Genomic DNA, 71,448 nt, shown 5'->3' on the forward strand with positions numbered 1-71,448 from the left:
CCTCTTTTTAAAATTTCCCTATTACTATTGAGAGTACCATCATCTTCCTTAGTTACCCATTTTTGTAATTTCTAGTTTGTGTTGCTTTACAAAATTATTGAATCACTTGCACAGTTCCACTATCATGACCTGTTTTGCCATAGCTTTGTTGGCACTGAATTTTAACGTCTGTCACTCTTCAATCTGATGCAGGTAAAGTGATATATCAAAATTATTTTAATGTGCATTTTTCTTATTATTAACAATTTTAACATTTTTTCTAGTGGTTTTTGGTAGTTTCTGTTTCTTCTTTCAAGAACTGAATAGTCATGTTTTTTGAGGTCTTGTCCATTGTCCATTTATTCTTACCAGTTTGTATTAATTCTTTACTGACTAAGGACTTAGTCAGGATGACTAAGGATTTCATTAGAAATGCTTAAGGTGACGATTTTCTTTTCTATTTTAGTTCTTGATGTACTGTTTTTAGTTGTACAAAAGATTTAAATTTTTAAGTAACCAAGTTAATTCTAAATTTTCTTTAAGTTATGTCTGGTTGAAGCATTATCTCCTCTAGCAAAGAGCTCCTGGAAACAAAGTAGATGTCGAATAATTGAGAAATGGTAAACAAGGTGTGGCACATGAATGTAATAGAAGATTATGTACCATAGTATATGTTATTAAAAGAAATGATACACACGATGAATGAGTATAAAAATGATAAAAGAAGCATGATCATGATAATGTAGCTGTGAATTCATTCAATAATTTTGTATGAATTAACCAAAAAAATGAAGTAAGCAGAGCCAAGAAAGCAGTATACATAACGATTAAATAATTTTAAATAGAAAAAACAAAACAAAGAATAATAGAAGATGAATATCGTGAAATTATAAAGAACAGAATTAGCCCCCCAAAAGAGATAGAAGATAATTTCCCTTACTCCTTAGTAGTAGTGGAAGATCCATTGAAATATAGAACATTGCATTAATCATCAGGATTGTTTTTGTTGTTGTTGTTAATATGTTGATTGATTTTTGCCATTTTTTCTCTTTCTTTTTTTGTTTTTATTTATTTTTAAAAGATTCTTTGTTGAAAGAAAGGACTTTCTAGAAGGGGAAAAATATAGGGAGTGATCTAGACAATGTAAAAACAAAGTATATCAATAAAAATCTATTAAAATAAATTTAAAAGAATGATCTCTTTTCCATAGTTACAAAACATAGAATAATCCATTCTATTTTTTTTAATGATTCAAGAACTACTTAGATAACTGATTTTCTTGGTTTTATTGTCATGTATGATATAAAATACTTATCTACTTCCATTTCCCCCACTAAACTGCTATCCATCTGCCCAGCTGGTTTTTTTTTAAAATAATAAATTATCTTTCTAATATTTTAAGTTTGGGGTAAATCTGACACTAATGTAATATATTTATTCAACCTCAAGACATTATGCTCTGATCTTGATTTTCTCCTTTTATAAAATGAAGAGGTTAGACTTAAAGTTCATTCCAGCTCTAAATTTGTGAGCTTATGATTTTATATGTATTCATTTCTAGACTTATCTAATCTATGTTTTGATTATTTATAATGTGATTTGATATCTCCCCCATTCTTTTTTCCTCATTATTTTCTTTTATCTTCTTGACCTTTTATTTTTCCACATTAACTTTATTATTATTTTACCCAATTTTATGGAGATCATTGTTATGTTTATTGTAATGTTAAAACAATAGAATAATTTGGGTTGCATTGTCATCTGTAATAATGAGGTGACAGTGCTTAGAATCATGGACCTGGAGTCAGCAAGACCTTAATTCAAGTCTAGCTTCACATACCATCTGTAATCCTGGACACAATCACATAATTTCTGCCTGCCTCATCTTTCTTTACTATAAAATGATAATAGCATTTACTTCTCAGAGTTATTGTGATGATCAAATGATATTTGCTAGCTATTATTATTACTGTAATTACTTGATTAGTATAAATCACATGAGTATTAGTTCTACAATTAACTAAGCAGTTAGGTGGAACTGGTTAGGGTGCTAGAATTTGAGTAAGGAAGATCCCAATTCCATTCAACCAAGAATATTTATTAGCTATGTGACCCTTAGCAAGTTATTTACTCTGTCTGCCTCAGTTTCTTCAACTACAAAATAGGGTTAATAGTAGCCACTACCTCATGGGGTTATTGTGAAGATCAAGTTAATTATATTTATGAAAAACCTCATCAGCATAGTGCTGAATACATAGTAGGTATTTAATAAATGCTTTTCTTTCCTTATCGTTTCAATGTTGGGCTTCTATGTTTCTCATTCTCAAACCAGTGTCATTTATATCACAGTGCTTCCTCCACTTCTCAAATTGTTTGTCAGTTGAAATTCTGTATATCTCCAGGAGAATATAAACTTTTTTTGAAGTGGAGAGTTAAACAAAGCATCTATTAAGTCCAGGTACAATACTACATACTGGAGATACAAATACTGACTTCAAGGAGCTTACATTCTAATTGAGAAAGGCAACAGAAAAAGATTTGGTGGAAAGCAGAAGGATATATACATAGCAAGTAGAGATGAACAAGAAAGTCTCATGGAAGATCTAGACCCTGCTGATGTAAAGTAAAGATTTACCCAGGGACCTTAGGAGTAGAGTCCAAGTTTCTGGTAGGATGGAGATAGTCATAGAATAGGGCCATTGATAGACAATCGATCAATTTGTAATCAATCAATAAACATTTATTAAGTACCTACCATATGCCGGATACTATGCTAAGTGCTGGGAAATAGTATGGAGATATTGGCAAATTAAAATGAAGGTCCTTCAGAAGGAGAGATGCTGCCTTGCTTTTTTCTTTGTATCTCTAGCATGAGACACAAAATGTACATTATATAACTGCTGTTAATAAAAATAAATGTTTATTGAATTGAAATGAACACACTAAGCTCCACAGCTAGAAGGTAAATGCCAATTTAGCAGCATCAGCCTAAAGGATGGGGTTTTCATTGATTTTTATATGCTGCGTGTAGATAGTGTAAGAATAGGAGAGACAATGATTCTCTAGTTAGGGCTATTGATAGCAGCTTCTGCTCTCAGTGAGCTATTATTTTCCCCAAATCCCTAATTGCAAATAATACATTACCCCTTACCAAACTGGTTCACTCAGGATTCTAGAAATAAATGCACCTTATATTTTTCTATCTCCAGGTTGTTGCTCCGGTCATTTTCCCTTACATTGTTTCCTTTTTTGTATAATTTATATAATTTGTATAATTTTTTCTTTTGAGTGTAGGTCATGTTCCATCTTTTTCTGTGAAGTCTTTCTCTGAATCTTAGAGTCCTACAATGTGAAGCTCAGAGCTTATTTAGCCAAGAGGATCTTATTAACCTATATACCCCTTTGGCAGACAGGTGAAGCCTAGGGACCCCATCTCAGAATAAGGTTTTTAAGTAACTGTAGGAAATGCCAAATTTCATTTAGAGGTCAGTGAAAGTAAATATATAATTGCATTTCTTATCCACATTTATGAACCCTCTGAAATCTACTTATGCACCTCAGAATAAAAGCCCTTGAACTAGTCAAGGCTTTTCATTTTAGAGATAAAGAAATTGCATTCCCTATATGTGAATGACTTATCAGGATCACATGGTGAATTAATGATGATGGACATTGGAGAGCTACTCCCACATTCTCCATTTGAGGAAGGTATTCAGGGTAGATATCTTAATATTTCCCACCCGGCTATAGGACTTCATCTTGTCCCCTCTCTTTTCTTTTTTCCATCTTCTCCCTCTTTTTATCTTTTTTTCAAGTGTTATCTTTCCCTACTATACTATGAGTTCTTAAGCAAGGAGACTGTCCCTTGCCTTTCTTTTTATCTTCAGCACTTAGCACATTGCCTGGCACACAGTAGGTGTTTAATAAATGTTTATTGACTAACTTATGTGACTAGAACCTAGGTTTTTCCATTATACTTTACTCCCTCCTTACTTACAGTTGAGTTACAGTAGTTTTTTCCTTCCTCTGATGTCTTGTAACATTTGTTTGTACCACTTATTAAGCTTTTATTATTTATTGTCTGGTAATGTTATTTTTCTTTTTATGTGTCAGTCTTATCTCCTCATTAACTTCTAGGTTCTTTGAGGACAGGGAACATGTAAGCAACTCCTGCAGTTCCCTAACAGGCTGATACAAAGCTTTGCTCCCTGGAAGAGGTTAATGAATGTTTATTGATCAGCTGATTAATATCCCTTCTTCTAGGTCTTCATTGCTTACATCAGTTCTCCCGAGATGCTCTTTCCTTGTCTTCTAAGCACTGTTAGTTAATTTATTTTCATTGCTGTGCCTGGAGCTTCTCAGTGCAGTCCTTGTTACTCTTGGTTCATTTCATCTTTCTTTTATATCTGCCAAGCTTAATCAGATCTTAAAATCAACATCTCCTCCTAGACCAAACAGGGTCACATTTCCTAGTCTCCAGTTGCTCTGGTTACTTATCTTTTTCATGTTCTTGTTCCACCTATCCTGACCCCTGCATTGTTTGATCCTGGGAGACATCTTTTAGCAAATGATAAAATTGCTATTCCCTACAAATGAATTTGCATCATATGATTTTGCATTATGTTATACCATCTTATTGTATCTTATTATTTATATTATGAAATAATAATAATAGCTAGCACTTTAAGAGTTTTCAAAGTACTTTACAAATATTTAATTTATCCTCATAACAATTCTGGGAAGTGGGTTCTATTATTCTCATTTTACAGATGAAGAAACAGAGGTAGATGGAGATTAAATTATTTGTGGAGTTGCACTACTAGTAAATGTCAGAGGTTGGACCTGCATTCAGGTCTTCCTAATTCCAGGTTCAGCATTCTATTCACTGGACCACCTTTTTGTTGAGATATTTTTCAGGCATGTCTGACTCTTTGGGCCCCTGTTTGGTTTGTTTGTTGTTGTTTTTTGCAGAGATACTGAAGTGGGTTGCCATTTCCCTCTCTAGCTGACTTTACAGCTGAGGAAATTGAGGGAAACAAGATTGATTTGTCCAGGGTCACATAGCTAGTATGTGTCTGAGGCTAGATTTGAACTCAGGAAGATGAGTTTGCTCACTCCAAGTGCAGCCCTCTATCTACTATATTAGCCACTTACCTGCCCCACTGGGGACTTAACTAACCTCTATAGCCTATATAATACAATATGATATAATGTAAAGATATTATAATATAATGATACAATATATATACTGTACTTTAATGTAGCATAACACAAAACAACATGACATAACATGACAATATAATGAAATGATATAACATATGATGTAATATGATATAACATCGCTAAAATGTTAGGAGAAAGCAGAGAAAGCTTCTACCACTTTGAGTGGAAATGGACGAGAGTCTCATAGTACAGTCAGGAAAGAAAGGGTGGGTCACAATCCCCATTTCTGGAGAGAACTCCTAAAATATGAGATCACAGATCCTTTGAGAATCAGAAGCTACCATGAGCTCTAAGAAGAGAAAAAGTGTGACATAGTGGAGAGAATAGAGAGAGGGCAGACTCAGAAACCAGATAGTTAAGTTCCACTCCTGACGCGTAGAAATTACATCAAGTGTCCTGGGCAATTCTCTAAGACTCTAAGTGGCAAGGTAGGTCCCCCTATGCATTGACAGAGAATCTTTCCTCACCCAGAGTAACTTGTGACAAATAAATCACAGGGCTGGTCCAAAAAATGCATAATATATCATGTTCCTAAAACAACTTCTGCTTCTAGAAAGAAAGAAGAGGTTGGTTGGTATGTCGTAGAGAGGACGGCTGAATCTCATGGGAGGTTGGGATAGATGATATGTAAGATCTCTTCATGTCTCAGGGTTAACTAACAAGTATTTATTAACTGCCCATTGTATGATGAACACTGTGTTAAGTGCCGGGGAATAGATAGATATAAAACTGTCCCTGTTCTCAAGAAGCTAAAAGCTTAAGTTGTCTCATGGGAGACAGCATGTATATATATAAATAAATATAAAATAGTTATGAGACAATAGGGAAGGAGAGTAGGAACACAGGGAGATCCTTGTTCCCTTCAAGGCTCAACTCAAATTTCTTTTTTTGAGGGGGGGGGGATTGTTACTGAAAATATACCCAGCAAATTTATTTATTTATTATAGCTTTTTATTTACAAGATATATGCATGGGTAATTTTTCAGCATTGACAGTTGCAAATCCTTTTGTTCCAACTTTTTCCCTCCTTCCCCCCACCCCTTCCCCAGATGGCAGGTTGACCAATACATGTTAAATATGTTAAAGTATAATATGTATGTATACATGGCCAAACAGTTATTTTGCTGTATAAAAAGAGTTGGACTTGGAAATAGTGTACAATTAGCCTGTGAAGGAAATCAAAAATGCAGGCAGACAAAAATAGAGGGATTGGGAATTCTATGTAGTGGTTCACACTCATTTCCCTGAGTTCTTTTGCTGGGTGTAGCTGGTTCAATTCATTACTGCTCCATTGGAACTGATTTGGTTCATCTCATTGCTGAGGATGGCCAGGTCCATTAGAACTGGTCATCATATAGTATTGTTGTTGAAGTATATAATGATCTCCTGGTCCTGCTCCTTTCACTCAGCATCAGTTCATGTAAGTCTCTCCAGGCCTTTCTGAAATCATCCTGCTGGTCATTTCTTACAGAATAATAATATTCCATAATATTCATATACCACAATTTATTCAGCCATTCTCCAACTGATGGGCATCCACTCAATTTCCAGTTTCTGGCCACTACAAAGAGGGCTGCCACAAACATTCTTGCACATACAGGTCCCTTTCCTTTCTTTAAAATCTCTTTGGGATATAAGCCCAGTAGTAACACTGGTCAAAGGGTATGCACAGTTTGAAAGCTTTTTGATCAGCTCAAATTTCTATTTTCTATGGGAAACTTTCTTCATTATCTCAGTTCCCTCTCCTGACTCCCAACTTTCACCACATAATCACTTTCTTTTTACTTATCTTTTATATTTTTTTTTCTCTGAAGAGAATGTAAACTGTTTGAAGACAGGAATTATTTCATTTATGTCTTTAGATCTCGAGAATCAGTGTAATGCTTGATATAAACCAAATGTTAATTGATTTTAATTAAATGGATCAAGCTGTTTCTTGATGCTATAATAAAATGGACATTGGAGTTGGTGTTAGAAGACCCAGGTTCAAATCCCAATTTTGTTTCTTACTACTTGTATGACTTTTGGCAATTACTTCCCTTTTATACCTCATCTGCCTTCAGTTTCTCTGCAGATATAATTCAAATGTTGAACCTGATAACTTCTAAATTCCCTTCCAGATTTAAATCTATCATCCTTTTGTAAGACTTTGGTACAACAGTTAATTTGTTTGAAGTCCATGGACTATGTAATAGACCCTTAGATCCATTTAATAATTCCTTCCTCTGATGTGTTAGGGAGTTTACATTATAATTGTAATCACTCTAAATTTCCAGTTAGGAAAATTCCTAACATTTAAGCAAAAGTTGGGTCTTCTGCCTTAATTTATACTTTTATCTATCTCTAGTTAACTCTTGTGGGCCCTTAGACTGTGCAATGGATAGACAGGCAGTCCCAAAATTAGGAAGTTTCCTCTTCCTGAGAGCAAATTTGGCCTAGAGACACTTTTGAATTGTATGACCCTGAGCAAGTCACTAACCCTATTTGCCTCAGTTTCCTCATCTGTAAAACGAGATGGAGAAGCAAATGACAAACCATTCTACTATCTTTGCCAAGTAAACCCCATGGGGTCATGAAGAGTTGGATATGACTAAAAAGCAACCAAACAACCCCTGTCCTTTTTGTGGCTGAGGCAAAATTCAAGTTACCAGAAAGGTTTGAGGCCATATAATATATTGCAATGTCTATTGAGAATCAGGAACTGAGAGTGGAAGTTGGAGAAAGAACAATTTTTTTTTTTAGAACTTCCCTCAGTCTTTGAGGAGATGGGTAGAACTAGTGACATTAGCCCAAGTCTTCTCTGAGATATCTACAAGGTCAATAGACTTTCTCTATATTTACCTTCTCCAGGGGTGCTGAGAGCCTCAAATGAGATTATGGATGTTTAGTGCTTTGAAAATTGTAAAGTGCTATATAAATGCCATTGTCATCATCAGCATTCTTACTTATTATTTTCATTCTTAATTTTTAAAATTAGACCTAAAAATGACTTTTATTTCCTGAGTCTTCTGCCCTCCTGCTGAACTCAAATACTATTCATAGAGCAATATAACAGTGTTCTGGTAAATGTTTAACAACTTGATTATCTGCCACAAAAATATGTGTGGACACATACTTTTAAGAGTAATTTGCATTATTAGCCCTGCCTTATACCTAGACAAAAAATAAATCAAGCTGTAATTTGTAGCAACTGCCAATTTCTGAGGCATAAATGCTCAATGAAAATTTAGCAATAGATTTACTCAAACTGGTTAGAGCTGGAACCAGTTCACTTTTATCTTTCTCTGCCACAGCTGAATCCTACTTTCTTTTTATCTGTTTGGTAGTTGTCCCTTCCAGCTTATTTCTTGATGTTCTCACTCCTTCTCAGCTGTCAGACCCTTGAACTCTCTTCCTCATTCCTTCTTTCATATAACCTCCTGGGTATATGAATAAGCTATCTAATCAATTGGAGCTAAACTGCTTTGGTTGATTTAATAAAGAAATGTGCAAATCTAACCAAAGTAACTGCCTTCAAGTAGGGCAGGGAAATCAGTAATCAATGGACTCGCTCTTATACTATAAATTATCTGAAGTAATTTATGAATCACCAAGTGGCTTTAGCAAGGTGTTTTCTTCCCTTAGAGTGAAGAATTGTCATAAAAGTGCACCCAAATTGAAATGATAATCCTAGAATTTTAAACAAATGAGAAGAGAAATTAGTAATCCTAGATTCTGAGGAATAGAATTTTTTGTTTATTTTTAGCCCCTAGTCCACATTACTTAATGCTGAAAGTAGTGGAAATGCCTTAGAGGAAGACAGTGTTAAATAATAAATACAGAGCTGCAAGCTGCCAACTGTCTTGGGAATGCTCAATCCTCCTCTCCACCTCCCACCCACTTGAACCTTAATAATTAATGACAACTTGACCCAGCATTTCTTTCCAGCTGATTCTCGCTTGACTGCTGACGTGGACAGAGACTGAAAGCTGTGGCTACATGAATATAAACCTTGGTTGAGGCCTCGGTCCTGGAATATAATCCCTCTTTTGGGGGTAATGAATTGAGTGATCCCTTAACAATTATATCAGGCAATCAGGCTGATTACTCTGATATCTCCCAAGCTCCTTTTAGGGTGTAATGCTTGACTTTTTTCCCTGTAGCTTGGCAACCTGAGCCCTTAACAACTGATTTACTGGGAAAATGCTTGACTTTTTTTTCCCTGCAGTATTTTCTTTTTTTGTAAATAACTAAAGGAGATCCTAGTCACAGGAAGGGAGAGGATATAATAATAAAAAAGTAGAGAATCAAGCTTAATGGGTTCCCAGGGTAGTGAATCTTTGAGATTTTTCCTTCCTTTTTTCACTCATTCACCAAACATTTATTAGTTGTATGCTATATATCAACAACCATGCTAGATGCCTGGGATATAAAATAAACAACAAAAAAGGGAGACAATTCTTTTTTATTTAATTAAAGTTTTTTTTAATTAAAATTTTTTAAATATTCCATAATATTCATATACCATAATTTATTCAGCCATTCCCCAACTGATGGGCATCCACTCAATTTCCAGTTTCTGGCCATTACAAAAAGGGCTGCCACAAACATTCTTGCACACGTGGGTCCCTTTCCCTTCTTTAAGATCTTTTTGGGATGTAATCCCAGTAGAAACACTGCTGGTCAAAGGGTACGCACAATTTGATAGATCTTTGGGCATAGAGGAACCAATTCTTGACCTTCAAAAACTTATATTCTAATGAGCAGTAGAGAGGGGAGGATAAGTGCCCAGAAAGTATATACAAAAAAAATTCAGAGTTAATTTGAGAAGCTGTGGAAAAGGCATTATTGCTGGGGCTAAGGAGTCAGGGAGTAGGAAGGGAGAGAGAAGAACAGGTATCTCAAAGAAAGCTAGGGATTCTCTGAGGCAAAGGCAAAGAGGGTTCTATTGCAGACATGGGAGATAAGATAGGATATGGAATGTCATATATAGGGAATAGCCAGTTTGATATTTTGATTATCTTGGAAGAGAATTTAAATTTATCTTTATATGAAGATAGGGTATAGACATTCCCTCTGTTAATCATGAGTTGTGTAACATCTAACTCTACATGCCTATTGCTATATCATGGATGGTGAAACCATTTTCTTTACTTTTTTGGAGGATAAGGGAAAGGAGATAATTGAATGACTCATATAAAGTCATTTCTTTGTAACAGGTCTATAAAAGGAAGTCTTCATTACAAACTTATGAGAACAAGTCAGAAATTAAGTCCTAAGAGTTAACTTTGTTCCTGGGAAGAAGAGTGGAAGAGATAATGTCTGAGCTTTGTCATAGACCCTCAGAAGACTGATTGACCCTCTACCTTCTCATCCCCAAATAAGGTGTCCTTTTGGTTCAAGAGGTGGTAGCAGCCAGGATAGTGGGAGAGTTTTCCTATGATTGGATCTCAAACTTCTAAAAGCTGAGTGCCTGGATGAAGTCCTAGGGTGTCAGTGACAAATATACATGGAGACGTAATTTTGGAGAAGGAAATTATGTGATCTAAGTGTGGGACTCCATGAATCCTATACTGCTGGTCTAGCAAAAAAAAAAAAAAAAAAAAAAAAAAAAAAAAAACATGAAATGGGAATTTTCCAGACAATGTCAATCTTGGGATCACTTTGTTAACAATTTGGGTTCTGGAAGTCTTGGATACAGTCTCCCATTGCCATGAGTATTTTGAACAATGTCAGTCCCTTGAGCAAACATCTTTCTTCTTTAGAAGCTCCAAGTTCATTCCCCTTCTAGATGAGTCTAGTCCGTCTCAATAACTCCATAAGACTGGATGCCTATATGGATTTTGGTGGTGAAATAGAATCTCATTAAATGTTGGGGTGGAGAGGTTGCCCCACTAGTAACCTAAGTTTGTTTCCTTTCTAAGGAGAGTCCAAACTATCCACTAGTATTATGAGGACAGACCATGGGAGAGGTGAGATTCACCTGAGATCTGTGCATTGTTATCTTAATTGTTTATATAGGAGCTAAAAATCCTTTTACCCACATCTATGAAGACCTATATACAAACTATATTGGAACAATATTTTGAGATTTTCTAGAGGCATTCTTAGTTAGAAGCTATATGACTCAATGAGTTAAGATTTTTAGAATGGACCCCAAATTAAATCTAGTTTGTCTAAGCACAGAGCTTGGGGGCTAGGCTGAGAATGAGAATAACAATAGCAATAAGAATTATAAAAATTCTTATTTATATGGCATCTTAATGTTTGTAAGGAGCTTTCATCCCCACAAATCCATAAGATATTTTAGAACTAGAAAAACTTGAGGGAAATGCCTGGGATTGTAAGCATTAGAACTGGGGTATGTGATATTAATTAATGAGTCTGGGGTCTTTGAACTCCCCCATTCTTCCCCCCCAAACCCAAACAATACTAATAAGGAAAAATAACAATAAATCCTTGACAGGACTTGACCACTAGCTAAGAAATGTCTTCTCTTTAAACTTCAACCTGTAAACTTGTCAATCAAGATAAAGCAAGATTAATTTCTGGAGGCCTGATTGGACAGAGAGCAAGAGAAAATTCAGATTAGTATAGCTCTATAGCATTTAGTATGAGATGAAGTCAAACAAATAATTGTACCAGCATTTTTACAATGGTGGGGTTTCTTTGATGAAGACAGCTAGATATATGTATTTATTTTTGACTGTCAGTTTGACATTGATTGTCAGCTCATATTCTGTTGGAATTATTATTTGTGGTTCCATATTTGTGAAACTTTCTAAACCTCATCTGAAAATGATAAGGTTGGACTAAATGAGTTCTAAGGTTCCTTTGATCTAAAAATCTATGATCCTAAAGAAAAGTCTTGAATCTTCTTCCTTGTCATTCTCATTACAACTACTTTAATTTGGGCCCTTATTTTTTGTTATTTAAATTATTGTACTAACTCCTTTGTGCCTCTAGTCTCACTCACCTCAAAATATACTGAAATCAGATTAATCTTAAGAAAGCACAACTCTAATAATGTTATTCCCTCCCTAGTGGGTTCCTATTGATTATCAGATAAAGTCTCAATTATTCTGTCACAGTTTGAACCTAAGTCTTCTAACTCCTACTCACTAAGATGTATGATCAATGGAAACCTAATTAAATTATTTATTCCCTAGAACAGAGATTCTGCTACTAGACTTACATCCCAAGGAGGTTGATGAGAATAAAAAGAAAATCTTACAAGAAAATAATATTTGGGGGATAAGGAATTTCCAGGTGAGAAAATCCTTTTTACCAATTCATGTCAGCACCTTCTCTACAATTTATCATCTTAGAGAGCTGCTAAAACAGAGGTTTCAAACTGTTCCCTCTCTAGAGTGGGGATAAACCAGATAAAAATATAATTGGGAAATATTTAACAAAATTAATGAAAAAATATGCTATGACATAATGTTAATTTGTTTTCCTAAGTCCACCCATTTTTATTTGAATTTGATATCACTGAAAGGTTAGGTGACTTGGGATCACATTGCCAGTATGTACTAGATGTCAAGATTAAATCCAAGTCTCTGAGGTCAGCTCTATTTACCACACCACAGAGACAATAGGGGAAAAAAAGGCATTATTATTTATAATACAAAAAGGTGGAAACAAAATATGTGTCCAGCCATTGAGATCTGTGAACAAAATAGATTATTGCCATAAAACAAGGAATAACTTATCTAGAGAATTTAGCAAATACTAGTGTTTATCTCAGCACTGTGCTAAGGAACGAAGAATGCAAAAATAAAAATGGTACAAGGAACTTATGTTCTGCTGGGGGAGCCCACCCATGCAGAGAAGTATGGGAAGACCTATGAATGATGAGTGGGGAAAACAGAACTCAAAGAATAATAGACATGGCTTTGACCTTGTAAATAAGGATAACACTTAAAAGGTCACAAAACTGGTTTAATACAATAAACCATGTTGATAAAAGGCAATTAAAGTTAAAGTAAACATTCTTCCTTTCAATAGATAACAATTGACAAATACAAAAGAGGAAAGTGCAAGTAAGTCCAAAGCTCTCTAGAGGTTTTGATAAACTGTTCTCAAGTATGAAAACATGCTAACCTTCTTCTCCAACTTCTTCCTTTTTTAGGCTATATATTACAAATAATATTAGGATAGTGTTTTAGTCTGAAGGACTTCATCCTACTAGAATTAAAAAAAAAAAAAAAACCTTCTTTTCTGAAGCACAGAATTGGGTAGCAACTGGAGAAGCACAAAGTACCCTTGATTAATACAAAAATAATGATAACAACAGTGAAAATAATTACAAGTGCTTCCTATATGTTAGTCACTTAAAAATATGCCATTTCATCCATACAACAACCCCAGCAGGTAGATATTATTATCTTCATTTTACAATTAAGAAAACTGAGGCAAACTGAGGTTAAGTGACTTGAAATAATATTGATTTCAGTTCACATCTTCCTGACTTCAGGCTTAGAACTCATCACCTAGTTATTGTCTAACTAGATCCACTGAAGAGCAGCATCCCCTTTTCCTATAGAAAATTGACCAGATTGGAGTAATGATCATAGTAATTCAGGGGTGAGAGGCTCCACTTTTAAGAAGTCAGTGGGCCCTACCAGGAGAGCCCTCTACAAATAGAGTGAAGAGGGTTCTTGTGCAGCTCAAAGGAAAGCAAAAGAGATATTTCTAGCTTATTCTTCCCCAACTCTTCTCCAAAGGAAAATTTTCATTTTTGCCAGTTGGGGAAGCAGGAAATTGGTGCCAAAGGTCATTTTATTCTCTCCAGAGAGAGAGGGGTTACTGGGCTAGAAGTATATCTGTCTACTCTCTTAAATATTGGGTTTTTTTTACTTTTGTTATTTATTTTTAACATTCATTTAAATTTTTTTTTGAGTTTCAAATTCTATCCTTCTTTTGTGTTCCTCCCCTCCTTACTGAAAAATAAGCAACATAATATCAATTATGCAAGTGAAATCACACAAAAATATATTTCCATATTAGCTATTTTGCAAAAAAAAAAAAAAAAAGTAGGAACAACAAAGAAAATTAAAAAGTTGTACTTCAGTCCGCACTTAAATTTCATCAATTTTCTCTCTGGAGGTGGATAGCATTTTTCATGACAAGTACTTTGGAACTGTCTTGGATCCCTTCCTTTCTTCTTTCCTTCCCTCCTTCCTTCCTTCCTTTCTTCCTTCTTTCCTTACTTTCTTCCTTCCTCTTTAACAAGGGGAGAACAGTGAAAAGGATATATTATAGGTGCATATAAAGTAAACTTAATTTTTTTAAGGAAAAAATAAAGAGATAAAACAGACAGTATGCAAGATACAAAAGCAAACTTTGTAAGTTAGTATACAATAAACACAAAGAGGTCAGATATTGAGATAAAAATATACTCTATGATAAAACTGCTGGATAAAATAGATAGCAATCTAGCAAAAATCAGATTAAGATAAATATCTCACATCAAATACCAAGAAAATCTGAGAATGGATATGTGACAGATATAGAGCATTTTGTTATAAGCAAATGATATGAGCAACAAGAAATTACTTTCTGATCCATAAGTAGGGGAAGAATTCTCAAATAAATAAGGGATAAAAAGGATCACTAAAGGTAAAATGGGCAATTTTTATTATATAAATATTGAAAAGTGTTTATATAAACAAAACTAATACAACTAAGATAAGGGAGGAAATAATTACAAGGGCTAAATTCTTTGCAGCAAACTTCTCTGATTATTGTCTCATATCCAAGATATATAAGAAATGAAAATAAGAGCCATTCCACAATTAATAAATGATTAAAAGATATGAAAGGGCATTTCTTAACAGAAGAAATCCAAGTAATCAATAGTCATATTAAAATATCATAAAGCATTAATAATTTAAGAAATGATAATAGCTAACATATATATATATATAATAGTATGTATCAGATACTGTGCTAAGCATTTTACAATTATTATTTCATATGATCCTCATAACAACTATGGGAATTGAGTACTATTTTTCTCTTCATTTTATAGCTGAGAAAGCTGAGGTAAACAGAAGTTAAGTGACTTATGTAGGATTATATAACTAGTAAGTTTCTGGGACTGGATTTAAAATCTCTTCCTGACTCTAGACCTAATGCTCTATTTATAAATGTTGGAGGGGCCGTTGGAAAACAAGAACATTAATGTACTTTTTGTGAAGCAGTGAACTAATTTAGTCATTTTGAAAAGTGATTTGCAATCATACCTTGAAAGATGCTGTATTGATCCTAAAATATTACTAAAATTGACCCTAAAATATCACTATAAGGATTATATCTCAAAAAAGATCAAAGAAAAAAGAAAATAGCTTTTGTGTACAAAAATATGTATTTTTTTACATGCTCTTTCCATGGTGTTAAAGAACTGAAAACTAAGGGAGTGCCATTAGTTGGAAAATGGCTAAACAAATTTTATTAAATCAATGTAATGGAATTTTCATAGTAAAAAAATTAGAAGGGATGATTTCAGAGAAAACTTGGAAGACATAATATTGATGCAGAGTAATATGAGCAATATCAAGAAAACAATTTATATTATAAAAACAATGTTGAAAAAGCATACAACTTTAAGAGATTTAAGAATTCTTATCAATATAATGACCAATCATAATTCCAGAGTACTGTTGATGAAGAATATTCCTAACTTTGACAGAGAGGTAGTGATGAACTAAATATGATGATTAAGATACATTTTTGTATATGAGAAATTTGTTTTGCTTGATTATGAATACTACTACAAAGTTTTTTTGGGCAGGGCAGAAAGACATTCATCTAAAAAAGAAGCAATGCAAAAAAATTATTTTTTTAGGTTGCACCAAAAGTTAAGTGAGTTTTTCTATCTGGCGAATCAAAAAGTTTAGTTATCTGAACTTCTACTTAAACTATATAAAATATTTTATCTTGTGAAATTTTGTATTTCTTTTGGGAATATGATAAATTGTAAGTGGAAATAATAGTTCATAGAAGTATTTTCAAAAGCTTGATGAATATTTTTCCCCCTTTGGATTTTTTCCCCATTAAATAGAGGCCTACAGAATTAGAATAATTTAACTGGCATAATGGCTTCAACAGGTTTTTGTCTAAAATAGAGAATTCTGAAATTTTCTTCCATATAGTGAACTTTTCGAGAGCAGGGACAATAGCACTCTGTCTGCTTTTCTAGTTTTAATTTTCTCATTTACAATTATTCTATGTTACAGACATTAGGCTATTCACAATATATGACTTTGGTTTTCCATCTTTTGATTTTACTCATGCCATTTTCTGCCTTTGAATGTCCTCCTTTCCATCTTTTCCTTGGCTTTAAAAGACAAACTCAAATGCCACCTTATCATGAAGCCTCCCTTGATCCTTTAAATAGTAAGTGATTTTTTTTTCTTTCTCTCAATCCAAGAGCAATTTGTACTTTTTTTATGGCACTTATGAAATAGTACTTTGCGTTACAGGCATAGATATAGATGTCATTGATTTACTGAGTTAAATGTTCTTTTAAAAATAAAGTCAATTCACATTAAACACAGTGACATTTTTTTTATTTTCTGCAAATTTCACTCAACTGTATGACTATGAAAATGTTATGCTACAGAATATTGCTTGCAAAAATTTGCCTATTCCCTTCTTATGTTTTCATTCAAATTGCCCTTGAAACATTTGTAAATTATTCTCATAAAGATACTGTGAAGATAAGAAATAAGTATGTGAGTTGGTAGACCTTGATATTGGCTCATCATTTTTTTTTTCAGCAGTGATGTCAACAATTCCTGCTCTCCTCTAAGTAGTTTGCTAGTTTCCTTTTTTTCAGGCATCTTTGTCATTGATTTCCTTAAAGCCCTCAAAATTATATCACCTCCACCAAGGACCTGTTTTTATACAAATAGATATGCACAATAAAACACACATATACACAAATACACACATATGTGTATATATATTTATACAAATACACACATCTTTATATGTTTACATAAATACATGTATCTTTTATTTGTGTACATAATATATGTGATTATATGTGTATGTATATCTTCATTCATTCATTTATCTATTCATCTATCTATCTAACTAGTCCATCAATGATAGGATGGATATAAAACACGGATGCTTCTCTCCTGATTTTTTAAAATGTGTAAGAGTTAGAGTTTTCAATCTGTTCACAAAAAATGAAAGAAAATATAATGCAGGAGCAAAAAAACTGGCCCATTTCCATTGGGCTACTTATTGGCTTCTTTAGGGAGAAAATCCAAGAATTTTCTTGAATCCTATACCATTGTCTCTCAGTGATACCCTCAATGGAGTCAAATCAAGAGCAGCAAAAAAATACCAGGGCTCCAGTAACTAATCATATATGTATATATGTAATGTATATGTATGTATGTGTATGTTACTTGATCTGATGGAATAGTTCATCCCAATTCTGTTTTCTTTAGGGCCATTTCCCCTTTCTCTTGTAGTACTTTTGGGACTCTGTTGCTTTCCTTTATGAAGATTTCTGCCATGCATATGTTAAGATTATAAAAAATGCCTTTATAAAACATATAATGGGAACTGGTTGTATGTATAGAGGTTCTCTAACAGTATTCTCCCCATGTGAAAGCATTTAGGAGCCTACTTCCAGAAAAGTTGTAATGACATGTAATGGGAAGACTTTAGAGAGACATGAGAACATTGTAGACATTCTGTAATCAGATCTGATCAAAGAACAAAGAAAATAAGAGGCTTTTTGACTGCAGAGGCATTCAAATAGTAGCCAGAGTCCTGTCCCTTTTTTGTTGTTTGTAATCATTGTTTAATTAATTTTTAATTAATTGTTTAATTAATCTTGGTTTAACTCCATTGATGGCTCCAATTTGAAATAATATCATAACACAAGTGAGAGGTCTAGGTCCTTCTTCTTGATGAGATCAACAAATGGTCCACAGAACTTTTGTCTGTATATTGTGTTCTTTGCTGATTTTAGTAAATGGTTTGGAAACACTGATCTTGTACATTTCAAAAGGTCAGAAAAGCAGCATCTTACCATCCAGATTTTGTATGCAACTCATCATAGATGCTCTAAAGAGCAAGGAATAACTTTTGGGAGTGACCTTCAGGACCCATCCAAGTACAAGCTGATTTGAGGATTCACCTGTCAGTTATGTCACATGTAACTGTGAACTTGGTGGGTCCAAGTTTAAGCTTTCTCCCCTGAGAGACCAAGGTGATACAGAGGAGAGGTGCCCCAAAGTTGGGGAGAAATGCTGGCAGCATTACATGGGACATGTAAAGAGTTTTATAAATGCAAATTATGATGATAACAATAATGACATTATACTAATTGTATCAAGCCCTAGAACATTGCCATAACCTCTTAAATGTGATCTGTAATCATTCAAGAGAGTTTAGCCTAACTAATTCCTGGAGGAAAAAAGCAAATCAAGCAATCAGTTAAATTATGTGAATATGCTGAAGTATTTATTGGGCACCTACTATATGCCAGGTACTGTGTTAGGTGAAGTGGACCCAATGACAAAATATAAAATAACTTTCCTATTCTCAAGTAGCTTATAATCTATCAAAAGAGTTGATCTGTACATATATAAGTATAATACAAGACAGACATATGCAGAATAAATACAAAATGAATCCAAGGTGTGAGGAAGGGAAAGTGTTATCAGTGAGTGATCATTTATAAGAATATCAGTTATCTTTTATCAAAGCAAGAAACCTTCCTTGCACAAAGCAATATATGGGGCCTATGAACTTTAAAAATTTTTTGATAATTGTATTTCAATATAATTGATTTTCTTTGTAATCCTCAAAAATTTTTTGATAATTGTATTTCAATATAATTGATTTTCTTTGTAATCCTCTATATTTTGTTTTATTTTATGCATTTAAAAACATTATTCTGAGGAGTCCATAAATTTCACCATCTAGCCAAAGGGAATATGATCCCAAAATGTTAAGAACCCTTGATATGGAAAGATACTGCTTCAATCACAGCTTGAAGAAAATGAGAGATTCTATGAGATGGAGAGAAAGAGGAGCATTTTAGGCAGGGGGTACAGGCAGTACAATGATACTGAGATGAGACATATAAAGTCATGCATGAGAAAGAGAAATAAGCCTAGTTTTATGGAATTGTGCCCTGTGAGTACAGGAAAAGGAAAGGAAATAATGTATAAGGAGGCTAGAAAGATAGGTTGGAACCAGGTTGTGAAGGACTTTAAAGGACAAATAGAAGAGTTTATATTTCATCTTAGAGGAAACCAAGAGATTATTGAATAGGACAGTGACATGGTCAGATCTATGCTTAAGGTAAATCACTTTGGCAGCAGTGTGGAACGCAAATTGTAGTACAGACTTTAGACAGGGAGACCAATTAGGTAGGAGCTGTGGTGTACTGGAGACAGCTCAAACCAGCAATTTAAAAAATTTCAGTATGAGTATTTATACTTTGGAAATAGTTAAGGGCTTTATTTATTGTTTGATTGATTGTCTAGACTTAATAAAGTATTGGAGAAAAGTGTTAATAATGAAGATTAAACTTGAAAGTTTTTAATGTACATTTCATTCTTCAAGACTATATTAGCTTTGATACTTACTCCTCCTTATCCTCTGCACATTCTGTCCCTGTGGTTGGAGAGCTAGAAGTTAGGGTGAAAAACTTCTTTCAAAACCTCCATTTAAAGAGAGTTCCTAAACTTGGGATCTATTTCCCCAATTTAGTACCAGCTTACATTCCCTGGGCTTTTCTCCACCTCCCCTCCCCCCCATCTCACTAATCTCCCTTCTCCAATTTTTAGCTTCCATGAAGGACTGTGTTTTTTCTTTCTTTCTATATTTGTTTCCCCAGTACTTGATACAAATCCTGGAACATAGTAGATGCTCAATAAATGTTTACTAACAATTGATTATGTACTCCCCATCTCCAAAGATCTGGTTGTTAAATAACAGCACACTTGTGGGGAGAAGTCTTGGAGAGAGATGATTAAGTGAAGAACTAAGGTGGTATGGTATAAATAAAAAGAATCAGGAAGTGGGAGGTATTGTGAAAGCAGAAATTGGTAACTTATTGAATACATAAAGTGAGGGAAAGTAGGGTGTAGGAGGATAATGTTGAGGTTATGAACCTGGGAGCCTGAAAGTATGGTGAAGCCTTAAACAGAAATAGGCAAGTTTCGTAGAAGAATGGGTTTTCAGGGAAAAACATTGAGATTCTTTTTTCTCTTTGGGTGTTTTTAATATCTTGATTGCAGTATTTATTTTATTTTTTTTTCATTTTAAGTGGATGTTTTTATACCCACAACACAGAGATCATAGATCCATTGAAATGTCAGTTCTCCTCCAATCTCCTGTACAGGACCATAAACTCCTCAAGGGGACCAGCATGTCTCTTGTACATCTTGCTCAATGCTTTGGATATGGTAGGTGCTCAAACAGATATTTCTCATATTCTGTTCAATAAAGAGAAAGACTACGGTAAGTCAAATAAGTTAATTATTTAGAATACAGTTACAATTCTTTCCCTAAACCTAATTTTCCCAGCTTTATTTTTCTCCCTTATCAGATAAAAGTTTGTATGAGTTGAGGGTTAGGAGGAGTATTACTCTTCCAGATCAGATCTTTGCTCATAATCTTTGCTCTTCCTGAACAGAAAGAAGGCCTATTTTCATTCCTCCTTCCAGGATGTCTTGTGATTGCCAGAAATTATGAAGGTGGCCTCCATGTAATGGCTATAAGTCATTAGTAGCTACTTTCTGGGTTCTTTCTGTCTGTGGGAGGGTAAATACATATTATGAATGAAGGAGTTAGACCCTGTTTTGCCAAGGCCTTGGTTGGTGAAACACATCAGCAGCTGGGCAAATTTAAACATACCACGGCCTTTGTTCACTGTTGAGAAAGACTGAATAGGACATGGGATGACAGGATTCAGAATTGGCAGGGACCTTAGAAATTACTCAGCCTAACCCTTCATTTACAGATATAGTCACTGAAATTCATAGAGTTCAATCAACTTGTCAAATGTAAATGACAATAAATGAGAGAGACAGGATTTGAAACTAAATCTCATTCTAAAATCAATCTTCCTTCCTTTATTTCAAGCTTCCACTTCCATTTTACAGATGAGGATACTGAGTCCTACAGAGTTTCCTGTGACTTGCAGAAAATCATAGATGTAGAAATGGGGGAGGGGGATCTCAAAAGCCATCTAGTCCAGCTCTCTCATTTTACAGATGAAGAAACTAAGGTTCACAGTGGGTAAAAGACTCTCACAATGTTCTATCAGTAGTAAGTCTTAGAAAAGGGTTTCAATCCTGTTTTGTGACTCCAGAGCCCACTGCTACTGTAACTGTGATTTGAATTCAGGTCCTCTGACTCCAAACACATTGCTTTCTGTCCATATCACCTTGCTGCTGTAGTACATGTCAAGATTGTCCTCTAGGGACATTTACAAAGAGAACAATAATTGTGTCAAGTTATTCTTTCCCACTTACGGGAATGGTACAGATCTCAGGATATGTCCCCAAGATGTTTGTTTGTTTTTTTTTTCCCTGACTTTGCCAAGAAAAGAAGCCTATAATACTGATGGGACAGAATCAGCTACAAGATAACTGAGCAGGATTTTGTTATATTATTTGTATGGAATACTATTGTGCTATAAGAAATGATGAGGAGAATGCTTTTAGGAAAACCTGGGAAGACTTATATACTGATGCAAAGTGAACTGAGCAGAGCCAGGAGAGCATTGTATATGGTAACAGCAAGATGACGCAATGATCAACGGTAAATGATTTAGCTATCCAAGACAATTGTGAAGGACTTATTATGAAAAAAGCTATTTATTTCCAGAGAAAGAAATGAAGTCTGAATACAAATTGAAGCATACTTTTTAAGCTTTCTCTTCCTCCTCTTTCTCCTCCTCCTCACAACAATTCAAGGAGATAGGTGCTATTTATCTTCATTTTACAGATGAGGAAATGAGAGATATTTAGTAATTTCTCCAGGTTCACCCAGATAATAAGTGTCTGAGGCAAGATTTGAATTGAGGTCTTCCTGAGTCCACATTCAGTGCTGTCTCCAGTCATCACCCAAATGCCTCTGTAAGTTGATTTATTTGCTCCTCACAATCTTATGAGAGGTTTGGGAGAAAGAAAGGAGGGGGAGGGAAGTTTGGGGAAAAGATGAAGAGTTCAATTTCAGACATAGGAATTTATGTAGAAAACATAATGTACTTTAGGGAACAGTGAGCCAATTAAGCTGAAAAATCTTATAGAGAGAAGTTAGACTGTAGATTTAGATGTGGGAAGTTGTCACCATTGAAGTAATCAACCACCGCTTAAGAGCCTACTATGTATCAAGTACTATATTAGGAAATAGGAATAAAAAGACAAACATGAAACAGGGCTGGAAGGGATGGCAGAGGTCATCAAACAAATCTCCCTTATTGCATTGGAAAATAACTGAACAACAGCCAGTTAGATCTATCCATGACCTTATGATTTCTGTTCTCAAGAAGCTTACATTCTGTTCTGAGGATAGCAAGTACACATATATTATTGTTGTTCAGTGTTTCAGTCATGTTCAGTTCTTTGAGGCCTCATTTAGAGTTTTCTTGGCAAAGATACTGGAGGGGTTTGCCGTTTCTTTTTCCAACTCATTTTACAGATGAGGAAACTGAGGTGAACAGGGTTAAATGACTTGCCTGGGGTCACCCAGCTAGTAAATACCTAAGGTCCCATTTGAACTCAGGTGTTCCTTATTCCAGGCCCAATGCTCCATCCATTGTGCCACCTAGCAGCATAAATACATATATATGTATATATCAGATAACTGTATAGGCATCTGGGTGACACAGTATATAGAGCACTGAGCCTGAAATCAGAAAAACTCATCTTTCTGAGTTCAAATCTGGTCTTAGATACATACCAGTTGTATGACCCTAAGCAGGACATTTCAGTGACTTATTTGCCTCAGTTTCCTCGTCTGCAAAATGAGCTGGAGGAAGAAATGGCAAGTCACTTTAGTATCTTTTCTGAGAAAACCTCCAAATGGGGCTAGGAAGAATTGGATACAACTGAAAAACACCTGAACAACAAAATAAATGCAAGGAAATTGTGCAGGGTGGTGTGAGGAGCTATTGTAAAAGCTTTGAAGGAAAACAGGATTCTAAGAGGCAGAAGTAAGAACATTCTAGGCATGCCTGGAAAGGCTTGGAAGCTGGAGATAAAATATTCATTTAGAGTGAGGAATAGTGAGGTCAGTTTGACTGACTGTCAGAGACCAGATTTGAACTCAGGAAGATGAGTTTTCCTGATGCCAGGCCCAGTGCTATATATATATACTGTGTCACCCAGCTGCCCATACATTTATTTGATATATACTTATATATGTATTTATGCTCCTAGGTGGCACAGTGGATGGAGCACTGAGCCTGTATATATATAAATAAGCCCAGAAAAATATTCCGGAATCAGGTTGTAAAAGGCTTTTAATACCAAATAAAGGAGTTTGTATTGGATCCCGGAGGTAATAACCTGTTTGGGCTCTGGTGTGGACTTCTTTTTCCATGTCTCCTTGAACTCGATGTGCCCATGATAAGGAAGTTCTAACTTTCTTGAAACTGCCATCCAACAGCAGTCTCCTTGGAGAAAGGAAAGGATCATCTCCCTCTCCCATCTCCCTCTGGCTTTGCCAGGTCCCATGTTTTGGTTTATTTAGAGTTGGGTGGGGTAGACTCACCTGGCTGGTTCTTCCTCTCCAGTCCTGTGCCTGACTTCCTCAACCAAGGCAGATTTCAGGCAAAACAGGTCCTAAATAGACTGGCATCTTCCCCACCCCCTACCTTCATTTCATTTCGTGTTACTTGTACCTTTTCACTGCTTTTTAAACAATAGTTGGTCTTTTTGGGGTGCTTGTTTGAACTCACAGTGAAGTAGAGTTAGAAACTGTTATAAAGGTGTTATAAGATGTGTAAGGGTTTAACAACCAAGCTCTCCTGGAAAGAAAATATGCACACATGCTTTTAAGTTTGGTCTGCATTATTTACACTCTCTAAAAATCGGGAAGATCAACACAACAATAAATCAAGCACTGGTTTGAAGCTGATAGCCAATTTCTGAGGTGTAAATGCTCATATTCAGAATTAAACAATGGTTTCTCAAAAGCCAGTTAGAACTGGCTCCAACATGCCTGTGGTTGTAAGACTTTTTTAGGGGGACCCAATGGCTGTGAGGCTTGACAGCCTAAACCTTAATTTCCAGAGATGGGGAGAGGAAAGTGGGGGGCGGGGAGGGAGCAGTAGCAAACTGGTTTTCTCTGGGAGTCAGGAGATGAAATGCTTCAAGGGTTAATTAAATCCTGGCCCAAAGCTCTTGGCCATATAAGGAAATTCCATGGTGGAATGCAGAAGTCCTGTTTACCAGCTCTGCTCTCCCTGAGCTATAGCCAAGAGGCCTGAAAGTTTGCTGGGCCTGAGGTGAGGTCTGGAAACTCAATATGGAGAGAAGGAAGGGACTGCTGCACATCTGAGGCAATCTGCAAAGGTGGAAAAAAGCAAAGGTGCGCTGGATAAATTATTTTTAAAAAGTGAATGGGAGTGAGAGTTCAGGAGGGAATTTGCCTGTATCACTTCCTTTAAAGAAGGCACTGATTCAAATCGCAAAGGACCTCTGGCTTACAAAAAGATCATTTCTTTTCCTAGGAGGTCACAACTCCAGGGGAATTAGCTGGTCACTTAGAGATGACATACATATCTGGAAAAGAAGCCCTCTAGGTATGAAGTAGGTAAAGAACTGGACCTGGAGTCAGGCAGACTCAGATTCCTGGATTCAACACTTAGCTGTGTGATCCTGGGCAGGTCACCTAACCCTGTTTGCTTCAGTTTCCTCATCTGTAAAATGAACTAGAGGAGGAAATGGCAAACTACTCCTGTATCTTTGTCAAGAAAACCCCAAATGAGATCCTAAAAGAGTTGGACATGACTGAACAACTGAACAATAACATCAGGAAAGGACTTGGGTTCCTATATTATAGGATTCAGACCAGGAAAGGATCCAGGCCTCTAATTTTACAGATGAGGAAACTGAGGGCAGATAATCAGCAGAATTAGTGTAAACGGTAAAATGGAAAGTTGACTGGATTTAAAGTTAGAGAACTGGGGTTCAAATTCCCTCCTTGGCCACTTGGCATTGTGGCAAAAGTGTTAGAGTCAGGAAGAACTGAATTCAAATCTTGCCTTATTAGCTGTGTGGTCCCAAGTGAGTCATTTAATCTCTCTCACCTTAAGTTTCCTCATCTGTGAAATATAATTCCTATACAGTGATTTTTGTGAGACTCAATTAGCTCATTGAGTCATCTTTAAATGGCTTTATCACTTCATCAGCAAAGTTATAAAGGACTTTTGTGTGTTAGACACTGAGAGACTAAAAAAAAAAAAAAATCAGCAAGTATTAATTAGGAACTTACTATATGCAAGGAACTGGGCTAAGTGTTGGAGAGATACACAGAAAAAGCAAAAACAATACCGGTCCTCAAGAAGCAACCTTCTAATGAGATTGGGGAAACAATATCTACAAATCAGATCGAAGATCCATCCTCTCAGGGAGTTTTCATCCTCTAGAGGATATGACAGGTACATATGTGAATGTAATCAAGAGATGTTTCCCATTTGTAGCATGGGAGTGTGTGTGGCATTGTGTGGATCAAAGGGAGTCTCCCCCACCTTCTGCAAGGGAGGCTTTATTTCTTTTTATTTTTTTTTTAATTAAAGCTTTTTATTTTCATGGACAATTTTCCAACATTAACCCTTATGAAATCTTGTGTTCCAAGATCCGCTCCCTTCCTTCTACCCTCTCCCCTAGATAGCAAACAATCCAATATATGTTAAATATGTGCATTTCTTCTATACATATTTCCACAATTATGGTGCTGCACAAGAAATATCAGATCAAAAAGAGAAAAAATGATAAAGAAAACAAAATGCAAGCAAACAATGAAAAGAGTGAAAATGCTATGTTGTGGTCCACACTCAGACCCCACAGTCCTCTCTTTGGGTGCAGATGGCTCACTTCATAACAAGACCATTGGAACTGGTCTGAATTATCTCATTGTTGAAAAGAGCCACATCCATTAGAATTGATCATTGTATAATCTCCTGGTTCTGCTCATTTCACTCAGCATCAGTTCATGTAAGTCGCTCAAGGCTTCTCTGACATCCTGCTGGTTGGTTCTTACAGAACAATAATATTCCATAACATTTATATACCACAATTTATTCAGCCATTCTCCAACTGATGGGCATCTGCTCAGTTTCCAGTTTCTGGCCACTACAAAAAGGGATGCCATAAACATTTTTGCACATGTGGGTCCCTTTCCCTCCTTTAAGATCTCTTTGGATCTTTATTTCCTGATAGGAGGGGAAGCAAGAGGCTGAGGTTAGAAGCTTGGCCATTCTGCTCTCTTTAGAGAGAGACACAGGCAGACAAAAGGATTATGGAACTGGACGTATCTATCTGCTTCCTTGAATATTATTAGTCTGGGGGATATGGTGTGTCCGATTCAATCTAACTTCTGATTGTTGCTTCATTAGTGAGGTGCAGCAGGATCTCATTCTTATCTGAGCCTTGATTCTTTTCTCACCAAATGCCAGTTTCACAATGAACATATATAGCAATTAGCAAGGAAACTCATTTATCCAATTTGATAGTCAAACAGAAATCAGAGAAAATATTCATAGGTGATTAGGTACCATACAATGCAGAGTAAAGGAGTACTCCCATTAGGAGTGAAATAATTGAGAGAGAGACAGAGAGAAAGATAAAGAGACAGAGACAGAGAGAGGGAGAATCTTTACCCAAAGACAATTTTTATTTTGTTCGCTGGAGCTAGAATATCTGGGAAGTTTTGCTTGATCATTTCTTGAGAGATGACATGTAGATGCTTTTTTTTTTGTTGTTGTTGTTCATGGCTTTCAAATAATCTACTAATTCTTAAATCATCTCTCTTTGATCTGTTGTCCAGGTTAGTTGTTTTTCCAATAAGATATTTCACATTTTCTTGTATTTTTTCATTCTTTTGATTTGATTTTATTGTCTCATGAAATCATTAACTTCTACTTATTCGATTTTAAATTCTAAATTGCTTTGTTCACTTCTTTTTCCATTTGGATTTTTGTGCCTCTTTTGATCAATTCTGTTTTTTTAAATGTTTTCTTCAGTATTTGTGTGTGTGTGTGTGTGTGTGTGTGTGTGCCTCTTTTCAAATATATATATATATATATATTGCATCACTCATTTTTAGAGTGGTATTGGAGTGATTTGCCATTTCCTTCTCCAATTCATTTTACAGATGAGGAGACTGAAACAAAAAGGGTTAAGTGACTTGGCCAGACTCACACAGCTATCTGAAGCCAAATTTGAATTCAGGAAAATGGGTCTTTCTAATTCCAGATCCAGTCTCTGTCCATTGCTCCATCTAGTTGTCAGATATAGCGTTTTGACTATTAAAAAAGACTTTCCTCACATCAGTCATGTGAGGAAAATAGAAGTGCAAATATCATTATCTCCATTTTATAGATGAGGAAGGTGAGATCCAGTGATTTGACTACAGTTACACAACAATAATAAACTGTGTAATATGCAAGCAAGAAGTCAGGTTTCCTACCCCAAATCTGGGTGAAACACAGAATGGTGTTAGGATTTTCAGATATATGAAGGGAGGATAGAAAACATTTATTTAAATAGAAGACAGATTATATGTGTCACATGTAGGAATGATGAGTCGGACAGGAGCATAGGGTTTATAATAGGAAATAGTGGTATAAAATAGAATAGGTAGAAATTATGGAATCTTTTAAAAACTAGGCAGAGGAATTTGGACTTAATATCATAGGCAATAAGGAACCACTGTTAGTTGTTGAATAGAGGAGTGACAGAAAGAAAGCACCTACTCCTTTGACCTTCTATAAGCTAGCTTTATCCTTACCACTTGAGCAAAAAACACATTCTCTGAGGTCACCAACCATTTAAAAAAATCTTTGCCTAATGTTAAATTCGGTGGTCTTTTCTTATTTCTGAATATTATTGAAGATATCCAAGCAGTATTAAGTGCCATTGAGTTCTCTTTTCTTTCCTTTTCCTTATATTTTTGCTAATTCAACATTTATTTGCCTTGCTTCTGTCGAAGCAGTCATTGCCATTTGTTTTTCCTAGGGCTTCCTGGGGAAGGAGAGGGACAGGTACACTCAGAGAAGGTGAAAAGTGAAGAACAAAGATCCTTCACATGGGGAAGATTCCTGTTGCAGACAATGGTGGACTCAGCAGCAGAGAAGTGTTCTTCAGAAAGGCAAGGGTAAAGATGAACTTGATCTTGGCCAATATAATCATGTTTTGTTTTTGTTGTATTTTTTTGTTTTTTATTTTTTGCAAGATAATTGAGGTTAAGTGACTTGCCAGAATCATGCAGCTAGTATGTGTCTAAGTGTCCGAGGCCAAATTTGAACTCAGATCCTCCTAATTTGGGGGCCACTTTGCCTTCTAGCTGTCACTCTATATTCTTTTGGGGTGAGAGGTGATATAGAAAAGCTTCCTACAGATCAGAGAAGACAAAGGACTATTTTTTAAAAAGTCTCCTCTCTTCCTTTCTTCCCCTCTTCATGGTGATTTGCTCTCCTAGTTCTCTGAGTTTTTTATGATTTTTTCCCTGCCTTGTTTGCTGCCTCTATTTTTATCCTCCCATCTTTTATCTGGGAACAAGATTTGCTGGGTGCAAAGTTGTTCGAGGAACACCAAAAGTTATAAAACTTCTGGGCAACAGGGACATGATAGGGTGAGCTGAAGTGACTGTTAATAGACCGTCGACAACCTATTAAATGCTAACTATAGCAAACCAAAAGCACAGAAGTTACCTACAGAGAGGGCACAGATCAGTGCTAAAGAAAAAGTGGGCTACTTTTCTTTGGAAGGATAGGACCTGGCTCAGACACAGTGGCTCCCTTTTAACCTCCAAGTCTATTTTGAGAGAATGATCCTGCTGCTAAGGGGGCTAAAGGGGTGATGTTCACTACCCAGCTAAAAGCGAAATTCAATCTTTATTTAGCTCACCGCTGATGGGTATAGAATCCTAGAGACTCTCAGGGAAGTTGGAGAGGTTCAAAGAAAAACTTCCTCACACTCCTGTGCTCCTGTTCATCTTATCTATCCTCACCCTCTGTCTCCTTCTCTCCCACCTTCCCAGAGTTGGGACAGCTTTTATTTATGTGAGAAGAGGGGTGATTTAATCATCAAATCATGAGATTTTAGAGCCAGAAGGAACCTGGTAGATGATGTCTAACCCTTCCATTTTACCAAAGGTCCAAAGAACTGAGATTATTTGCCCAAGCTCAGACATCTCTTTGTAATGACTATTATGAAAATTCAGGCTTTCTAAGCTCATTCCTGTAGATTTTCCACTCTTCCACTTTTATATTTCTTGACAGTCCCAAGCAGTATTATTAGAAGAAGACTAAAAAACTAGTCTGGAAAGATGCTTAAAAGAATTAAGAATTGGGTTTTGTATACATACATATATGCATACACACATAAAACCTAACTTTTGATTCTATAAGCTAAAAAAAAAGATATAACATATATGTATATATATACACACATATGTTATACCTTTTGGGGATTTTCATATGGTTTCAAATGTAGACCATCCTTAGATATAAGACAATTCCATCCTTTGGTCTCGATTTTGGGAGAAGATGTTCAAAATACTTTCTGTGCCTCAGTCTTTCTGTGCTCTAATTTATTTTAGGTGTTACTTCCATGTTTCCTAATGTGCCAATTAAGTTCTCCCTCTTACTCTATAATTTCTCTCAGCACCTAGAATCTTCTCACTCTGGAACATCCCAACACCATGCTCGTCCCTTTCTATCATTGATTACTTCTTCTTGGGGCCCTTATTTTGGAGAGGGGCCCAGCCCAGCTGATTTTCATTCCCTTACAGGGTCTGCTTCAAACTTTCTGGACTTCAACAGCTTATCACACCCTCTCTTGCCATTTTTCAACTTATTGTCTATTGTATGTTGTTTTCCTTAGTTAGAATGTAAGCAACTTGAAGACAGACTTTTTATTTTCTTGCTTATCTTTATACCCCCATTATTTAGTATAGTGTCAGGTGCCCTAATTAGTGCTTAATAAATGCTTGCTATTATTGTTGCCCATCCCCTATCCATCTATGTTCAATAACTTTGGTGGTTTCTTACTTCTTACATGATAAAGTAAATACTTCTTAGCTTGTTATCCAAGGGCCTCCACAATCTGTCTCCCACCCACTTTTCCGGCCTCATCTCATACTGATGTGGTCATACTGAATTCCTAGTTCGAAATAAACATATGACAAATTCACAATGGCCATTCTCTTTGCCAAAAGGTAGATTTATTTAGGGGAAGAATTTACAGACAAAATAAGAGGTAAAATAGGCACCAGGAGAAGCAAATATGAAAGAGTTGGGAGAGCAATAGGATTATCAAGAAAAGGAATTTGTAAGAATCCATTAAAGGAATATGCCATGAGACTGGGAATGCCATTGACTGGCACGTTAGATCCATAGAGGAGTTTAGCAGACTAACCAAAGTTAGCTAGAGTAAGGAGAAAGAGGACATTTAAGGGAAAAGCACTCTGAGGGGGGAAGACAGTTGGTCACAGTCGACTTAGTCCTGAAAAAGTTTCAGCAAATATTTTCATCATGAGCAGATCTTTTATAGAGGGAATTTTTCAGGGAAACCAGGGAAGTAAAAGCATGAACTCAGAGGGAGGGACCAAGAAGCCAGATGGAATGCACTGATAGACAGGATCCCAGACCTGTCTAAATATATGCTAATCAATATCTCAAAGGCTGTTTAAAGAGTCACAGGTTGGGAGATAGACAATGGAGGTTGATAAAGAGTTCCACCCTCCGCTGTGGATAGAGCACCAGCCCTAAGGACTCGAGTTCAAACCTGGCCTTAGACACTTAACACTTCCTAGCTGTGTGACCCTAGGCAAGTCACTTAACCCCAATTGCCTCAGGAAAAAAAAAGAGTTCTATTCTCACAATCACTCTATATAAATAGGATAGTCTGGGAATTAGTTATATCTGATAATAGCCAGATGGGCTCCTTCCTGACAGGAGAAGAGAGTAGGTCCACAACAATACTATTCCATTTTACATGTCAGACTTTGCATGTATATAGGTGTGTGAGGGGTTTGGGGGATGTAGGAGGTGGGTGGTGATTGTACTTGCTTTTTATTACCTATCTCTTTATTATAGATAGATCTTTGGTTTTTGGTGGAAAACAAAATGATTTGGTGGAATCATAAGTAGTTTTACTGGGATCTTGAAGAGGACATTTGTAGAAGGCTGTCAGGGAAGAATAAGTCATATAATTAGCAGGGAGGAATAGAGGGCCTCTGAAAGGTGGAGTCTCCTAAAGGAATGCTTTTCTTTCCCCCAAGCTGATGGCCAAATTGTATTGCCTAAGAGAAACCAAGGAAAACTCATCCCCAAATGGGGGAAGAACCCCTAAATTGCTAGTGCAGAGAATGCATTGTCATTGGAGGAAGGACCTTCAAGACAATGGACTGGGATACCTTCAGAAGAAAGGGAGAATACAATGGGAATGCTCTCATTGAGTCCTCATTTCTAATACTGAGCTGAAGCCAGAAGAAAATGTCAAATGCCGTCTGCTAAGAACTGAATGAGGAGTGAAATAAACTCAGTCATAAGAGGGACCACAGGAAGTATATACTTAGGAGTTAAGGTGGGAGCATTACAGTGGGAGCTCTATATTTTCATACCTAAGTGATTGAGGGTATAGTAGCTTCTGGGGAAGGATTTGTCTGGAAGAAGAGAGGATTTGAAGAGAGTCATCTATGACAGCTAGCTTCAAGGATTATGTGGAAAAGGAATTATACTTGTTTAGCATGTCTCCAGAGGCAATAGGAGGAGTTATGGATGGAAATCTCAAAGAACAAAGATGGGCTTGATGTCAGGAAAAACTTCTGGACAATTAGAACTATAAGTTCAGTGGGTTCTTCTTTATTGGAGCTCTTCAAACAGAACTTGGATGACTATTGATTGGGTATGTGATAATGTTATTTTTTGGTGGGGATATGGGATATATCTGATCTTTGAGGTCCCTTCCATTTCTGAGATTTAGTGATTCTCTAGTTGTTGGCATTATTATCTCTAAGGTTCTAAGATGGATTTTATCGGTATTTCTTAATAATTGTGGTTTATTATTATCTCAGGTTCTAAGATTGCTTTCATTGATTTGTAAATAAATTCATTCTTTCTTTAAAGCCTTAGGAGTAGAATGCTTTTAAAGGGAACAAGTGAAAACCTTCAGGATGGCACCAGAAAGAAAAGTTTCAGAGGATAATCTTGATAGTGACATTGAGGTAAAAAAAATTACAATTCTTTCTAGGTGTACCTAAGCTTTTCATACCTGGAGAAAGCCTCCAACAAAAGGATTATACATAATCTATGCTCTAGTCAAAAATGAATTGTTCACCAATGCCTGAACTCTCCCTCTCTTTTCCCAGAACTATTTTTTAAACTTTTTTATTTTCCCCATTTACATGTAAAAATAATGTGTAATATTAGTTTTAGAAACAGTTTTAGTTCCAAATTTTCTTCCTCCCCCTTGAGAAGGTAAGTAATTTAATATAGATTATACATTTGCAATCATGCAAAACACATTTCCATATTAGTCATGTTGTGAAAGAAAACAGATTTTAAAAAACTAAGAAAAATAAAAAAAAAATTTAAAGTATTATTTGATCTGCATTCAGACTCCATCAGTTCTTTCTTTTTAGCCCCCTGTAGATGGAAAACAGTTTTCATTATTAAGTCCTTTGGAATTGTCTTGCATCAGTGCATTGCTGAGAACAGTAAAGTCATTCACAGTTAATCATCATACAATATTGCTGTTACAGTGTGTACAATATTCTCCTGGTTCTGCTCATCTCACTTGGCTTAAGTTCATGTAAGTCTTTCCAGATTTTTCTGAAAGCATCTTGCTCATCATTTCTTATAGTGCAATATTATTCCATTACAATCATATACTTGTTTAGCCACTCCATACTTGATGGACATCATCTTAATTTCCAATTCTTTGTCACCACTAAAAGAATAAATATATAAATATAAATATATATATAAGCTCTTTTTCTTTTCTATTTTTTGGGGATGCAGACCTAGTAGTGGAATTATCCAACTCCAATTCTTGAAGTCCTTTTCAGCCTTCAGATGCCAACTCAATGTGCTCCCCTAAATAGACTTTTTGAAATCCTTCTCCTTCTTCAATGATAATTCTTCCATAATGCTTTTCTTGTTCACCTTAATAAGATATAATCTCTCCTTCTTCTGAATATCTAGGGGACTTTGTATCTCATCACTTCCTCCTACCACAATCAAATTTATTTTGTAGGAATTTATCTTATTCCTCTTACTAGGTTGTGAGCTTCTTGAAACGAGGTTGTCTTATTCAATCTTGTATCTCCCCAGTTGCCTGATACAAAGTCTTGCACATGGACCATATGTAGTTAAATATGCTTAATTTTGCCTATATACTGAGGGGACCATTTGAAAAAACTTAGAAGGTCAGAGGACTTAGAGCTAAAAGATACTTTAGAAATAATCTAGTGCAATTTGTTCCTTTTACAGATATAGGAATTTATTTAATTGTTTTTTAGTTATGTCCAATTCTTCGTGAGCCTATTTGAGGTTTTCTTGACAAAGCTACTGGAGTAATTTGACATTTCTTTCTCTAGCTCATTTTACAAATGAGGAAACTAAGGCAAGCAGGGTTAAGTGCTTGTCCAGGGTCATACAGCTAGTAAGTGAAGCCAGGACTCCAAATCCAGAATGTTTGTTTGTTTATTTTTTAAACTACATCATGCTTCCTGATTTAAGGCTACATTTATTTATCCCATTATGGAATAGAATAATTACTAGTTTCTGCAGTAATAAATTGGGGAAATGCAAGCAGATTCCTTTAAATGTTTTTACTTCTTTTTTATTTTTCTGCTTCCCAAACATGTGGTGCTTCACAGACAACAAAGGCAGTAAGGTGGATGGGGTTCCATGGTCTGGAAAAGCAAAGTTTATACCTAGGGCAGGGCAAAGGGCATTTTGTCCAAGGGCGCTAAAATTTAAAAGGTCCCCAAAACACAGTTTGGGCACAAAAGTCCCTAATTATGGTTCTGTGGGTTAGAGTTTATATATATATCAGGCCTGTGAATTATGCTGGCTGCCGAGAGGAGAGAAAAAACCAAAACACTTTGCCGGTAGTGTATGTCACAGTCCTGCCTCCTTTATTTATCTTTAGTAAAAATTAGTGACCCAATCTCTAATTCTAAGGACATGCTAGAGTGATATGAAATGCCAAACAATGAAACATTCTCAGCATGGGATAAAGGAGTAGAGACAAAGCCACCCACAACCTTGAAATAAAAGTATGTGGCTTTTTAAATCCCTGTGTTGGCTGAACCAGCCTGATAGCACCCAGGTGCTGAACGTGTCACTGAACTCAACAAGGAGATTTAGAGGAAATAGAGCCCAGACCCCGCTACCCTGATGTTTGGCTTTCCTGCTGAGGATTAATATGGGAGCTTAGGAATTGGTGATTCACCCTCTATCCTATTACCTCACCCCCCTTCCCTTTTGTACAATCATAGATCTATAGGTCCACCCTTGTGTATACCTGAAAAGGTTAGCCTTAGGCAAATTGGGAAGCCAGGGAAATATGTGTAAAGTCAGTCCTTTCTCCCCATTTCTTGGCACTTATATCTGAGCTCTCTGACCTGGTATTCCATGCTGGTGCCTTTTTTTCCCGTCAATGTCTCCTGTTCTACCTGCTTTGCAGTCCTGCCTAGGACCAAGATTTCTACAGCATCCTCCAGTCATGGAAAGATACTTGTTTGGAACTTTTGACCATAATGGCTGCCTGAACAGAGGCAGATTGCTAAGTGGTCACTACTTTTCAATACTGGCCTTTGTAATATTTTTGAGATCCAAATTTTTCTCCCTCCTTCCCTTTCCTTCCCTCTCCCCAAGACAGCAGGCAATCTGATATGCCAAATGTGTACAATCATGTTAAACATATTTCCACATTAGTCATGTTGTGGGAAAAGACTCAGAACAAACAGAAAAAACCACAAGAAAGGGGGAAAAAAAGTAAAAACAGCATGTTTCAATCTACATTCGGATTTCGTAGTTCTTTCTCTGATTGAACCCCCTCCCCCCCCGCCTTTTTTTTTTTTTTTTCTTTGAGAGGCAATATGATGGAATAGAAAAAGAACTAAATTTAGGGTCAGAGGACCTACATTTGATTCCTACAGAGGCTGTGTTATCCAGTCTCACAGTACCATATCTAGCATTTTCCAGAGCCTCTGATTTTAAACATAGCACTCTTTTTTATTTTGCTATATTATGTTGTATCCCCATAATAGATTGTAAGCTCTGTCAGAGCAGGAATTATTATGGTTTTTATCCCCACAGACTATTTATTACTTGATTATCAAAGTTATAACTCATCTCTGATCCTTTCTTTAGTAATGATTAGAAGTCCTTGTTTTCATTAAAGATCCATTCCCTCTACTGTCCCCTCCCAACCACTCCCTCTTCTTCCAATTCTCCTGTTGGCAATTCTCTTTTTTGTTTTTGGGAATAGTGTATTTCATCCTAATGACTGCTAAATTGTGATCCTGACTGTGGCTCCTTAGTACTTGAAGTCTTTCCTTCTGACAATAATATTTTTCTTTGGCCTAAAAGTGCTAGATTTTGTCTATAATATTTCTAGAAGTTTTAATTTTGAAATTTTAGGAAATTCTTGATAGATTCCTTCAATTTCTATTTTACTCTGTAGTTCTAAGATATCTGATCAGTTTTCTTTTATGATTCCTTGAAATATGATATTGCTGAATACTGAATATTTTTGTTTATAGCTTTCAAGTAGTTTAATGATTCTTAAATTATCTTTACTTGATTTGTTTTCCAGGACAGTTATTTTTCCATGAGCTCTTTTCACATTTTCTTCTGTTTTCAGACTTTGTTTTGACTTTGACTTTGTTTTTAATATTTATTATCTCATGGAGTCATTTGTTTCTACTTAATCCATTCTGATTTCCAGGAGATTTGTTACTTGAGCAAGCTTTTATACCTTTTATGTCAAGCTGTAATTTCTCTTTAAATTTTTCCTCCCACAGTTCTCATTTCTTTTCTATTTGTTTCTTCCATCACTTTCATTTTGTTAACAAATTCCTTTTTAAACTCTTAAAGAAAAACCTCTTGATTATCTTTTGAGGAATTCTAATTGAACTCATGCCCAAATTGTTTTCTCCTTTGAAGCTTTGTTTGTAGTTATTTTTGAATCATTCTCATTTTCTGGATTTGATAAAGATCCTTATGATCAATAGTTCTTTATGCTAGGATTCTTTTTGTTTGTTCATTACAGTCTGCTTCCTGACTTCAGCCTTTATATCAGAACTGTGTTCTTTACCCTTCTGGTGGGAATGTCAAGAAAGACTGTCTTCTTTCTTGTGATATTGAGTGTTATGTTTCAGAAACAGATTAGACTGGGGACCTGCAAACCTTCAGCACTTCCAAAGTAGCCCAAAGGCAGAGGACAAATTCTAGATCTGAGTTTGGATCTGGGCAACATATCCATAGGCTTGCTCTGGTGAGAGTTACAGTAAACTACTGCTGGACTCAGCCGCTGTTAATTATCTGGGATGCTCTGCTGGGTCAGAGTGCAGAATTGCAGACTCCTATTAGGTCTGGGATTTCTAAGTTAATTATTCCACAAGTTCCATAATGGGCCGGGGCTTAGAACTGAGATCCCACTTCATTCTTGGGATCAGTCGTACATAGTTCCTGCTTCCTTCTGAACTTGCTTTTACCTCAGGACCCAGGCCAGGGTATGCAAATAATCACTTCTCATTCTAGAAGTCTTCTCCAGGCACAAATCCCCTCCTCAGTTTGTGCATTTTATAAGCCTGTGTGGAGGAGTTGTGGCCAGGATCTTGGTCTCACTTCTTCCTGCTACTATGCCATCTTTTATATTTGTTTTGTGCTATTTTATTTTTATATCATGGAAACATGAGCATTTGCTGTTGCAACAAGATTGCTGGCAGTTGCTATCAGCTTTCCTTCTCCCCCTTCAGTGTTCCTAGAGGTGGACATAGAAACTTCTCTGAACTTTACTGTGATGATAATCATTCAGTGAGGCAGGAGAAATCAGAAAGGTGAATGGGAAAGTCTCCCTGAAAGACTCAGAAAGACTCAATGGGAATATTGAGTGTGTGTATGTGTTTGGGGAAGGGGATTTGTGAACAATGTCTGATGGGGAGGGAGCATGTTGTGTTGGGAAGACAACTGGCTAAAAGCAAAAGATATCAATGAAAAAATTTTTAGAGGAGAATTGACTTTGGGGACAGAAAACTCAAGGTTCAAATCCTTCTTCTGATGATTCTTGACTATGTGAACTTAAATTTGAAACTTAATCATCCCAGACCTCAGTTTTTCATCTTTAAAATTCTGGTTTTGGACCAGATGACTTCTAGGGCTCCTCACAGATCTAGAGCTATGATGTATGACAGGCCTCTTACACTGGGGGTCGTGACTTTATATGGGTCACTGAATGTAGGGGTTGTAAAATTATTATTTGTTAGCAGCAAATGTTTGCTTTGTATATCAATTTTACATATCTATATATCTGAGGTCATGTAAAAATGTCTTGGGTGAAAAGAAGTTGAAAAAGAAGCCTTGATCCATGAGGCAGAGAAAAAGTGAAGAGAATTTAAATGCCCTACCTTGGTACAGCTGGCTGGTACCAGGGGATAGAGGGCCAGCCCTAGAGTCAGGAGCACTTGAGTTCAAATCTGCTGTTTGATCAGGACAAGCCACTTAACCTAAATTACCTCTCCCCCCTCCACAATGCCCTAATTCAGCTAAGAGTCAGGGTTACAGAGCATAAGCTGAGGGAGGCAATTCAGCAGAGATCTAGTGGTAGTTTTCATAGAAGCCCAATATGGCTTGTGGTAAAGTGGATAGAGCACTGGGCTTGTGATCAGGAAGACCGAGTTTAAATAAGATATTTACCAGCTGTATGATCTTGGGCAAGTCATTTGCTTCAGTTTTCTCAATTGCAAAAAAGAGGATCTAAATAGGACCTACTTCAATGGGTCCTTGAGAAATTCAAATGCAGTAATATTTCTTTTTTTTTTAAATTTTTATTTAATAGCCTTTTATTTATAGGATATATACATGGGTAACTTTACAGCATTAACAATTGCCAAACCTCTTGTTCCAATTTTTCACCTCTTACCCCTCCACCCCCTCCCCTAGATGGCAGGATGACCAGTAGATGTTAAATATATTAAAATATAACTTAGATACACAATAAGTATACATGACCAAAACGTTATTTTGCTGTACAAAAAGAATCAGACTCTGAAATATTGTACAATTAGCTTGTGAAGGAAATCAAAAATGCAGGTGGGCATAAATATAGGGATTGGGAATTCAATGTAATGGTTTTTAGTCATTTCCCAGAGTTCTTTTTCTGGGCATAGCTAGTTCAGTTCATTACTGCTCCATTAGAAATGATTTGGTTGATCTCGTTGCTGAGGATGGCCTGGTCCATCAGAACTGGTCATCATATAGTATTATTGTTGAAGTATATAATGATCTCCTGGTCCTGCTCATTTCACTCAGCATCAGTTCGTGTAAGTCTCTCCAGGCCTTTCTGAAATCATCCTGTTGGTCATTTCTTACAGAACAGCAATATTCCATAATATTCATATACCACAATTTATTCAGCCATTCTCCAACTGATGGACATTCATTCAGTTTCCAGTTTTTAGCCACTACAAAAAGGGCTGCCACAAACATTCGTGCACATACAGGTCCCTCTCCCTTCTTTATAATCTCTTTGGGATATAATCCCAGTAGTAACACCAAATGCAGTAATATTTCTAAAGTGCTTAGCAGTTCTGTCCAACCCAAATGCTTGTTCCTTGTTCTCGCCACCCCTTTAAAATATGAGCTAACTAGAATGATTTAGAAACAAACTCAATTCAGACTGACTATATGGCTAGGAGTTATATAAGCCACATAGAAAGGTTATTAATAAGATATTATTGATGAGATTGAACTCATTCCATCTGTCCTTAAGTGACATGTAGATTATATTTATTGGTGTTTTATCATCCCTAGAATATAGGTTCTATTGTGAGCAGTGACTTATCTTGTTAATCTTTGTATCTTCTGTATCACTTAGCACAGAAGTAATTAAAAATCCAGCTTCAGATAGTAGCTGTATGATCCTGGGAAAGCCTTTGTCTGCTCCATTTCCTTAACTGTAAAATGTTGACAATAATTGTTCCTGCTTCCTAGGTTGTTGTGAGGATAAAATAAATATTGATATGATGGTTTGTAAACGTTAAAGTACTATATAAATGAGATATTATTATTATGACAATACCTCGGAAGGAAGAAATTAAAGAAGGAAGGAAAGGAAGAAAAGAAAGAAAAGAGGGAGGAAGAAATGGAGGGAAAGAGGAAAGGAAGAAGGGAAGAGAGTTAGAACAACCACTGCCTGAGGTTGGTCTTTCAGCTTGATGAGGGAGGGGCAGATTTCCAGAGTTTGGAGCATGCATAAATATTGTTCTCATGATGGGAAATTCAGTGAGGGGGTGGAAAAAGCTGTTGGGCTTCCCTAGAATCACAGACCCACCATCTATGTTGGTTAGCTCCATTGCTCTGCTAAATACCCCTATGCCATGGACCACCGTAATGTGGACACTAGTGGCTCTCTGTCCCTTGCCCCTCTCTCCAGTGGAAACAACAAGACTAAATGTTGTAGAGAGAAGAGACAGGAGGTACATTAGTTATGCAACTGATTAAGGGGAAAATCGGGCTGTATTCTACTGTTTCTACATGGTTGAAAGTGATTCAGCGCCCTCTAAATTCAGCAACCAAGGACAGAGTCTCATTTGCCTGCATTTAGTTATGACTCTACTACAAATGACCAAAATTGCTTTTCACACTCTTGTACTACAAGGCTTACAAAACTGACCCACCAAAATCATAGAAATAATAGTTTAGAGCTGGAAGAGACCTTTTTCTTGTTGTTATTATTTGTTGTTTGTCCTTCATTCTAAAAAAGGATTATAATATCAGCGAGGTAAAATCCAAGTGAATTGGATTTCAGTGATGGAGGGATGTGCAAGGTCACCTGCCTCACTTTCCCCTCCAGAGCCATTTAGTTCCAGTGACTAGATATAAATCAGAACTACAGCCAATGGGAGACCTTGGCCTTTTGAAGCTTTGGGGACTATCTTGTTCAAATCCCTCATTTTATAAAGAAGAAATAGATTCCCAGAGAGAGGAAGCCCAGAGTTGCACAGGAGTAACAGTGCCAGAAACTAAATCCAACCTTTAAGAGTTGCCTCACTCTTTGCAGGAACTTGTGCTGCCAGCTAATTGAAGTGTCTGAAACTTGTTCTTCCTGTTACCTGTCAGCTAGGTGTTTTCCTAGTTCTTCCCCTCTGATTATATAACTGGAATCGACCAGGCTGGAAGCAAAAACAAAGCCTGATTGTCATGCTCTTTGTTTGCTTGTGAACATTTCTTTGGCTTTTGGCTTGGTACAATGCCTTCTCACCTTGGATCTCAGACCTTTGTTTTGACATCAGTGAATCTCTTCCATACCAGGCTAAGTTGGATAAAATCACCTTACTTTGCCCTGTGCTCAAACTACAGCTTTGGGAAAGGAACAGCTCCGTCCAAACAAGTAGATGAAATGCCAAAAGCAGCTAGGCTAGTATATGGGGAGGATTTCAGCCTTAATTGTCACTATATGACCTTTTGCAAAATACTGCGTGATTTCAGTCTCATGGTAAGGAAAGGAAATTTTCTTTCTGAAATCATAGTTTACACTCAATTCTCCTATCTACTTCCCAGTTAGTCTTTGCTTTAAACCATGGAACCTGACTTCCATCCCTACTATACTATTTAAACTACTATTCCTAAAGTCATCAGTGAATGATCTCCTTGTTACTCAGCCCTTTCTCCAAAAAGATAAGATTGAGAATTGGAAAGGACCTTAATGGTTGTCTAGTCCATTCTGCCCCATTTTACGGAAAACTAAGAGTTATAAAGTGTAGAGGGTAGCAGAAAGTGGGGGAACTCTGGGTAAGGTATAAGATCCTTCATCCCAGAGGGATGTCTGGTTTGGCTCCCCACCTCCCCTAAGGGCTCTCACCCTTCCTGAGAAATCAAGAAAGGTGTGACCACTTCCCTTTGGTGTTCTCACCCTTCCTGAGAAGTCAAAAAGGGTGAGAGCACCAAAGGGAGGTGGGGACCCGAACCAGACATTGTCAGCAGGTTCCCTCTGGGCTGAAGGGTCTTATACCTTACCCAGAGTTCCCCCACTATCTGCAGCCCTCTACAATAAAAATAATAGGTTATGAATTCAAAGAGACCTTAGAGATCATCTAATTCAGCCTTCTTATCCTATAGATCAGAAAACTAAGAAATATTAAGGTATTTTCATGCTCGAATGGGAAGTAGCAGAGTTGGGATTTGAACTTAGGTCCCTGACTTCTTACATCTTTTGTCCCTTGCCTCCCCCACATATTCTGATCTGGTAACCCTGTCCTCTTTATTGTTGCTCAGACACAACCCTTCATTTTCCACCTCTGGATCTGACTGTCCCCTAAGTCTGGAAGACTCTCCCTCCTCAGTTCTGCTTCCTGGCTTGCTGGGGTTCCTTCAAGTCCCACCTAAAATCCTTCCTTTTTTCATAAAGCCTTTCCCTTAATAATCCTTCTTAATAATTCTAGTGCCTTCCTTCTACGGATTACTTCCAATTTATCTTCTATTTAGCTTGTGGCCATAATTGTTTATATGCCGTCTCCCTATTAGACTAGGAGCTCCCTGACATCTAGAATTGTTTTTTGTCTTTCTTTGTATCACTAACTTTTAGGAGCGTGTCTAGCACATAGTAGATGCTTAATAAAAGTTTGACTCCCTGAATCATTTTGCCCTTAATAATTTTGAGTCCTAGAATATTATTCTGTTCACAGATTAGGAACCTATTAAGACAGACCTTCTTTATCCCCACTTCTGAGATGGTATAAGCTTATGAAAGGGAAGGGACAATTCTTTCACAAACATAATCCTGGATTATAAAAAAAAAGAAAAGGACCCACACATGCAAAAGTGTTTGTAGTAACAATTTTTGTGGTGGCAAAAAATTGGAAATTGAATGGATGGCTATAAATTGGAGAATGACTAAATAAATTATGATAATAGGAATGTAATGGAATATTTTTGTTCTCAGAAATGATAAACTGGCTGATTTCAGTAAAGCCTGGAAAGACTTACATGAACTGATGTTTGGTGAGATGAGCAGAACCAGTTGAACACTATATAAGGTAACGGCAAGATTATGTAATGATCAACTATGATAAACTTAGCTTTCCTCAGCAATACAGCGATCTAAGACAACTCCAATAGACTTGGGAATGGAAAATGCCATCCACATCCAGAGAGAAAATTAAGAAGACTGGATGCAGATGGGAGCATAGTATTTTCACTTTTTTTGTTTTTGTTGTTGTTTTTGTTTGTTTTTTCTTTCTTGTAGCTTTCCTCTTTTGCTCTAATTTTTCTTTCCCAAAATGACATATCAAAATATTTTTTAAATGATTATACCTGTATAACCTGTATATCATATTGTTTACTGTCTTGGAGAGTGGGGAAGTAAGAGAGGGAAAAATATTGGGAATTGAAAATCTTACAAAAAGGAATGCTGAAAACGATTTTTACATAACTGGAAATTAGAAATTGGAAAAATTAGAAAATAAATTGGAAAATGGAAAATAAATGGAAATGGAAAATAAAATACTATTGAGAAATAAAAAAAAAAAACAAACCCAAATGGTCTTGGATAGGCTTTAAATAAGCTTCTCTGTTTTTATTGAAGGTACTACCGTTCTTTAGTTGCCTAGGTCAGCAATCTTGATAATAATATTAATTCTTTCCTCTTCCTCACCTCAGTAACCAATCAGTAGTCAAGATTCAGATTCCACATATTTAACACATATTGGACTCCCTGCCTTCTAGAGGAGAGAGTGGGGGAAGGAAGGGAAAAAATGGAACAGGTTTTGCAAGGGTCAATGTTGAAAAATTACCCATGCATATGTTTTGTAAATAAAAAGTTTTAATAAAATAAAATTTAAAAAAAGATTCAGATTCTACCTTCACAACAACCCTTTCACCTGCCTCCTTCTCTCCTTGTCTCAGGCCTGTACTGGCAAGAGATTCCTAATTGGTGTCCTGCTGTCTGTCATTCTCTCCCTTCTCCAATCTGTCCTCTGCACAGCTGCCAAATATTACTAAAATATATGTAAGGAGGAGGAGATGAGATTCCTACCTCTCTCCTCTACTCCCACCCCAATTCATTTGATAGACTCTCAAAAGGCTTAGAGTTTTAATGAGGTTTTAAGCTAAGGTTAAAAGATAATACATGAAGTGCTAAAGTAACTGACTGAGCAAATACTTTAACAGTGTCTCAGGGGACTTTTTTTATTTTTTAAATACATATTTCTTTATGAATTATATTAAAAGAGAAAAATCAGAACAAAAGAGAAAAACCACAAGAGAAAGGGGAAAAAAAAAAAAAAGAAAAAGGAAAAAAAGCAAACGTAGCATATGTTGATTCACATTCAGTCTCCATAGTTCTCTCTCTGGATGCATATGGCTTTTTCTTTCCAAAGTTTATTGGAATTGCCTTGGGTCATTCAAAGGCTGAGAAGAACCAAATCTTCATCGTTGATCATAGCACAATCTTGCTGTTATTGTGTACAATATATTCCTGGTTCTACTTGTATCACTCAGCATCTGTTCATGTAAATCTTTCCGGGCTTTTCTAAAATCATCATTTCTTATAGAACAATAATATTCCATTACTTTCATATACCATAACTTATTCATTCATTCCCCAATTGATAGATATCTACTCATTTTTCCAATTCTTTTCCATATGGGGGCTTTTCAAAAGCAGATTGAGTTTGAAAGTTGGAGACTTTGTTAAGCAGGTGCTGATTATGGAGAAGTGACTTCAGGGAAAGAAAAATAAAGGGGGAAAAAGTCTGACTCTCCTTCCTTTCTCGCTCACCTCTCATTGGCTATGTAGCTTTGAAGAAAAGCTGCAAGAGACTTCACATTCAGGAAGGAGCTGAGACACAGATACAGAGAAACAGTCACTTGAAGAGGAAATATCTTAGGTATTAGCCCTAACAATCAATATTCAACCATGGAGCAAAGCAGACCCTATAAGCCCAGCTGAATAATCTAATTAAGGACAATCTAGAGGAGTCTTGGCAGGATTTTACAAAGAAAGCAATGACTTCTAGGTTCTATGGGGTGAGGAGTTGTGAGTTGTATTTGCATACCCTACACATGTTTGTTTCAACTACCTTTGCACTCAAATTTTGAGACTATTCCTCCCATATACAAGTAGGTACCTATGGGAGAATGTGTGCTCAGAGGAAAGTTTGTAACTACTACTCTTCCTATGCCATTTGAGTAAAAAAATCTTAGCTAGGAGCTAATTGAATCTATTGACTAATTATTAATAAAAAGTACATCGGTGGAGGCTTGTAAACTAAAGTAGTAGGAATAATTCTACCCATAGGGTTATCTTATAGAGTCTAAGGTAGTAGCATCCATGCTCTGGGGAACCAATTTGCTAGTGCACCTTAGGGAAGTAGACCAAACGAGGTATCATATATTGATCTGATCATGTTGCTCTTATAATCAGAAATCTTCTGTGGCTTCCTATTATGCCTAGGATAAAATATAAATAAGCCACTTCCACTTTCAGATATTTTATTTCCCAAAAAGAACAGGAAGTAGACATTCTTTGAGGAAAAAGTAGCTTGGGACAGTTTTGAGGACCTGAGCGAATATTGTCCCTCAGATAAATGTACTGAGAGGCCTGTTTGAAAGCAGATCACAAGTACAAGTTGTGAAGTTGAGGTGATTTCAAGGCATTTATGTCTATCAATTATATTACATAAGATCTTTCAAAATTTTGAATGTTATTACTGAGAAAATATAAACCAAAGAATTGTTTGTGGATTATGGGAAGAGTAGATAAGGATACAGGATTATATCCAATAAAAATGCTTCTCATCATCAAGTAGAGGGGACCTGTTTTGAGGCAGAAAAACTGGTTAAAAGCTCAATACAGGAGGAAAGATGGTCTAGGAGAAGAGAAATTCAGAAGCTTGAGAAATCAATTGCTAAAAATGCTTCCTGAAATAAAATAGTCAATAACTATAGCAATCTAGTGTTTGACAAATCCAAAGACCCCAACTTTTGGGATAAGAATTAACTATTTGACAAAAACTGCTGGGAAAATTGGAAATTAGTTTGGCAGAAACTAGGCATCGACCCACACTTAACACCGTACACCAAGATAAGATCAAAATGGGTTCATGATCTAAGAATAAAGAATGAGATTATAAATAAATTAGAGGAACATAAGATAGCTTACCTCTCAGACCTGTAGAGGAGGAAGGAATTTGTGACCAAAGAAGAACTAGAGATCATTATTGATCACAAAATAGAAAATTTTGACTATATCAAGTTTAAACGCTTTTGTACAAACTAAACTAATGCAGACAAGATTAAAAGGGAAGCAATAAACTGGGAAAACATTTTTACAATTAAAGGTTCTGATAAAGGCCTCATTTCCAAAATATATAGAGAATTGACCCTAATTTATAAGAAATCAAGCCATTCTCCAATTCATAAATGGTCAAAGGATATGAATAGACAAGTTTCAGAGGATGAAATTGAAACTATTTCTACTCATATGAAAAGGTGCTCCAAATCATTATTGATCAGAGAAATCCAAATTAAGACAATTCTGAGATACCACTACACACCTCTCAGATTGGCTAGAATGACAGGAAAAGATAATGATGAATATTGGAGGGGATGTGGGGAAACTGGGACACTGATACATTGTTGGTAGAACTGTGAATGGATCCAACCATTCTGGAGAACAATTTGGAACTATGCTCAAAAATTTATCAAACTGTGCATACCCTTTGATCCAGCAGTGTTACTACTGGGCTTATATCCCAAAGAGATCTTAAAGGAAGGAAAGGGTCCTGTATGTGCCAAAATGTTTGTGGCAGGTCTCTTTGTAGTGTCTAGGAAGTAGAAACTAAATAGATGCCCATCAATTGGAGAATGGTTGGGTAAATTGTGGTATATATATATATACATATATATATATATATATATTATGGAATATTATTGTTCTGTAAAAAATGACCAGCAGGATGATTTCAGAAAGGCCTGTAGAGACTTACATGAACTGATGCTGAGTGAAATGAGCAGGACCAGGAAATAATTATACATGGCAAGAACAAGATTATATGATGATCATTTCTGATGGACATGGCTCTCTTCAACAATGAGAGGATCCAAATTAGTTCCAATTGATCAGTAATGAACAGAACGAGCTACACCCAGTGAAAGAACACTGGGAAATGAGTGTGGACCATAATATAGCATTTCCATTTTTTCTGTTATGTCTGCTTGCATTTTTGCTTTTCCTCTCAGGTTATTTTTACCTTCTTTCTAAGTCTGATTTTTCTTGTGCAGCAAGATAACTGTGTAAATATGTACCCTTTTATTGTATTTAACATATACTTGTAAGGGACTACCTGCCATCTAGGGGAGAGGGTGGAGAGAAGGAGGGGAAAAGTTGGAACAGAAGTTTTTGCAGGGGTCAATGTTGAAAAATTACCCATGCATATGTTTTGTCAATAAAAAGCTATAATAAAATGATAAAAATTTTAAAAAAAACAGAAAATGCCTAAAGACAGGATATAAAAGATGACAGGAGCTAAAAGCAGATGATAGGAAGTCTCTATAGCTGAAGTGGAGACTTGTTTGACTGGAGAAAACTGTAATGACTGGATGCTGATTGGAAAAAAAAATTGACTTGATTTATTGCCCTTTATGACCCTAAGGATAGCCAGTAAACCCTAAGATATCTTGGGAGGATTGAACAATCAAATGTCTTTTTTTTATTTCCAGAATTTATGTGGTTGTGTTATATACAAAATCACCATTCTGGCATTTAAAGACTTTCACAAAATGGAGTCCAGGTGGAGATGTCATAGAGTAGCTCATACTAGCATTCTTGAGAGCTGATTGCTAAAATTCTGTATGAGCATTTATACTTTAGAAATTGGAAAATGCTATAAATCAGGGCTTGGTTCATTATTAATATTTTTCCCCCTGGAGTCGATTGTTAAACCTATCCACCTTTTATATTACTTCCCTTCATTTCCTCTATATTTTAGCTGTTCTCTGTTTATAACATCCCATCTCCACTATGACTTAGTGGATTCTGGAATACACAGCCTTCTCATCTCTGCCTCTACGATCTCTAGCTTCTTTCAAAACACAACTCAGCAAGATGCTTTCAGAAAAGCCTGGAAAGACTTACATGAATTGATGTAACATGAAGTAAACAGAACCTGGAGAACATTGTACACAATATTATACAATGATCAACTGTGAATAACTTGGCTATTCTAAACAATACAAAGATCTAAGATAATTCTAAAGGACTTATGATAAAAAATGCTATCTGCTTGTAGTAAAAAGAACTGATGGAGTCTTAATGCAGATCAAAGCATACAATTTTTTACTTTATTTTTGTTTTGGTTTTATTGGATCTGTGTCTTCTTTCATAACACAATTAATATGGAAATTTATTTTACATAACTGCATTGCAATAACCTATTGCCATCTCAATGATGGGAGAGAGGAGGTGAGAAGGGAGAGAATTTGGAACTCAAATTTAAAAAAATTGAATGTTATGTATAGGACTGCTTGTCATCTGGGGGAGGGGGTGGAGGGAGGGAGAGGGAAAATTGGAACAGAAGTGAGTGCAAGGGATAATGTTGTAAAAATATTACCCTGGCATGGGTTCTGGCAATAAAAAGTTATTTAAAAAAAAGAAAAAAATTGAATGTTAAATAAAAAGTTTTGCAAAGGTAAATGTTGAAAACTATTTTTGTATGTATTTGGAAAAATCTATAAAACATAAAAAAGCTTTTTATCATTATGTAATATATCATGAATAAAGAGTTGTTTCTTTTTATTTCTTCAAATGTATGAAACTACATCTGTTTCAAAAGGACGAATTAATAGATATTTATGTATTTTAGATCTAATATCAATATTAAAATATGTTTATTTTTATTGAAATTTTAAACAATATGTGACTTTTCAAATAGAATAAAGTTCTCAGACCAATAAAACATTGTAAGAATTTAAAAATTCTGTTCATTTAAAAATGAATGTCAAAAATTATTTTTACATACAATTAGAAAGAATAAAATACTTTTTAAAAGTATGTGGGCATTGCAAAACCACAACAACAATAAAACGCAGCTCAGGTGCCATTTCTTTCACGAAGCCTTTCTTGATTCTCTCAGTTGCTAGTGCCCCTCCCTCTTGAAATTAATTGACATTATTTTTACACACTCTGTATTTGCTTCTCTATGGACCTGTTGCATCTTTCCCCTCTTCTCCTGGCATCACCTTCCTTATGTCATGATCATTTTCTAGAATGGAGGACAAACAACACATACCTGTTGTACCTCCTGCTCTTCACTCCCAATAGTGTGTATGCTCTGTGAAGGCAGTCACTGTTTTGTTGTTTTCTCTTTGTATTACAAGTGCCTAGCACAGTGCCCTGTACAGAGAAGGTAGACGATAAATATCTGCTAGAGAGCTCTGTCTTGGAGAGGACATAAGCAGGACAGAATGGGAGGCAGGATCATACTCATCAAGCAGAAACATTTGTTCCTAAGCTGACTTAATGGCCCCTTTTCAAGTCAATGAGCATTTATTAAACACCTTCCTTCTATATATCACGTAGTAAGTATGGCTCCAGCCAGCCTTGTAAACTCCCAGGATTCTCTTTATAGCATGACCTGCAGTAATACAGAATTCAGTCAAAGGCAAGTCTGCCTGGGACTCTGTCCAAAGTGACTTATTATGGAAAGTACCAGGAGGATCTTGTTATGACTATTTCATTGTCCCAAAGCACAGTCCCCAAGGACAATTGGACAGACAGTGTGTCCATGGTGGTTAATAGCCTAAATTGAGAGACACCAAAAGCAAAGCAGGTGATCTTATTTACTTGGCTCCTGCGTGGTTAAATCAGGAGATGACGAATCTGGTAAGAGGTTGGAACTCATCTGCAAGGCTGCCTTATGGTAATTTGTTTTTCCTTCATGCATTCTTTGATAATTTCCCCGGGGGTGAAAGTTGGAGAAGGATTCATGTAGCAATTTGGCAATTCTTTCTGCTTGTACTGCCAAGCCAATGAGAGGGATGGGGATGGGGAGGAGAGGTATGTACTGGTTGTCAAGGATGGTGGCCTTGGTCTGGTATTGGAAGGACCTTTCCTCCACACCTCCTGCCCCTGGAACCCAGTGGGACAATGAAGATGGACAACTTTGGATATTTAGCTAGAGAGAAAGCATTTAGCTATGGTGATATGGGTAGTAGCGACCAAGAATCAAGAAGACCTTGTCTTGATCTAATAGTACCTTAAATATGAACTCTAGGAATGGCCATTGCTCTGAACTCTTGTCTGGCTTCTGACAAACCAGGCCTGCCATTACCCAACAATACTCTATTGTCAGTGTTGGTGAGCAATTGATTCTAATATCATTATTTGATAATGCATCTTGAGAGCTGACTTGGATATATTATTGTTGATGAGCAAATTTGGTCATTAATTGCCTGCCAGACATTAATTGTATCTGTCTTGGAGAGATCTTAGAAGTAGAGAATTTAGATATAGGTCTAGAACTGGAAGAAACCTCAAGGACCATCTAATTTAATGTTTTTTAAGGAATTGAGGAAGCTGAAATCAAATAAACCACCAAGATCATATGAATAGAATAAGAGCCAACATCTTGATGGTACTTTAAGGTTTGAAAAGCATTAAAGATGGGATTTAAATCCAAGTCCATCTAATTCCTGAGCCAGTGTTCTTTCCATTGTACTTAGCAATTTTTATTTATTTATTAAGGTCTTATGGAGGCAGCTAGTTAGTGTAGTGGATAGAACACCAGCTCTCAGGAGGACCTGAGTTCAAAAGTGCCTCAGACACTTAACACTTCCTAGCTATGTGACCCTGGGCAAGTTACTTACCCCCAAATGCCTCAGCAAAAAACAAACAAACAAAAAACTTATGTACCTGGTACTCCCTCATCTGTATCATAGTTAGATGACCAATAAAGGGGGATTACCTTTTTCAAAGGGTAGCCATTGAGTGTGTTCCAAGATTATTAGTAGGTTCTTTTGATAAATGGTGTTTTGTCATCCCTTAAATAAGTAGCATATACATGTATTCCAGGATAGGAGTTTCTCAATTAAGTGAGGCATGATTATAGTGATAAATCATTTCACAGCTTTTTAAAAAACTACAAAATGGTTTCTGAGGATTGGGAGGTTTGTTTAGTTGATGGATGAAATCAAAAGGGAGGGTACTGCTCTTTTCTTCCACCACCACGCTTGGAATGTGGGCTTTAGTAGCCAGATACTCCCTTTCTCCTCCCACTTAACCTGATTTCCAGTCACTACCCTTGACTCTACCCGGCAAAGAAATTATTCTTTGCATGCTGCGTAGGGGTAAGAGGAACCAAAGGAGATTGCAGTGACCAGCTTAACCTCCAAGCAAATAATGATGGTGATTGAGCCACTTTCACCTAAGGACAAAAGGCCATGTTCAAACTTCTAGTCTTGGATATTCATTGAAATTAATACATTAATATATTTTTTCTCTCTATATTTTTTGAGTCCTCCATTGGGATCCAGATTTCTGATACTTCAGTTTTAGTGTGTATACCTTCAAGAGCCGCTACTGCTCCTCCTTTTTGTCACTCCTTAATTACAAATAATGAAACTCATGTGCAAAAGCAATTCTGAGCAAGCATATCTTTATAGTAAACTGGCATTAAATTGCTAATTAACTCAGTAAATAATAACTAATATTTAAATATTTCTTACTTTGTGCCAGGTACTGTGCTACGTACTTTACAATTATTATCTCATTTAGTCTTTATCACAATCCTGAAGGGGGGTGCTATTTATTCTTTCTTTATAGATGAGGAAACTGAGGCAGACAGAGGTTAATTAGTATGTTGAGGGTCACACAGCTAGTAAGTGTCTGAGACTGGATTTCAACCTAAGTCTTACTGATTTCATTAGTTCAGCGTTCTATTAAATATCTATCATCTCAGTCCCTGAGAAGGAAGCAACCACTTCGCTGCTGGATGTTTATTTTGTCTAATGGAAGACACAAGGCAAATAGGTAGTGTAGTACACTATTAGAGTGGTGGTCTTGGAGTCAGCACAGATCTGAATTTAGAATTTCCCTCAGCTACTTTTAGTTGATGATCCTGGGAAAGTAAATTAATTTCTCTCAGCCTCATTTTCCTTAATTTGTGAAATGGGAACAATAGCAGCCACTTTGCAAGATTGTTATGAAGATCAATATAATGAAAAATAATATATGTAAAGTGCTTTGCAAATCTTAAAATGCTATATAAATAGTATCTATTATTATTAGATGTCTATAGGAGCTAGATCTCTGATAGCAACAGCTGTTCAGTCTTCCCATTTGCAAAAGACATAGCTGGATTCCTTTTCTCTCCCTCTTTCTCCTTTCCTTTCCCTCCCTTCCTTCCTCTGTTTATGTGTCTCCATCTCTGTCTCTGTCTATCCTCCCTCTCCCCCACCTCTCTTTCTCTCCCCCTGACTTCCTTCCTCCCTCCTTCCTCCACCTCTCCCTCTTCTTTCCTTTCTCCCCCTCTTTCTCTGTACTCAGCATCTTTGCCCAACCCTTTGTGTTTGCGTATATACAGTCTCTCTTGAGAGTCTCTTAGACTCTCCTAGGACTTTAGTAAACACTGCTATCTTTTTGGGAACTCATCACTGAGAACATAGGCACAAAGAATCTCTTTTTTCTTCCTATAAGGGAATCTAAATCCTCAAACTTTGCTACAATTTCATGAAAATTCTCTCAATTTAGAGCTACAAGGGACCTTTAGGAAATTCTTATATCTAACCCCTCATATTAGAGTTGAAAAAAATGAATTCCAGAGAAGCAAATTACTTGCCTAAGGATTTGAACCCGTGTCTTTTGGTAATTAAACACCTTGTTAGTCTATAATTTTTTGCTAGGCTCTCTCTCTTTCGGTCTTCTTGCTTCTCTCTCTCTCTCTCTCTCTCTCTCTCTCTCTCTCTCTCTCTCTTTTTCTCTCTTCTCTGTCTGTCTGTCTGTCTCTCTTCTCTCTCGATCTCTGTCTCTGTTTGTCTGTTGTCTGTCTGTCTGTCTATCTCTCTCTCTCTCTCTTCCTCTCCCTCCCTCTCTCTCTCTCTCTCTCTCTCTCTCTCTCTCTCTCTCTCTCTCTCTCTCTCTCTCACACACACACACACACACACACACACACACATTGAATTAATTTTCATTTTGTTCTCAGAACTTATTCCTACGTAATGAGATGACTCAGAGAATCCAGAGTTAGGTTATTCTCGAGTTCGGAGTCTCCTAGGAGAGAATTTGAAATAAGGTAGCAACATCCTTATTACTAGAAGTATTCAATCAGAAACTATACACAGCCACCAAAGAGATCAGACCCTTTCACTCTCATACTCCATAAAATCCATGGCTTCTTCTTGCCTCTAGGATCAAAAATAAACTCCGTTTGGTATTTAAAGCCTTTTATAACCTGGCCCCAATCTACCTTTACAACCTTATTAGAAATTATGAGCATCCAGGCATTCTATGGTCCTGCCAAATAGATTTCCTTCCTACTCCTCAAATGGGAAATTACATCTCCCTTCCTGAGGCATTTGCATTTGCTGTTCCTATGTTTATCTTCTTCTGTTGTTCAGTAGTTTTTAGTAAAGGACTTTTCTTGGCAAAGATACTGGAGTGAGAAAAAAGGGGTCAATGTTACTCTTGAATACCAAATACCATACACTAAGCCCTCTAAATACTTTATGCCCTTGCAAGAGCGGGTCTTCCTGAAGTTGGCGACTGGTTCTGGTTAGCAAGCAGCAAGAGAAAATGAATACCCCCCTGCCTAAAGCTGTCTGAGTGGAACACAAATTCACCTTAGATTAAATTCTTTGTCAGGTTTTCTAGTTGAGGGAGGCAACAACTCTACCTGGATAAAATAATCTAGTGGCGGTAAATTTTGGGGAAAGATCGGGGGTTTCCCCAATAATTTGTTATTTAATAATCATTTCTCTCGCTCATAATTAACTGAGTCCAGATTTGAACTCAGGAAGATGAATCTTCCCGACTTCAGCACTCTACACTGTGGCGCCACCTAGCTGCCTCTTTATTAAATTGTACAAAAGGACAAATAAAATGAATACAGAGAATACAGAAATATGAACTCTTGTCTCCTCAACCCCCCCCCCCCCCTTTTGGGTTAAACATCTCTGATTTTCTCCTGTTTAAAAAATGGCCTCCATAGAATTCTCTTCATCATTTCCTACCTGGGTACTTTCCTGGACTTCAGGATCTTCAAAAACGCATCATTTCCAGATGAAATCAGCTCTGAAACTCTCTCCTCCTCAAAGCATTTTCTACTCCAGGTATCAGACTTGTTTATGTCTCTGACCAAGTAATCTTTCTCCTATCTCTTTTCAGTTGTGTGTGTGTGTGTGTGTGTGTGTGCTGGAAGGGTAAGCTCCATGAGGGCAGGGACCGCCTTATGTATCCCCAGCACTTAGCACAGTGTCTGGCACAAAGTAGATGCTTACAAAAGGTTTGTTGACTCTGACTCTGATGCAGAGTGAGGTAAATAGAAAAAAGTAAACAATTTACACAATCACTACAATAACACAAATAGAAAATAGTCACCACAAAACAATCCAAAGTGAGTAGCAAAGTTATAAAGATTAAACTTCGCTCTACAGCAAGGATTTGAGATCTCTTTACAGTAGTGGGAAGTCCACAAGTTTAGAACGTTGCATATATATATATATTTTTTTTTTAATTTAATAGCCTTTTATTTACAGGTTATATGCATGGGCAACTTTACAGCATTAACAATCGTTGCATATATTTTCAAATCTTTTCATTGATCAGTTTTGCTGATTTTTTTCTCTTCTTCCTCGTCCCCCCCTCCCAAAAAAATATTCTTTATAATATGGAATAGCTCTCTGGAATAAGGGAGAAGGAAGGATACTGGAAGAAATTTAGGTGATATAAAAAAAGATATAAATAAAATTGTATAATGACTACTAATAATAAATGACTGAAAATATAATGACTAAATAATGATTAAAAAGAAACCATTGTGGATTGTATATTACACTTACTTTAAAATGGATATGAATTGCTTGCTTGTTCTATCCCACGTCTCTTCCCCTTCAAATATCTCTTTGTGCTGGTTGCTTGCCCCTCCAATGCTTTCATAGACCTTCTTGGCCTCCTCTAGCCTGTTCTGGAATCCTCTTTTGGTTCCTCAGGTAGTGACTGGCTTTGTGATGGCATTTCAGGGCATCAGCACAAGTCTGAAGATGTGGTCAGAAGCCAGGAATGCCGGCCAAACGCGAGTCCTCAGCCAGGACTTGGAGCCAAAACTCAGCGGTGGGTGTTAGGGATGTGTTAGAGCAAGCGAACAGACCTTGCAAGCAGAGAAATGTCTGGGTTTTTGTTGCTGTTGTTGTTTTTCTGGACAACTATGATAGGGGCTTTTGGGAGGCTGTACAACATCCAGAACAATATGGACAAAACAACAATCTGGGGTTTCTAAACTGAAAGATGTATAGTGAGTGTCCAGAGTTAGGAGACTTCCCTTTCATTTAATGCAATTCAACAAATATTTATTCACAGTACATGGAAGGTCAAGTCTAGAGTCATAAAAATCTGAGCTCAAATCCAGCCTCAGAGGCTTACTAGCTCTGTGACCCTAGGCAAGTGTGACCAAGGGCACTTAATCCTGTTTACCTCCGTTTCCACATCTGTCAAATGAGCTGAAGAAGGAAATGGCAGACCATTCCAGTATCTTTGCCAAGAAAACCCTAAATAGGGTCACAAAGAGTTGGATACAACACAACAACAATGCCAGATAACATGTATAGGCACTAAGGAAAAAAGGAAAAAGCCCCTGCTGAAAGAATTATAATCTGGGATAAGAGGGAGGAAATAGCTTGTACGCAGATAATAAATACATAATTTATACAAAAAAATTCAGAGTAATTTGGGGAGGGGGAATTGGGGAGAGAACTTAAAAGATGGGTGGGCACATCCAATGGGGATCAAGCCAGAGGCTGCCTCCAGGAGGTGGCACTTGAGAAGGCTTGGAGGAAGCTATGGATTTCAAGAAATAGAGGGAAGGAGGGAATGCACCCAGTATAATAATTCTCTTTAAAATGTAAAGGTCAAGAGCCTGGCTCATCCTTCGTCGAGTGTTGAAAGAAAGGAAGAATTACAGTTGTAATTAAGCAAGTCCATTTCCTCCCCACTTAGTATAGTATGTCAAGATCCATCACTAGCCTTCTTCACATCAATCCAATTAGATAAGGCAGTGAAACAATTAAGACTCCTAAGGTCTTAGCAGAGTGTGGGCTAGAGCTGCTGCTTTGCTTTGTGTTTCTTCTGATGATTTTTAATTAATTTAATCCTAGAGGAAGGATCTGGAATAATAGCTCTGGAGACTGAATAATGAATAATGAACACAGACACCACACTTTATATTTTCTAAGAGCCTTCCAATCATCATGTACTTAATTGAATTGATGCTTTTCTGAGAGAAACTACAATTAACTCCATATAATAGGTGATGGATCTGACCCAGAGGGATTAGGAGAAGTTTTTTGTAGTCACCGAATATTAAGAGGTCTGGAGGGTACCTCCAAAATGTTCTAGTTTCCTCTTTCTTGTATGAGATGATTGAGATTCAGAGAGGTAATAAGCTGACTTAGCTCTAGCCATGGAGCAATGGGATCTGGGTCAGAACACAAGGATACTTTGGTTGGATTCCCAGTCTCAGAGTCTGATGAGCAACATAGCCTATTTCCCAGGGGTGACTGTTCGTTCATTTTACATTCAACCACAATTTTATCCAGTGCCATTGATGAGAGGCAGAATAACAGTGCAACAAGACTGTGCTTTTTCTGTCCTTTGTATCCATGCTTAGCACAAATTCCTGGCACACAATGGATCCTTAATAAATGCTTATTGACTGACATAGTGGATAGAACAATATGCATCAGCCAACGTTGTTGCTATGAAGTTGTGCAGAACTGTCTACGATTGGTAGCTGCCTGAGACCAGGAACTTTGCCTTTATTGGCTTACCTAGGCCTTAGCACAGTGCCTAGACACCATAATAGGTGCTTAATAAATGCTTACAACTGATTGAATGATTAATGATGAAACTTGAAGACAAGAGAAAATGTACCTCTTTCCCTTCTTTGTCAAGGTAGGAGATTGTACATGGAACAATGTATATACTGTCAGACTACTCCATTGATGTACTGATGGGATTTATAAAACTGCTTTTTCTTCTCATTTTTATTCTTGGTTACAAGGAATGACTTGGGGAGGGAGGGGAAGGAGATAAGGATATATTTGTAAATTAAAGTGAAATAAAGACAAAAAAAAATCAATAAACTTAAAAAAGATACATAAGGCACTATACCGGCTGCTAAGGATTGACAAAGATGAGTCAGGCACAGTTTCCAAAAGAATGAAAAATGAATGAAAAACATTTATTAATCAATGATTATAAGCCAGGAATGATGTTAAGTATGGGAAACATAATTATGAATAGCATTCAGTCTCTGTCCTCAAAGATCTTTCATTTTAGTGGGCCTGACCTCAAATAGCTTACAGTTTAAGTCACTATAAAACATTCTTTGTTTTTGTTTTGTTTTTGGTGAGAACCTGTGACTTCATCAGCCTGGGGAACTCAGCCAAGAAATTTCTTCCACTAGGGCAGATCCACACCTATTTATTTTTCAATTTCCAGTCTTAGGGAATTGTCAGGGCACTCAATGTAAATGATTTGCCAGGTTAAACGGACAGTAGGTGTCAGATTTGGATGCAAATCATCTTGACTCCAGGCCAAAATTCCTACCCACATACTGCCTTTCAAGACAGGTATATACAGGATTATAATAATGCAGAATAGCATAGATAATTTCATGATAAAAATACAAACAACATTCTGGGAGAATTTGATAGGAGGGAAAGAACTTCTGGTTGGAAATGGATAGTGTTGGAGAAGCAAGAATGGGTTTATAGAGGAGGCAGCTTTTGAGATGGGCCTCAAAGGACAGATTGAAGTCCAATAGGCAGAAAATGGGTACTAGGACCTTTCCAGTGTAAGGGAGGGATGTCTCCTCCACCTCGGATGATATAATGATATAAAGATATAGTCACATATGATGAGATTTTTTTTTGGGGGGGGGTTTGAACTGGACTGTCATTTATTTATTTTAATAATAGCTTTCTCTTTTTAAAAAACATGCAAAGATAGTTTTCAATATTCACCCTTGAAAAACCTTGTATTTCAGATTTTTCTCCCTCTTAACTCCTACCCTCTCCTCTAGACAGCAAACAATCCAATATGTTAAACATGTGCAATTCTTCTATATATATATATATATTTTTTTTTTTTTACATTTATCATGCTGCACAAGAAAAATCATTTCAAAAAGAAAAATAAGTGAGAAAGAAAACAAAAAAGCAAGCAACAATTAAGAAAAAGGTGAAAAATGCTATGTTGTGATCCACACTCATATCCCACAATCCTTTCTCCAGATGCAGATGGCCTCTCTATCACAAATCTATTAGAACTGTTCCCAAATCACCTCATTATTGAAAAGAGCCATGTCCATCGGAGTCATTGCATAATCTTCTTGTTGCTGTATACAATGTTCTCTTGGTTCTACCCTCTTCACTTAGCAACAGTTCACATAAGCCTCTTAAAGTCTTTTTGAAATCATCCTGCTCATCATATCCTTTGAACCAGCAGTGTTTTTACTGAGCTTGTATTCCAAAGAGATCATAAAAAAGGGAAAAGGACACACATGTGCAAAAACATTTGTTAAGAGCCTTTTTTGTAGTGACAAGGAACTGGAAACTGAGTAGATGCCCATCAGTTAGGGAATGGCTGAATAATTTATAGTAATGAATGTAATATTATTATTCTATAAAAACCTAGCAGCAGAATGATTTGGGGGCATAGTTCCAAATTGCTATCCAGAATGGTTGGATAGGTTCACAAATCCACCAACAATGTATTTGTGTCCCAGTTTTCTCACATTCCCTCTAAAATTTATCATTATTTTTTCCTGTCATCTTAGCCAATCTGAGAGGTATATAGTGGCATCTCAGAGCAGTTTTAATTTGCATTTCTCTGATCAATAGTGATTTGGAGCATTTTTTCATATGACTAGGAATGGTTTTAATTTCTTCATCTGAAAATTATCTATTTGTATCCTTTGACCATTTATCAATTGGAAAATGGCTTATATTATTATAAATCTGAGTCATTTCTCTGTATATTTTAGAAATGAGGCCTTAATCAAAATCTTTGGATGTAAAGATTTTTTCCCTCAGTTTTCTGTTTCCCTTCTACTCTTGGCTCATTGATTTTGTTTGTACAAAAACTTTTTAATTTAATATAATAAAAATTTTCCATTTTGCATTTCATAATGAACTCTAGTTCTTCTTTGGTCATAAATCCTTTCTTCTCCACAGACATATGATGAAGTTTTAAGGTGTAAGAAAGATGTATCCATGTTCTAATCCCTTTATGAAGTGTGAACACTTCAGAGTACAGAAAAGAAAGCAGGTTGGCTAAGTGAACACATTAGACATGCCCTTGGGGTTTTTAAATAGCCAAATCCTGAAGAAGGGGAGGCTGTCATAGCTTGGAGCATCTGGGGCACAGAGCAGGTGGTGGAGTAAGAGCCCTATAAGAGGAAGATAGGAAATTTTTTTTTCTTACCCATTACCTCAACTCTGATCATGTAGCTCTGAAGACAAGCAAAGAATGAGGAGGAAATGCTGCATTTAGAGGGAATCAGAGACATCTCTCATAGAAACATGGATGCAAAAAGAGTTATCAAGACAGAATCAACGCCAAGAAGCATGGTTCGAGTCAGGTCCTGGAGAGGGAGGGAGAGAGAGAGATTTCCAGGCTCTGTAGTACTAAGAGTTGTCTCATGGGTATCCAAATGTGTGAATCTACTGTTCCCATTGATGTAGTGTGTATTTGAGAAAGAATGTACCATAGATTTATGAAGATAATGTTTTGTCCTTTTCTTAATGGGAAACACTTTAGTAGGCTCACGAGTTATATAATAGTATTAGAAGCACACCACCACAGTGTTACCCCTAAAATTCAAGGTAATTGTCATTCTCTGGGAACCTAATCCATGAGTATAAATACAAACTGCATTTGCAACTCTGGGGCTGCAATGCGGGCACAGGAATGATGCAAACAATTGCAAAGGCAAGGTAGAGGCAAGAAAGCAAGCTGTCCAGTTTACTTAAAGCAGAAATAAGTTAGGAAGAATTTGAGATGATGATGGAAGCCTTGGATGAACAGAATAGTAGCTTCTCATTGAGGCACTGTCAAAGGTGGGCTAACTCTCTTAGTGGATAGAGGAGTGGCTTAGAGTCAAACACACCTGAGTTCTAATCTGGTCTCAGTTAATAGCTAGCTGTGTGATCCTGGATGAGTTACTTACCCCTGATTTTTTCTCACAAAACAAAACAAAACAAAGTCTCTTTAAGTTCTAGACTGATGAATCAGTCTATAATTCCTCACAATCTAATTCCATTTGGCAGTCAGGGTTGCAGTTAGATATTTTGAGCCTAGGGTAGGGACTGTTCTAGAGAATTTAATATTTTTCCCACATCAGTTTACTATCCAAGGGACCTTGACTAAGAAAAAGTTCATACCTGCCATGCTTTTTGCACAGTTTTACATTTTTCCCAAGCACCCATCCCCTGTGTCTATTGGCCAATCCCTCCTTGCTAAGGCCATATTTTCAGTGTTAAAAAAAAAACAAAAAAAAAACTCAATAAATAGGTTAATTCAGTTAAAAAAGCATTCAGTATGGGGGAGGCAGAAAAATCAGTCTGCAATATTGCTGTCACTTCAAAACTTCAGGTTTGCAGTCATAGTCTTTAAAAGATATTTGTTTACCTATTTATATAAATATATTTTTAGAAAAGCCCCTCCTACCAATAGACTCTTGAATCTGCACCTTGTCTGTGTTGCCCTGAAGTTGTGACAGGATGCCTTGCTCTGGTATTCTGAATCACATACAAGATAAAGTTTTGCCTGAGATTCAAATAGGGGTTTTCTGTTTCAAAAACTGCTGCATTTAAGAGGCAACAAGGTATAAAGAAAAGATTTTTGGTCTTCTCAATTTGATCTTTGGTTTGGATGCTTACTAACTGAATATCCTTGTTTCTTCCAGATAGATTTCATGATTATTTTTTCTAATTCTATAAAGAAAATCTTTAGCAGTTTGATCGATATGACATGAATAAATAAATGTAGGTAATACTGTCATTTTAATTATATTGCTCAGCCAGTCAGACAGCAATTGGCAGAGTGGATAGAGCACTAACCCTGGAGTCAGGAAGACTCTTCTTCCTGAATTAAAATCTGGCCTAAGATATTTACTGGCTGTATGACCCTGGATAAGTCATTTAAATCTGTTTATCACAGTTTCCTCATCTGTCAAATTAACTAGAGAAGGAAATGGCAAACCACTCGAGTACCTTTGCCAAGAAAACTCCAGATATGAGGAATGGAACATGACTGACCAAACAACAACAACGACATGCATTAAGCATTGAGAACTTAAATTAAAAAATGAGATAATCTCAAGGAAGACGTGCTCTAGTTGGTAGGGATAATACAGAGGACAGTTGTATAATCTCACATATCTCAATTTTAGACATAGAAATGTCATGTGGTGCATGCTTAAAACAATATTCATGCCTTTAGTTTTTATATCACAGTTGTTTCAAGATATACCATCTCCCCAACCCCATCAAATAAACCTTTCCTCCTAGCAACAACAACAAAACAAACAAAAACAGTTAAGTAAAACAAACTGAAACAGTAATAACAACTGATAACATAGGTAATGTTCCAGACCTATAGTTCCCTGTAGCTAGGAGGTGGATTACCTATGTATGTATGATGGATATAGAGTTGGAAGGGGGCAGCTAGGTGATGCAGTGGATAGAGCACCAGCCCTGAAGTCACGAGAACCTGATTCAAATCTGATCTCAGACATTTAACACTTCCTAGCTTTCATAGACCCTGGGCAAGTCACTTAACCCCAATTACCTCAGAAAAAAAAAAAGATATAGAGTTGGGTTTAGAGTCTGGGCCAGAAAGGTCTGAATTCAAATATGGCTTTGGACACTTATTGTGTGAGCTGGACAAGTCACTTAACTCTATTGGTTTCAGCTTTTTGGTTTTTTTTTTTTTCAGTGTAAAATGAATTAAAGAGGCCACTGGCAAACCACTCCAGTTTTTTTTTTCTTGTTAAGAAAACCCCAACAGAGTCACAAAGAGTTGGATATAATTGAAAAGTGAACAACAAAAAAATTATTTGGACTGTCTTTGTTTTCCCAAAGAGCATTTTATAGTTGTATTCATTCAATCTTTATATTGTCTTGGTATGTTAACTCCAAAACATTTTATACATTTTATACTTATATGGAATTATTCTTCTTGTCTTTTTCTGTTGGGTTTTGTTGGTAAAATATACAAATACTGATGCTTTATATGGATTTATTTTACTAACTACAACATTACTGAAGTTATTGCTTTGATTAATTTTTTGTTGATTCCCTGGAGTTTTCTAAGTATGTTGTTCTATCAATGGCAAAATGATATAATTTTGTTTCTTCTTTGCCTCTATTTATTTTCTCAATTTCCTTTTCTTGTCTTCCTTAGATAAGGTTGCTAATACTGTGTCAAATAGAAGTGATGACAATGTATTTTATTGGACAGGCTTCTAGTTTGTCCCCATTATAAGTGGGACTAGCTCTTGGTTTTAGGTAGATAATACTTATAATGTTAAGGTCATTTATTTATACATTTTCTAAAGTGAATATGTGTTTAAAAATGGGTGTTGAATTTTTAGAAAAATTTGCTGCATCTGTTGATGTAAATATGATTTTCATTGTTTTGGCTATTAATATTGTCAATGTTTATAATTTTCCTAATATTGAAACAGACATTTATTACTGGTATAAATATAGCCCTATCATAGTATATAATCTTTTTGATACATTACTATTGGTCAGGTAACTTTGGGAAAATCATTTCACATTTCTAAGCCTGTTTCCTCATCTGTAAAATGATAATAAATTTCTTATTTTTTATTGCTTCACAAAGTTGTAAGATCTGCTTTGTAAGTGGTAAAGCACTATACATATAGGAACTGTTTGTGGGTATGTGTGTATTCATCTGTATTATTAGCCCAGATTTGTAATTTCATCTGTTTGTAAAAACTCCTTTCAACAATGTCAATCAGTGACTTTATAGACAATGACGATCTATACTATAAGCTTGTAACTTATAGTCTAAGAGAGTCTTCTAGGATTACTGAGGTGTTAACTGACTTGTTCCAGACTACATAGCTAATATGTGTCTGGGGTAGAATTTGAATCAGGATGCTCTTGACTCTAAATCCATCCCTTTATCCATCATACAACATTGCCTATCTGTTGATTCTGTATAATCATAAGATCTATATTTCTCATTCCATTATAAAAAAGTTAACTTACTATTTAACCAACATTAACCAACAAGGTATTCAGATCATCATCAGACTACATGAGCAACAGGACTGGCTAGATCAGGGGGTCAGGATTAAAAGGGGTTCTGCTAGACAACAATGGGGCATGTGTTGTAAGGTTTAGAATTTGAGGAGTAGGAATCAGTATCCCAGGCTTGGGAAATAAAGGACCAAAGCCAAGGATTCAGGCAGCAAAGGGACAGGAGCCCAGTCCACGGAATTTGGGCAACTAGAAGTCAAGACTTTGGCAAAATGGCTGAATTACAGGACTGTGTTCCAAGAATGTTGCTTGATACTGAACCAAGTGCTATGTAAGGTAGAGTTTCCTTATGTAACTCCAGTTCAGAAGCAAAATTAATATCAGAATATGCACATATAAGCTATATATAAAAGATTGTAACTGGGCCCAAATGGAATGATGAAGAGGAAGGAAAGAAAAGGAAAGGAAGAAGACATTTACAATTATTATAAACTTGCAAAGGAGGGAAAATTCCTAAGATACAATTAGATACTATTACCCTAATTCCTCTAGGTTTACTTTTTCCATGAAGTTGATCTGTAGTCAAAACTTTTCCACAGCTTCTAAGTGACTCTGAGTTTTCAGAAAGGTTAAAAGATCTTTTTGACTTACTTCTTTACTGCCAGCTGTGAGTAGGTCAGTTTAGAGAATCATATCTAATACCATCTTCTAAATTCATCAACTGGTCAGTCAGTCAATAAGCACTGATTAAGTATTAGCCATATGCAACCCATTGTGCTAAACAGTGGGGAAAAACTCAGTCAGCCAGAAAATATCTATTAAGTACCTGCTATGGGCCAGATGCTACATTAATTGTTGTTGTAATCCAGCTGTAAATGGTTCTTTGTGACCCCTTCTGGGGTTTTCTTGGCAAAAATACCAATGGAGTGTTTTCATTTCATTCTTCAACTCATTTGTCAGATAAGGAAACTGAGGCAAACAGGGTTAAGTGACTTGCTCAGGGACACACAGCTAGTAAGTGTCTGGTATCAGATTTAAATGCAGATCTTTCTGATTCCAGGCCCAGAGTTCTATATACTGTGCCATCTGTACTAAGTACTGGGGATACAAAAATGAAAGAATAAAAAAGACAATTCCTACCCTAAAGGAGATTACAATCTAAAAGCAAAAGAGAACTCACAAAAATAAGTTGAAAATGGTGGGGAAATTGGGGGAGGGTTGTCAGAAAAGTCCCAAAATTTGTTTGTGCTTCATTTTTGAAGAGGACCAATGATATCTCAGGCTGATGTCTTGACCTGTGCATGAATAGGATTTAAGTGCACAGTCTCACTCTTTCTTCCACAATCATCAAAATCTAATAGCAAGAATAAAGTGAAGATGACTGGCGATGACTCAGGTGGCCATGCATTCCATATAAGTGATTTATATATAATCTTAGAATTGGCTGTAGTAATTCAAATTAAAGGGTGTGCAATCCATAGAGTGTCAGCCCTGTAGTCTGCTCTCAGACATATATTAGCTGTGTGTTCCTGGACAAATCACTTAACCCTATTTGCCTCTACTCCTCAACTGGAAAATGAGCTGGAAAAAGAAATGACAAACTGTTCCAGTATCTTTGCCAAGAAAACCCCAAATGGTGTTGGGCAGAATTGGATATGACTGACATAACTCAACAACAACAATTCAACATAAATATGCAGTTCTCAGCATTTCTACTCCTGAGTCTGTATCCCAAAGAGATCATAAAAGAAGGGAAAGGACTCACATGTGCAAAAATGTTTATAGCAGCTCTTTTTGTGGTGGCAAGGAATTGGAAAATAAGTGGATGTCCATCAATTGGGGAATGATTGAATAAGTTATATTATATGAATGTAATGGAATATTATTGTTCTATAAGAAATAATGAGCAGGTTGATTTCAGAAAAGCCTGGAAAAACTTTTATGAGCTGATGCTGAGTGAAGTGAACAGAACCAGGAAATCCTTGAACACAGCAATAGCAAGTATGATCAATTATGATAGACCTAGCTCTTCTCAGCAATTCAATGCTCCAAAGCAATTCCAATAAACTTTGACTAGAAAATGGCATCCACATCTGAGAGAGAGAACTATGGAGACTGAATAAGGATTAAAGCATACTGATTTCACCTTTTTTTTTTTTTCTTCTGGGTTTTTTTTTTCTTTCTTATGGTTTAGAAAGAATCCTGATTTTAGTTAGGAAGGAGAGTCAGTCAATTAATCAACAAACATTTTAATCAATTGGCCTTTGCAGTCCTACTTGAGATACTACTAATTGTATGACCACAAGCTTTACCTTTATGCCTCAGTTCCCTCACCTGTGAAATGGAGCAGGTACTAGCTGCCTTAAAGGACTGTCTAGAAGCTGAAATGAGATAAGGTACATGGAAAATTTTATAACTCTGAAAATGCTATGATTGCATTATTACTAAGGACTGATTCAGACATAGAATTTCATGAAGGTGCTACTTGGAGAAAGAGTCTATATTCTAAAACTAAACATTTCAAAGAACATTTAAGCATTTCTGAGCTGAGTTGGAAACCAGTTTCATGACACAGTCAAATCAGTGTTTTGGCACACGGCAGACCCAAGGTTGGCATTCTTTTCAAACCCATGTGCCAAACTACATAAAAATTCAAAACAAGTGGTCAACAAAGAGACTCTATAAGACGAACACAATTTTAAATCAATAACAAGACAACCATTCATTCCACCCTCTTGCCCTGATCTCCGGGTCTCCAGAGTTTACTCTCACACACATCCAATGCAAACAATTCTCTCTCCTACCTCCAGACCTTGTCTGGGCCTGAGGCCATGTTGGCCCTGGACCCTCAGCTCCCACCTCAGCCTGCTCCTCAGGGTGGGATCAGGGTGGGAGCTGAGGACTAGGATGAGGAACAGATTCAAACAATAGTGGGATTGTGAAGTGAGCTTAGACTCTCCCAGAGTCAGCAGCAAGGGCTACCTGAGGAGCTTCACCTTCCTGCTGGGGCTATCTGAATAGAGGGCAACCCTTGTCCATGTTCACAAGGAAGATGCAAAAGATGGGGAGTCACAAGGAGCAGCTCCATGCTTGGGTTCGTGGTTCAGGACCCATCACTGGGGCTCCCTCATCTGTGAGGGCAGCCAGGTAGTGAAGTGGATAGAGGGCCAGGCTTAGAGTCAAGAAAAACTGAGTTCCAATCCAACCTCAGCTGCTTCCCAGTTGTGTGATCCTGGGCAAGCCCTCTTAGCCTGTTTTTCTCAGTTTTCTCCTCTGTAAAATAATTTGGAGAAGAACATGGCGAACCACTCCACTGTCTTTGTCAAAAAAATCCCCAATGGGGTTACAGAGTCAGAGCTCATTCGGGAGGAGTGTGGACAAAGTGTGTTCTGTGCGTCTCTCCTTGAAATCTGCTCCCGGCATGTACCCTTTCACTTGGTCTGATCTTCTAGATGTTGACTCTGGTCTGTTTAACGGAAGCCAGGTTTTTATTAGCTTTGTGGTTATTGGCTCCCCAAGGAAGTTATGATCTCTGATCCTGCCAGGCAGATGCTTGGTACAAAAACAACTGGCCATTCGTAAGAAAAGCTTGCATTTATATACTGCTTTAATGCTTGTGAATGGCTTTATAAAGAGTATCTCATTTATTCTCATAACTACTCTTAGTTAAGTGCTATTATCTCCATTCTGTAGATGAGGAAACTGAGGTAAACAGGGTTAAGGGATCTTCCCAAGTGCACACAGCTACCAAGTATCTGAGATTGGATTAGAATCAAGTCTTCCAGACTCCATGCCCAGTGCTCCATCCACTGCACCATCTGGCTGAGCTTCCTTTTTAGTTGATGCCTGACTTTAGTTATCAATCCTTGTCACATGTCAAGATTAGTAAGAATATGTTAGTCTTTAATATAAACTACATCCTTAAAATACATCAGAAAATTTCAGAGTAGAAAAAAAAAGTCAGCATACATGAAAAAAAATAAAAGCAATTATAGGTAAACTGAGGTTTCAAGCAAACCAGAGCTGAGGGACCCTTTGTTCTGGACATGTAATTTTGTCTGTGAATCGAACTCTCAATGTGGAAATTCTGTCTACTAGTGAAGAATAGCAATTCATCTATAAGATATTGTCTGAGACACCATTAAAGTCAAAGGACATGGATTTGTCAGAGGAAGGATTTGAATTCAGGTCTTCTGACCCTGAGGCCGGCCCTCTATCCACAATACCGCTTTGCCATTTGCACCATTATGGATATTTTATTGAGTGCCACTATGTGTCCAACATAGCATGCTGAATGTGGATTCCAAAGAATCCTGGGTTCAAATCTCGATTCTCCTACTTCTTATTTAGCTATGCAACCACATGAAAGTCACTTAACCTTTCTGATCCTCAGTTTTCTGCTCTGTAAAATGGGGAGTACTTATGACTGTTTCATTTCTGACATTGTATCCCCAATAATTGGCACAAAATAAATGTTTTTTAAAAGTCTTATTGATCAGTCATTTCACAGGGCTGCTTGAATCTTAAATAAGATGACACAAAAAACACTTTTTAAATTATAAGGAATTGTATAAATGTCAGTTATTATTAGTGTTATTTCTTTATTGCTATCCATCACTTTCTTAACTTTTTTGATTGGCGTTCAGATAGAAGAGATCCTGTGACTAGAATTTAGTCTCATTATTTTTTCATATTTAATGTTCTGTGAACTATGGCAGAGTTAAATAAAATGATTATATTTCATGAGTGTTTGCATATAAGCTCATCTTCTATAGATTTATTGACAGTGTATTTGGGACATCTATAATAATAGATTGGACAACAGTATATATGTATATCCACATATGTACATATATGTACATATATATTTGGCATGGTGAAATCTATTAAAATATTTCTATTTTTATGAATCAACATTATATCTAGATGAATATGAGCAACAGTTTAATAGGTAATAATGCTATTGGTTAAGCCCTTTAGGATATTTTGAGGTCTGTATTTTCATAAGAAGACTTGTTCGCCATTATTCCATGAAATAGAACAAATTTTTAATGCAAAATTCTAGTCCTAATGTCATTTTTATTTAAGTAATTGGTACATGCTACATTTTTATAGCACACAGTTTCTATTGTTTCTTTGCTTGATTTGCATTGATCAAGTCTGTGCTACTTATGTCTAAAACTTCTGCAATTTCTCCTGGTTCTGAATTGTCCTCATAAAGCTTTCTATTTCCATAAACAAATTCAAATAATTCAGCCATTTGTTTAATGGGTCTCTATTGACATACTGTTGTCTAAGTTCATAAGGATATCAACTATGAAGGACCTTTTGATTACATCTTTGGATTTTAGGCAGAGGTATACCAGCTAGAATTAAGGATATAATTATTAAATTTCAGTGTGAGCATTTATATCTCAGAAATCTGCAAATACCACAAATCAGGTCTTGATTTATTGTTTTGTTAATTGTCTAGTCTTAAGAAAAGAATAAAGAAAATATTAATGATGCACTTTAGAGGGTATAATTTTCAGAGAAGCAATTATTAAACATCTATCAGCACACCACTGAACTTAGCCATTTCATGGCTCTTTCTGTGTATAAACCACTTTTGTTTACTTCTGACAAACCCAACTCTTATAGTGTGCCCCCTTTCTCATTTTTGACCATTGTTTAGTGAAATGATGGCTGTTTCTTCATATAGTATGAGAATGTCTATCAATCTTCTTCCATCATAGTGAGGAACTATTAATCTTACTACAACTGTCCTTTTTTTTTCATTATTATTATATAGGATTTTTTAAAAAGAATCTTTCCAAATTTTTATAGATTATTTTATGGTTCCAAAAGTAAGCATTAATATCAATATTACATAATTATTAATAGCTTTAAATATTTTTCCTGTTGAGCTTTGATTCAAGATATCAGTCAATCAGTCAACAAGCATTCCACCCCCTAGTTACAAGATCCTCAAAATTTTCTGGGGAACTTTTCACCACTAAAAAAAAGCCTAAAAACCTCCATAAAAACCAGAGAAGGAGCTTAAAAAACTAAAGCAAATAAGCATATCATTATAAACAACATATTGAAAATAGTGGAAAAATGACATTAGAATCAGTTCATAAAGATCTGGGATAAAATAATCATTATACCCTGAAGCACCAACAGTATTATTAGGTCCACCAAAAAGATATGTCTCATGTTATTACTTGTTCTCATCATAGGTCTGGAATATATCAATTTAAGAAGCTAAATGGTCATACGTCTCTTGCATGCAGCCTATCCTAGAACCTAAGTTGATATCAGGACTCACTCCTTACTCCTACCATTCAATTTTCCCAAACCCGCCAGCAAAAACATCTTCTGTGTTATGAACTCTGTCATGGGAATAACCCTAAGTTTTAGCCTCTTAAAAGACCTCTGCTGAGGACATACTATCTTTGTTCATGGGAGCTGGATTATTATACCCCTTTATCTTCATCAAGGATTTTAAAATCACTACTAAATAGACGAAATTTTCCTAGTCAATTTAATTACAAAAAGATAATTTTTATTTTCCCTCTATCACTGCCCCAGGCTAATAATATTTAAGGGAGTCATAATTCTATCTTTAGTACCTCTCTCAGGTAGCAATGGCCTCTAGCCCCAATCTCTTGCTACTCCTCCAGGCAGGAATTAAAGGTTTTCTTAGAAAAGGGTCAGGAACCAAGGGGTGGGGAGGAAGTAGTTTGAAGAGTTTACACATGCCTATTTTGCTTTGTTTTGAGCCACACAAAGACATTTTCATGTTATATATGGGAGACAACCTTGCTATGCCAAGATCATAGGTCATCTTAAGTGTCCCAGGAGAGACATTGCTGGACAGGAGGCTTTAAATCTTCAGAACTACAATGTGTTCTAGTTCTCCCTCAAAAGAGACAGATACGGCTTTTTTATTCAATAAATAGGAGTCACTAAAATACTTAAACATGATATACAGGTTCTTCAAAATCTGAAGAATCTGATATTTTTTTTAATGTCCTTCTAAGCTTATAGAAGAGCAGATGCCTATAAGCTATTGTGGATTAAATTTGAAATCATCTGAATTCTCCTCATCTAAATGATTTCCTAAAAACCTAAATGAATTAATTAAACTCTGAATTTTCTTTGAGTTAATCTCCCACTCCTTGTCCCTTATATGAACCATCATTTTGATCAAAGACTTCTGTCACTATGGCCTGATCTGACCCAGTAAACTTTACATCATTGATAAAAATTAATCAGTAGAAATTAAAACATTTTTCAAATTGGAACAACTTCAGAAAGTGGGATCTCTTTTTTTTTTTTTTTAAGATTGTCCATAAAGCTTTGGCATTATGAAAGGTAATCTTCCACTTATTTTCTCTTGAACAAGACTTTTCCTTTCAATAGTTTGACCTTCAAAACTACAGTAGAAATTGGGACACTTCTAGGAAGCTGTTGATTGCCCTTTGGTATAATTATACCTTGCTTATAGGTTTCTAGCAGCCCCTTATATTCTTGGCTCTTCCCTCTCTATATAATGGCTCTCCATAGAGCCACTTTCCCCCTCATGGTCCTCTTGTTAAAATTTCTTTTCTAAGGAGACTCATTTCCAACAGTCCCTTAAATCTGCACACTAAGACTTGAGTGACTGCCAATAACCAGGTTGGGTGGGACACTAGCCAACTGGCACAGGGAAACTGATTGAGTTAGGTAAGAACTTTTAAGAATGATCTAAATTTTAGTGTACCCCAAGAACTCTTTCTATCCTGTTTTCAAATAAACTGGTATAATTTTGCTAATACTTTTGTAGGCTATTTATTCATCATCTTTTTATTCATTTTGTGTTCTGAAATCCATAATTAAAGTTATGGGAACAATAATAACATCATTTGTCCACCTAACATGATGATGGGATTCATGCTTCTTCCAATCATCTTCAGAATTTCTGTATATGTGTACAGCTCTGTTTATCTAAAGAACTACTGGGCTATACTAATATCCTTCTTAAGCTTTTCCAATTGATTTGTCCAGGTTATGGTGGTCTGATGATGAAAAAAATTTAGAACCCAATGCCATTTGGAGGTAGCTAAGGGTGGGGTGGGAAAATTCACCAAAAGGTTATAATCTAATTGCACCCAAAACAAACTGGTCATAAAGAGTGGGAGGTCATGGGGAAGGGGCATAAATTCAGTCCACTAAAACTCTCTCTTCACAGAATTTCATTTCCTCTTTTGCTATCCTCTGTTCAAGAATTTGTTACTGAGTAAATTCATCTTTGAGACCTCATATGTAGGATTCCCTACTTTATC

At 36.4% G+C, this 71,448-nt stretch overlaps 1 long non-coding RNA gene across 1 annotated transcript; it reads right to left on the bottom strand.

Moving 5' to 3' along the window:
* Window positions 1-19,725: 19,725 nt before the first annotated feature.
* On the bottom strand, window positions 19,726-54,863 carry LOC105749040. Its single transcript, XR_001120319.2, has 3 exons — window positions 54,689-54,863; window positions 48,925-49,028; window positions 19,726-20,660 (listed from the first exon to the last, which is right to left on the bottom strand). It is a non-coding gene; the product is annotated as an uncharacterized LOC105749040 (long non-coding RNA).
* Between the last annotated feature and the right edge of the window lie 16,585 nt (window positions 54,864-71,448).

This window comes from Sarcophilus harrisii, chromosome 2 (genome assembly GCF_902635505.1).
Source record: "Sarcophilus harrisii chromosome 2, mSarHar1.11, whole genome shotgun sequence".
NCBI classification, from domain to species: domain Eukaryota; kingdom Metazoa; phylum Chordata; class Mammalia; order Dasyuromorphia; family Dasyuridae; genus Sarcophilus; species Sarcophilus harrisii.